Source organism: Chiloscyllium plagiosum, unplaced genomic scaffold, assembly GCF_037043375.1.
Source record: "Chiloscyllium plagiosum isolate Xiang-an unplaced genomic scaffold, Cpla_swu_hap1 HiC_scaffold_14, whole genome shotgun sequence".
Classification (NCBI taxonomy): Eukaryota; Metazoa; Chordata; class Chondrichthyes; order Orectolobiformes; family Hemiscylliidae; genus Chiloscyllium; species Chiloscyllium plagiosum.
Genome location: NW_028270152.1, coordinates 40,332,108 through 40,404,196, shown reverse-complemented (window position 1 = coordinate 40,404,196; position 72,089 = coordinate 40,332,108). Strand labels below are relative to the sequence as shown.

Sequence of the window (72,089 nt, the reverse complement as noted above, 5' to 3'; positions counted from 1 at the left end):
TTTGCCCGAAACATCAATTTTACTGCTCCTCGGATGCTGCCTGAACTGCTGTGCTTTTCCAGCACCACTCTAATCTAGACTCTGGTTTCCAGCATCTGCAGTCATTGTTTTTACCCAGATCGAAAAGTTGAAGTTCTAAATTGGAGAAAGGCCAATTTTGATGGTATTAGGCAAGAAATTTCGAAAGCTGATTGGTGGCAGATGTTCGCAGGTAAAGGGACGGCTGGAAAATGGGAAGCCTTCAGAAATGAGATAACAAGAATCCAGAGAAAGTATATTCCTGTCAGGGTGAAAGGAAGGCTGGTAGGTATAGGGGATGCTGGATGACTAAAGAAATTGAGGGTTTGGTTAAGGAAAAGAAGGAAGCATATGTCAGATATAGATAGGATAGATCGAGTGAATCCTTAGAAGAGTATAAAGAAAGTAAGAGTATACTTAAGAGGAAAATCAGGAGGGCAAAAAGGGGACATGACATAGCTTTGGCAAATAGAATTAAGGAGAATCCAAAGGGTTTTTACAAATATATTAAGGACAAAAGGGTAACTAGGGAGAGAATAGGGCCCCTCAAAGATCAGCAAGGTGGCCTCTGTGTGGAGTCACAGAAAATGGGGGGGATACTAAATGAATATTTTGCATCAGTATTTACTGTGGAAAAGGATATGGAAGATTTGAATGTAGGGAAATAGATGGTGACATCTTGCAAAATGTCCAGATTACAGAGGAGGAAGTGCTGGATGTCTTGAAACGGTTAAAGATGGATAAATCCCCAGGACCTGATCAAGTGTACCCAAGAACTCTGGGAAGCTAGAGAAATGATTGCTGGACCTCTTGCTGAGATATTTATATCATTGATAGTCGCAGGTGAGGTGCCGGAAGACTGGAGGTTGGCAAACGTGGTGCCACTGTTTAAGAAGGGCGGTAAAGACAAGCCAGGGAACTATAGACCGGTGAGCCTGACCTCGGTGGTGGGCAAGTTGTTGGAGGGAATCCTGAGGGATAGGATGTATATGTATTTGGAAAGGTAAGGACTGATTAGGGATAGTCAACATGGCTTTGTGCGTGGGAAATCATGTCTCACAAACTTGATTGAGCTTTTTGAAAAAGTAACAAAGAAGATTGATGAGGGCAGAGCAGTAGAGGTGATCTATATGGACTTCAGTAAGGCATTCGACAAGGTTCCCCATGGGAGACAGATTAGCAAGGTTAGATCTCATGGAATACAGGGAGAACTAGCCATTTGGATACAGAACTGGCTCAAAGGTAGAAGACAGAGGGTGGTGGTGGAGGGTTGTTTTTCAGACTGGAGGCCTGTGACCAGTGGAGTGCCACAAGGATCAGTGCTGGGCACTCTACTTTTTGTCATTTACATAAATGATTTGGATGTGAGCATAAGAGGTACAGTTAGTAAGTTTGCAGATGACACCTAAATTGGAGGTGTAGTGGACAGCGAAGAGGGTTACCTCAGATTACAACAGGATCTGGGCCAGATGGGCCAATGGGTTGAGAAGTGGCAGATGGATTTTAATTCAGATAAACGCGAGGTGCTGCATTTTGGGAAAGCAAATCTTAGCAGGACTTATACACTTAATGGTAAGGTCCTAGGGAGTATTGCTGAACAAAGAGACCTTGGAGTGCAGGTTCATAGCTCCTTGAAAGTGAAGTTGCAGGTAGATAGGATACTGAAGAAGGCGTTTGGTATGCTTTCCTTTATTGGTCAGAGTATTGAGTACAGGAGTTGGGAGGTCATGTTGCGGCTGTACAGGACATTGGTTAGGCCACTGTTAGAATATTGCATACAATTCTGGTCTCCTTCCTATTGGAAAGATGTTGTGAAACTTGAAAGAGTTCAGAAAAGATTTACAAGGATGTTGTCAGGGTTGGAGGATCTGAGCTACAGGGAGAGGCTGAACAGGCTGGGGCTGTTTTCCCTGGAGCATCGGAGGCTGAGGGGTGACCTTATAGAGGTTTACAAAATTATGAGGGGCATGGATAGGATAAATAGACAAAGTCTTTTCCCTGGGGTCGTGGAGTCCAGAACTAGAGGGCATAGGTTTAAGGTGAGAGGGGAAAGATATAAAAGAGACCTAAGGGGCAACATTTTCACGCAGAGGGTGGTACGTGTATGGAATGAGCTGCCAGAGGATGTGGTGGAGGCTGATACAATTGCAACATTTAAGAGGCATTTGGATGGGTATATGAATAGGAAGGGTTTTAGAGGGATATAGGCCGGGTGCTAGCGGGTGGGACTAGATTGGGTTGGGATATCTGGTCGGCATGGACGTGTTGTTCCGAAGGATCTGTTTCCATGCTGTACATTTCTATGACTCTATGACTCTATGATCCTTGTGGCACATTGCTGGTCTCAGGCCTCCAGTCTGAAAAGCAAACCTCCACCGTCATGCTCTGTCTTCTACCTTTGAGCTACCTTTCTGTATCAAAATGGCTAGTTCTCCCTGTAGTCGATATGATCTAACCTTAGCTAGCCAGTCTACCTCGTCGAATGCCTTACTGAAGTCCATATAGATCACCTCTATCACTCTGCCCTCATCAGTCTTCTTCATTACTCCTTCAAAAAACTCAATCAAGTTAGTGGGACATGACTTCCTACACACAAAGCCATGTTGACTATCCCTAATCACTCCTTGCCTTTCCAAATTCGTGTAAATCCTGTCCCTCAGGATTCCCTCCAACAATTTGCCCACTACTGATGTCAGGCTTACGTGTTTTTAGTTCCCTGGCTTTTCCTCACCACCTTTCTTAAATAGTAGCACCGCTTTAGCCAACCTCCAGTTTTCCAACACCTCACCTATGACTATCAATGATACAAGTATCTCAGCAATGTGCCCAGAAATCACTTCCTTAGCTTTCCACAGCATTCTAGAGTACACCTGATCAGATCTCAGGGATTTATCCACTTTTATATGTCTTAAGCCATCCAGCTCCTCCTTCTCCTCCTGTGTAATATGGACATTTTTCAAGATGTCATTATTTATTTCCCCACATTCTATATCTGCCATGTCCTTCTCCACAGTTAACACTGATGCAAAAGACATGTTTAGTATCTCCCTCATTTCCTGCGGTTCCACACATGGGCGGCCTTGCTGATCTTTAAGGAGCCCTATTCTTTCCCTAGTTACCCTTTTGTCCTTAATATATTTATAAAATGCCTTTGGATTCTCCTTAACCCTCTTTGCCAAAGGTATCTTATGTCCCCTTTTTGCCCTCCTGATTTCCCTCTTAAGTATACTCCTACTGCGTTTATAGTCTTCTAGGGAATCACTCAATCTCTGCTGTCTATACCTGACACATGCTTCCTTGTTTTTCTTAATCAAAACCTCAATTTCTCTCATCATTCAGCATTTCCTACAACTACTAGCCTCGCCTTTCACCCTGACAAAAACATACTGTCTCTGGACTCTCATTATCTCACTTTTAAAGGCTTCCCATTTTCCATCCGTCCCTTGGCTGCATACATCCGTACCCATTCAACTTTTGAAAGTTCTTGCCTAATACCGTCAAAATTGGCTGTCCTCCAATTTAGAACTTTAATTTTTAGATCTGGTCCATCCTTTTCCATCATTATTTTAAATCTAATAGGATTATGGTCATTGGTTCCCAAAGTGCTCCCCCACTGACACCTCAATCACCTGCCCTGCCTTATTTCCCAAGTGAAGATTAGGCTTTGCACCTTCTCTCGTAGGTACATCCACATACTGACTCAGAAAAGTTTCTTGTACACACTTAAACAAATTCCTCTCCATCCAAACCCTCAACACTATAGCAATCCCAGTCTATGTTTGGAAAGTTAAAATCCCTTACCATAACCACCCTATTATTCTGACTGAAACTGAAATCTCCATACAAATTTGTTTCTCAATTTTCCCACTGACTACTGGGGGATCTATAGTACAATCCCAAAAAGGTGATCATCCTTTTTTTATTTCTCAATTCCACCAAATAACTGGATGTACTCCCAGGAATATCCTCCCTCAGCATAGCTGTATTTTTATCCCTAATCAAAAATGCCACTCTGCCCCTCCTCCTTTCTATCCTTCCTATAACATCTATACCATGGAGAATAAGCTGCCAGTCCTGTCCTTCCCTGAGCCATGTCTCTGTAAGTGCTATGATATCCCAGTCTCGTGTTCCTAACCATGTCATGAGTTCGACTGCCTGTTGGGCCTCTTGTAGAGAAATAGATGCATTTTAAATCATCAGTCCTACTGTGTTCTCTGCTTTGTTCTTGCCTACTCTGACCATTTGACTTGCTCTTTTTCCCAGCTGGACCAATTTCAGACTGATTTCTTTCCTGGCTGTAAGTTTGATCGCTGAGCTAGAAGGTTCGTTTTCAGAAGTTTCATCACCATGCTGGGTAACATCATCAGTGAGCCTCCAGTGAAGCACTGCTATTACTCACTCACTTTCTATTTATGTGTTTCAATTTCCTTGGGTTGGTGACATAATTTTCTGTGGTGATGTCATTTCCTGTTCTTTTTCTCAGAGGGTGGCAAATGGGGTCTAAGACCTTGTACAGACAACAAGCAAACTAATGTCATTTACAAAATGCCTTGCAAGAACTGTAACAAACACTACCAGGATACCTGAACATCAACTAGCCACAAAAAGACATGGCCAACTCTCACTAGTATCCTTACATACAGATAAGTAAGGACACTACTTCGACTAGGACAACACATCCATCCTCGGACAAGCCAAGCAGAGAAACACACGAGAATTCCAAGAAGCATGGAATTCCAACCAGACCTCTATCAATAAACACAGAATTAGACCCCATTTAACACCCTCTGAGAAAAAGAACAAGAAATGACATCACCACAGGTAATGGCATCATCATCACAGGAAATGATGTCAACAACCCAAGGAAACTTAAACACATAAATAGAAAGCAGGTCACTAACACCAGAGGCTCACTCATGATGATGCCTAATATGGTGATGAAATGATTGAAAACAAACCTTCCAGCTCAGTGGGCAAACTTACAGTCAGAACCTCAACCTGAGATACAAATCTTCGCAAAACTCAGTGATCTCTTTCCTAACTAGCTCCATGGGTGTCTCCTTCCCTCACCCCACCTGACTAGTTTAAATCCTCCCAAGCAGCTCTAGCAAAGCTCCCTGCCAGTATATCCAATTCAGGTGCAATCTGTCCTTCTTATTAGGTCACTTCTACCCCAGAAGAGATTCCAATGATCCAAAAATGGGAACCCTTCTTCCCTGCACCAACTCCTCAGCCATACATTCATCTACTCAATCCTCCTATTCATACCCTCACTAGCTCATGACACCAGGAGTAATCCAGATATTACTACCCTCGAGGACCTCCTTTTAAAATTCCTGCCTAGCTTCCTATATTGTCTCCTCAGAATCTCATCCTTTTCTCTTCCTATGCTAGTTCCAATGTGTACGATGACCTCCAGCTGGTGCCTCTCCCCTTTGAGAACATTCTGCACCCACTCTGAGATATCTTTGATCCTGGCTCCAGGGAGGCAACGCACCATTCTGATTTCTCGCTGTTGGCTGCAGAAACTTCTGCCTGTGACTCTGACTAAACAACCCCTATCAGAATCGAATATTTGGAACCTGATGGACACCTTGTTACATTAGAGCCATTCTCTGTACCAGGAATCTGGCTGTCAGTGCTACATTGCCCTGAGAATCCATTACCCCCTACATTTTCCAAAACAGCATACTTGGTTGAGACATGGATAGCCACAGGAGACTGCATGCCCTATCTCCCTATCTTATCTTTCCTGGAGTTAACTCATGTACTTGACTGTAGCTATGTTTTTCTCCCTACAATTGCCAGCTATCACACCCCTAACTCCTGTAAGTTCGTCATTGCCTTTAACTCCAAGCAATCCATGCAATCCAGTAGGATTTGCAAACAAATACTCTTCCTGCAGGCATAAAGATCAGTAACATGGAAACTCTCCCTAACTTCCCACATCCAACAGAAAGAGAACATCACTTTACTAAAGGCCATCTTTGCACCTTAATAATCTACAGACCCAGAAAATAGTATCATCTTACTGCTCTAAAACCACTGCTCCACAACCTTAGTACCAATGTTTTATTTTAAAAAATTTAATCAAGAGACAGAACTCAATAAAACATATAATCAGAAAGAAACTCACTCTGCTCACTATAGTAGCTTTCCAAAATAAACAGTAAGGTTACGCTTTAAGAAGCCATTTAGTTGTTGCCCTGCTGTGACCTCTCGCACACAGGATTCTGCAAGGTCAGCTGTGAATTTTGCTGTTTGTTTATTTTTCTTAGATGAACCCAAATGTCCAGAGATATTTGAAAATCAAACAGCAGAGGCAGTAGCTATGCAGATTCACTGCTGTGTCAGTGTTGGTTTCTTTCCACATTTGAACCACTTCCAATGTGGTCACTGCCTTTGTCTGTCTTCCTTCATTTTTAAAGTGTTGTTGTTTTGATCCTTTTTCTCCCCCAAAGTTAGAAAATAATGCATCGGCCTATAAAACAGTAATTACTGCTCCTAAAACTTGATGAAAACTAGAGGGCACAGATTTAAGGTGAGAGGGGAAAGATTTAACAGAGACCTAAGGGACATCATTTTCACGCAGAGGGTGGTGTGTGTAAGGAATGAGCTGCCAGAGGAAATGGTGGAGGCTAGTAGAATTAAAACATTTAAAAGTCATCTGGATGGGTATATAAATAGGCAGGGTTTCGAGGGATATAGGCCAAATGCTGGCAAATAGGACTAGATTGGGTTGGGATATCTGGTCAGCATGGACGAATTGCACTGAAGGGTCTAATTCCATGCTGTACATCTCTATAATTCTCTATGACTCTCTATCAGCCCCAACACTGAGAATAACTCCAAAAAGGAGCAGTTCTTACAGCCACAAATTTTTTCCCATCCTCCATCTTGGCTTACTCAGAATCTTAGTTTGGAAGGGTCTCATTGTCAAATTATTCTATGAATTATGAAGAGTCACTCACATCTCCATGGGAACTGTTGATAATAAATTCCTGTTTACCCTTGAAATATTCATTGAATTTCAAGGGTTGACCATGATTTCTCCTTGAGATAATGACAGCTTATCCCAATACCAGTTGAATCTACTTCTTGGAACCATTTTGTAAGATTTTTATCCATTTTAAAGTCCGATTAGCTTTCTTTACAAAACATATACTTTCATTACATATTTGTGATATAGAATAATTAATGGCACCTAATAATTTAATGCCACCTCTGACAATGCAACATTTCCTCTATACTGCAATGCTGTGTTAGTCTAAATTATGTAGTTTAAGCCACAGAAAAGTGTTTGAATTTACAGCTTTCTGACACAAAATTCAGAGCCATGTTAAGATTCATTGTTAGTCCTCAGATCATTCAATTTCTGCTTTTTCCCTGTTATGGAGCCAGAGTGTCTCGACAATCGCGTGATCAAACAGCAGATAGTCCCTGCATTTTCATTGTTGTGAAATAATGTTGATGTCTGCATTATTAACTGATAAACAGCTACGTGACAAGTACTGACAATAAAAGAATAATACTCCTACATTAGAGCTAAAGTGAAGATGAAAGAGGTATTTTCTCCAATGCGCCAAGGTCAGAGGTCAGACGACACCAGGTTATAGTCCAACAGGTCTATTTGAAATCACAAGCTTTTGGAGCTCTGTTCCTTCATCAGGTAGAGTGATTTTGTCCATCCCACTCCAATATCAGCATCTCCACTACACCAAGAAAGTGTGACACAGGAGCACTCGCAATAAGTTTTATTGAAATTTGACTAATGGACGTATCACTAAACTTTGCATTTCATTAAATCTTTTGATTATTGACTTAATTTCATCCTTGTTATCTTGAGACCATTTTGTCTTCTCCTGTGCTAAGTTCAGATCTGTATTTTGTTTACTTCAATGTGAGTAAGTCAATATTATTAAAGTGATGAATCAATGAGTACAAAAGCCATGCTGAAAATGATATGTAATTACAGCACAAAAATTAATGCAACTATTTTCTAAGTCTTTTTTTGCAGGAAGAGAAACAGGTTGCAAAATAAATTTTTGTGGTGCTTAATGCTTTTTCAATTAAAACATACTCAGTATACCACTCAGCTATTAGGAAACATCTTCAAAAGTCCCTCTGAAAGAATTATGCTAATCTGAGACACATGAATTGGTGTAAGGGAGTCACAGACGAGATCTTGTTTCTCCACGTCAATCTGGCAGCAAATTTCATGACTCTATTTGGTCACAATTGGTCAATAAACTAAAAAGAACCAGTACAGTGCAGAAGTATACGATGGTAATTTATTTTTGCAGTTTCAACTCAAAGGGAATTTTTTTTAATTGTTTCTGTATTTTGACTTTCAATTATTAGAAAGTTTCAGTTATCACAATTTTGATTTGACCACAGTCTACCTCTGAGTGAATGGGAAAGTCAAGGTTTGTATATATCTTTAAAGTTGTGTCACTTTTCAAAAAAAATGCTTGTCTCTCTCTGACAGCTACTTTGAGGATGTACCTGCACTGTAAAGTTTACACAATAAAGTTTCACTTCAGTACAACAGGAAAATGTGACACAGAGAGAAATGGCGATAATTTAATGTTGAGAGTCAGTTAACAAACAAGTCCCCTGAACTTTTCAACTTCACCCCAACCTTTCAAACAGTCAATCACACTATGTAAGTCATGCGCTAGCTTGCATGTGCTGGGTCAACATAGCTGAGAAGCAAAATGAGCCAATGTTCGACCTGTACTGAAAACTACATGTGTTTTTCTGCTAAAAATAATACAACTGTTTTTTCAAGTTATTTAGTTACAACAGTGTTTTAATGAGTCCAAATATTTGGTGTTAAAGGAGCACAAGATGTACGACTGGGCATGCATTCTTTGGAGTTTAGAAGAATGAGGGGTGATCTCATAGAAGTGTACAAAATTATTGAAGGGATAGGCAAAGTCAATGAAGAAAGATGTTTCCTCTGGCTGTGAGGTCTAGAACCATGGACCACAGTCTCAGAGTAAAGGTTAAGTCATGTAAAATGGAGAAAAAATGGAATTGCTTCACTCAAAGGGTTGAAAATTCTTGGGATCCTCTACACAACAGGGCTGTGGACTCTGAGTCATCGAATATGTTCAAAACAAAGATTGATAGGTTTCTAAATACTAATGACATCAAGGGATAGGCAAAGAGCTGGAATATTGCATCAAAGTAATTGGTCTGTCATGATCTAGAATGGCTGAGCAGATTGAAGGAGATGAATGGCCTACTGCTACATAGGATGGAATGTTTAAAGTAAATGTGGTGCCATTCAAGGGGACTGCCTCATACTGAATGGTGTTGAGCTTCTTGAGTTGAAGCTGTACTCATCCAGACAAGTGGACAGTATCCATTATACTCCTGATTTGAGTGTTATTGTTATCGGACAGACTTTGGGGAGATGAGAGGAGAGTAAATTGCCACAGAATCCCAGTCTCTTACCTGTTCTTGCAGCTAGAGTAATTATATATCTGTTCCTGTTCAGTTTCTGGTCAATGGTAACACCTAGAATGTTGACAATGGATGTTTCAATGATGATCATGCCATTGAATCATGGATCATGAATAGGACCTGAGGTGAGCATGTCCATTTGCCAGTTTACTAGATCACAGGCAAGCTCTACTATGGAGCAGGAGAAAGTGAGGTTTGCAGATGCTGGAGATCAGATCCAAAAAATGTGGTGCTGGAAAAGCACAACCAGTCAGGTAGCAGCCGAAGAGCAGGAGAGTCGACAATTTGAGCATAAGCTCTTCATCAGGAATGTCGTCATGTGCTTTTCCAGTGTCACACCTTTTGACTTTACTATGGAATGCTTAGACAATAACTTTGAGTTTTCAACCAATTCAATTCACTCTAGGTGATAGCAAAAAATGCCTGGAGGCATTGATACTGCAAAGGCTGTGAGTCCTGACAACATTCAGCAATAGTGCTGCTCTGGAACTCACACCACCCTTGTCAAGCTGTTCCAATACAGCTAAAACTCTGGTTCCACCTGACAGAGTGGAAAATTGTCAGTCTATGCTCTTTACACAAAATGCAGGGCAAATCCAACCTGGTCAATTACTGTGCCATCAGTCTATTCTCAACCATCAGCAAAGTGATGGAGGGTATCAGCCAACCATATTATCAAGCAGCACCTACTCAGCAATAAGCTGGTCTGTGATGCCCAGTCTGGGCTCTGCCAGGATCATTCAGCTCCTGCGATCATCAAAGCCTTGGTTCAAACATGGACAAAAGAGCTGAATTCCAGAGGTGAGGTGAGAGTGACAGTCCTTGACATCAAGACTGCATCTGACTAAATCTGGCATCAAGGAGCCTCGGCAAAACTGGAAACAAGGGGATTCGGGGAAAAAAGTAGCACATAAGAAGGCAGTTGTGATTGTTTGAGGTCAGTCATCTCAGCTCCTAGATTCCTCAGGGTTGTATCCTAGGCCCATTGGTCATCTCAGCTCCAGGATCAATGGGCCTAGGATACAACCCTGAGGAATCCAGGAGCTGAGATGACTGACCTCCAACAACCATAGCCATCTTCCTACTTGTCAGCCAGTGGAGAGTTTGCCTCAAACTCCATTGATTCCAGTTTTACTAGGGCATCTTGATGTGAAGGGCTGTCACCCTCACCTCACCTCTGGAATTCAGCTCTTCTGTCCATGTTTGAACCAATGTTGTAATGAGGTGAGGAGCTGAGTGATCTTGGCAGAACCCAAACTGACCATCAGTGAGTTTACCAAGGCTATTCCTTGATCTATAACCTGTAAGTTTGTCCCTACATGAACGCAACTCAAATCCATCATACTTTTGTTGGCAGAGCAAGGAAATCAAAATTGCAACTATATATTTTACATTTGGTTCAACAGACTGCAAATAGCCTAAGAGGTTATTTTTTTGACAAGTAATAAATCGAACCATGTGAAACTTCCTAGGAGCAGATTAATTCTCTTTTAGTGGATAATTCAGCAGAATACTGGTGAATTTTTGGATTCCTGAATTGTCCATAATACAATCATCAAAGCTGTCTTAAGTAAATGTACATGAATGAAATAAAAGCCAACCACAGTCACATTTAGTATGTTAGTGTTAGTATGATAAAGGGAAGTGGCTTGGAACTGAGATTGAGCTCAAACTTCCTCTTTACTGAGAGTTTACACAAGTCCACACCATTCATCTTTGCAATGTGTCATAGCCTATTTCAAATTGCAGACAGATGTCTTTGTTGATATTGATGGTATCCAGATGGTGTGGCAGTAGGGAAGATCTTGCCATTGGAATTTTTCCAGGCAGTTGTAGGTGGGATTGGTGGCAGGCAGGCTGGGATAATAGTATAAAAGACATGGGTTAGTAACTGAATGCCTTCTTGTTTTGCTCTGGATTTCCCAGGAGGGAGTTGTCAGTAAGGTCGGGAATGCAGCCAATTTGGAAAATTAAGGCAAGAGCTGTTTTATACATACATTGACTCTTTCCAAAAGTGACTCAGGCCTCAGCAATGCCACAGTTTAAGGAAGGTGAGTGCACACTGGGCAGTCATTGATAGTTCTGTTGCCCATTATTGCAGTATTATAAAGACAGAAGCTGCCAGTCATTAGTGTGAGGCCTAAATGATTACCAACTTGTAAATCCTTCCAACTCACATCAATGGCACATGGCATGAGGATGATAAATTCCTGTTCAGCCACATGATGATCGAGGCTTTCTCCACCACTTTCCCTGAGTGATCTAAAACACAGTACCTCATTCCCTGAATGAATTTCTTCAGAACTTTCTCTCCACAAACACTGGCAGACTGGCTAAGTTTCTCCAGCATTTTCCGTTTTGATTTCTGCTCATTTCCAGGTTCTGACACTTAAGTTGTCTGTGGCTTCACTCTGGGGAGCAGAAAGCCTGATGGTCTCTTGAAAAACTGCTCCTCTTACAGCCATGGTCATAGGGTTAGGAGTCAACTGTTGTGTCTCTCAAAGTGGAGTTCTGGGAAGGGTTGTACATGGAGCTACCTTAAGGAGAGCCCACAATACCATTATCCTTGACCCTCTGTTTCCTCTCAGGCCTGAGCTGCAACTCCTTGCAAACCAACTGTACAACACTCCTGGATGCATCTGAATTCAATATTGGATTTAAAACCACAGAATACTTCATGCTTTTCAAGGCAGGCACTATTGTATGCAAGCCATATGTTGGTCTGCCACATCTGACTCTCCATGAGAGTGACTGCTCTATCAATGGAGATTATAATTATGCTCTATCAATGGAGATTATGCCACAAAAATAGCACTTATAGCTGCAATGGACGTTCAATTTCAACACAAAAGGCTGCATTGCATTTGGGAGTACAGCCAGGTAACCACACATTCCTCTAAAGGTATCTGCCTGGTCTATAACCCTTGAAGCTCTAAATGTGTATCAGAAATGGGACCCTTAAGAAATTGTGCACCTTGGAATAAGTATAAAATCCTTATGGAATTGCTTGGCTTTGCATAATGCCAACAATGAAATTGTTTTCCTCTTCCCTCTTGAAAAATACACATGAATAGGTCCTACAAGAGTCAAAGTGTCTTGATTCAAGCTTCCATTTTTTAAAATTCATTCACAGGATATGGGTGTCACTGACTAAGTCAGCATTTATTGCACAGAAGGCAGTTAAGAGTCAACCACATTGCTGCAGGTTGAAAGTAACATGTAAGCCAGATTCAGGTAAGGATGGCATTTCATTCTCTAAAAGATATTAGTAAACCAGATGTGTTTTCCTAACAGTAGGCAACAATTTCATGGTCAGCATTAATTCCAGATTTTTATTGTATCCAAATTCCACCATCTGCCAAGGCAGGATTTGAAAACAGTTTCCCAGAACATTACCTGGGTCTTTAGATGAATGGTTTAGTAAAAGCAGCAGAGGCAAGCAACTGATCTTCAGCATGAGGTCAACCTTGAGCTAAAGTAACAGGCAGGGAGAGGTGACCAAACTAATGTCTTGGTTACCTGTCCTACATCTACTGGTATGAAAGATTGAAACAAGTGATGGCATAGAGTGAAGCTATTAGCTCTTAGAAATAAAGGAAATAAATGCATGTTTAGAGACCGGTCAGTCCTCACCAAACAACTGCCTTCTTCAGATGGGAGATGAACCAGGAAAGGTGGAAAACAACTGAGGGATGAGTGCTCCAGAGAACAGAGTGGTGGCATTGCAACTTACTGGCAGCACCACAAACCAGGCCAATTGTTCATTCATTCTCTAGGATAGGTTCTGTCAACCGCTGCAAGTTGTTGTTTGCTTTTCCTATCTATTATCTAGTGCATCATGTTTAGAGAGTTACTTGTTAATAAATACTAACTATTGTAAAATTATTTATGGATACTCAGTGGCTGCCAGACCAAGTTATTGTATCTTGATAGCTGAGCATTGTTGGATGTTTCCTTATATCTCTGCTTGCACTTTTTATACACAGAACTTCCACCACCTTTAAGAACAAGGACAAAGTGAGGACTGCAGATGCTGGAGATCAGAGCTGAAAATGTGTTGCTGGAAAAGCGCAGCAGGTCAGGCAGCATCCAGGGAACAGGAGAATCGACGTTTCGGGCATAAGCCCTTCTTCAGGAATGAGGAAGGTGTGCCAAGCAGGCGAAGATAAAAGGTAGGGAGGAGGGACTTAGAGGAGGGGCGTTGGGAATGCGATAGGTGGAAGGAGGTTAAGGTGAGGGTGATAGGTCGGAGAGGGGGTGGGGGCGGAGAGAAGTCGGGGAGAAGATTGCAGATCAAGAAGGCAGTGTTGAGTCCGAGGGTTGGGACTGAGATAAGGTGGGGGGAGGGGAAATGAGGAAGCTGGAGAAATCTGCCTTCATCCCTTGTGGTTGGAGGGGTCCTAGGCGGAAGATGAAGCGCTCTTCTTCCAGGCGTCGTGTTGCCATGGTCTGGCGATGGAGAAGGCTAAGGACCTGCATGTCCTTGGCGGAGTGGGAGGAGGAGTTAAAGTGTTCAGCCACGGGCAGTTGGGATGGTTGGTGCGGGTGTCCCAGAGGTGTTCTCTGAAACGTTCCGCAAATAGGTGGCCTGTCTCCCCAATGTAGAGGAGGCCACATTGGGGGCAGCGGATGCAGTAAATGATGTGTGTGGAAGTGCAGGTGAATTTGTGACGGATATGGAAGGATCCCTTGGGGCCTTGGAGGGAAGTGAGGGGGGAGGTGTGGGCGCACGTTTTGCATTTCTTGCGGTTGCAGGGGAAGGTGCCGGAGTGGAGGTTGGGTTGGTGGGGGGTGTAGACCTGATGAGGGAGACGTGGAGGGAGTGGTCTTTCTGGAACGCTGATAGGGGAGGGAAATATATCCTTGGTGGTGAGATCTGTTTGGAGGTGGCGGAAATGACGAAGGATGATACGATGTATCTGGAGGTGGGTGGGATGGTAGGTGAGGACCAGTGGGGTTCTGTCCTGGTAGCGATTGGAGGGGTTCAAGGACGGAGGAGCGGGAAGTGGAGGATATGCGATGGAGATCATCATCAACCACGTCTGAGGGGAAATTGCGGTCTTTGATGAAGGAGCCATCTGGGTTGTTCGGTATTGGAATTGGTCCTCCTGGGAGCAGATGTGGCGGATGTAAAGGAATTGGGAATATGGGATGGTGTTTTTACAGGGGGCAGGGTGGGAGGACGTGTAATCTAGGTAGCTGTGGGAGTCGGTCGGTTTACAGTAAATGTCCGTGTTGAGTCGGTCACCTGAGATAGAAACGGAGAGGTCTAGGAAGGGGACTACCTCGTGCTCCCACGAAGAGGTTGAACAGTTCATCCACTTTACTAATACCTTCCACTCCGACCTCAAATTTACCTGGACCGTCTCAGACTCCTCCCTCCCCTTCCTAGACCTCTCCATTTCTATCTCGGGCGACCGACCCAACACGGACATTGTACCATCCTTCGTCATTTCCACCACCTCCAAACAGACCCCACCACCAAGGATATATTTCCCTCCCCTCCCCTATCAGCGTTCCGGAAAGACCATTCCCTCCGCGACTCCCTCGTCAGGTCCACACACCCCACCAACCCAACCTTCACTCCCGGCACCTTCCCTTCCAACCGCAAGAAATGCTAAACTTGCGCCCACATGTCCCCCCTCACTTCCCTCCAAGGCCCCAAGGGATCCTTCCATATCTGTCACAAATTCACCTGCACCTCCACACACATCATTTACTGCATCCGCTGCCCCCAATGTGGCCTCCTCTACATTGGGGAGACAGGCCGCCTACTTGTGGAATGTTTCAGAGAACACCTCTGGGACACCCGCACCAACCAACCCAACCGCCCCGTGGCTGAACACTTTAACTCCCCCTCCCACTCCGCCAAGGACATGCAGGTCCTTGGCCTCCTCCATTGCCAGACCATGGCAACACAACGCCTGGAGGAAGAGCGCCTCATCTTCCGCCTAGGACCCCTCCAACCACAAGGGATGAAGGCAGATTTCTCCAGTTTCCTCATTTCCCCTCCCCCCACCTTATCTCAGTCCCAACCCTCGGACTCAGCACCGCCTTCTTGACCTGCAATCTTCTCCCCGACCTCTCTCCGCCCCCACCCCCTCTCCGACCTATCACCCTCACCTTAACCTCCTTCCACCTATCGCATTCCCAACGCCCCTCCCCTAAGTCCCTCCTCCCTACCTTTTATCTTAGCCTGCTTGGCACACCTTCCTCATTCCTGAAAAGGGCTTATGCCTGAAATGTCGATTCTCCTTCTCCTTGGATGCTGCCTGACCTGCTGCGCTTTTCCAGCAACACGTTTTTCAGCTTAAGTACAAGGACTGCAGGCACCTAGATGACTGGCAGGTGCAGTCATCCTGTAGATTGTAACACAGCTGCCACTCTGCAATGTAAGGGACGGAATGAATATTTAAGGTTGTGCATGAATTGCTGATCAAGCAGGCTGTTTTGTCCTGGATGTTGTTGAACATCTTAATATTGTTAGAATTGCACTCACTCAGGCAGGTGAAGAATATTCCACAACTCACCTGACTTGTGCCTTGTAGATGATAGACAGACTTTGCTGCTTGACATCACTGGAGATTACCCTTTCCTTAACTTTGTTGATGTTTTAGTGTAGTCTGAATTGGCTGGATAGATTAGTTGTGGGAAGAACTTGATGAAGAGTCACTGAACTCAAAACACCAGGTTATAATATGGTGTTGTGTGATTTTTAACTTTGTACACCCTAGTCCAACACCAGCACCTCCAAATCATGAACTCAAAAAGTTAACTCTACTTTCTCTCCATGATGCTAACAGACCTGCTAAGTTTTGCCAGCAATTTGGTTTTGTTTCACATCATTCACATTTTGTTTGTAAAGACATCACATAAATTTAGGCGAAATGTTTGGAATTTAACTTTAAACCTCCCACAGAGGAAGATTTGTGGATCTCAATCGCTCTGAACAAAAAACACCTGATTTTCCAGTTGAATCATGTTGATTGAACAGTCGCAGATCACATAAATATGAAATCTCAACACATCTTGGAGTTCAAACGTAAACCTGGTTAAACAGATCACCTTGTGGATAATTCTAACAATTATTTCTCCTTAATCCCCAATTTCATTGTTAACATAAAGGAAACCGATGGCTAACATAATTTCAATCCCTCCAATAGGTGTCAGAGTATTTGAGCGTAAGAGTTGGTCCTTTTTCAGGTGGATTCTTGCTGAGATGAGAACTGAAGTGCCACTGTTATATGGGGCTTTCCTCCCTCAGGGTATTTGTACCTGATAAAACAATGCTTATGTTGGCTCCTGTAAGTTAAGAATGGGGTAGGGGTAATATGACACTGAAAGGTTTAGCAGAGGTTTGTTAAGCTTCCGACATACATAAACCTTACAGTCACAGGCACTTCAGTGTCTGGGCTAATATTAAGCTATTTGATTATAAAGAGTAGCATGCTGAAATACAATTACTGACTGCAGCAGCCACAGAAGCAGCAGACAAAGACAAACTCAGCACTCCAAAGGCAAAACTTCATTCAGAAGCTGTTAAGAAGCACTGGGGCAAGTGTGTGCACTAGGAAAAGATAAAATGCCAGCCATAGTTTGAAAATACAATAGCTTTAGCGATGAAAGCTCTGTAAGGAGCAAGCAAAAGCTCAAGGGAGATAAGAATAAATTTATGAAAAATGACTCAAATATTAGAAACAGGAAGCAAAGCAGTTAAGGTTGGAGTTCCCATCTTTCGTAATAAATATTGCCACCCTTGCCATTAGACTCAGTGAGGAGCAGCTGCCAGGATCAGTGAAAGGGTCAGAAAGAAAATTTATACCATGGCTTCAGAATCAACATGTCACAGAATTTAGTAAAGCTGGAAATGAGCAAATTTAAAGAAATCTAGTGTAAGAGTTCAGCAGAAGCAGGTTCCAAAGGGCAAGCATTCAGTAATTGAACTTTCTGTAGCCAGGGCAACTCAAGGAGGAAGAGGCAGTGTGTCTCCAACAGCCCACGTCACATGACCTAATCCTGATAGTACATGGAAGGAAGTCACATGGATGGAGGTCACCTCCTTCCATTTCTTTTACCCATTCCCACACCTCAGGCTCTGTCATCACATGGACTGCTTTCAGCACAGCTAACCCATTTCCTCTATTCATTGTCCCCATTGCCACTTTTTCTTCTTCACTGACTTACTTTCAACCATTCCCCCATCTGCTTAACTTTCTCTCTCTCTCTCCAACTATCCACTCACTCCTTTCCCCCACTCCCTCCGTCATTAACGTAAATACTGCCTTTTCCTAACTACTATCTGAAGAAGGATTACTGCTTTTGAAACATTAATTCTGTTTCTTTCTCTATGGATATTGCCAAACTTGCTGAGTTTCTCGAATACTTTCTGTTTTTTTTATTAAAGATTGATTTGTTTGATGGTTTTGGAGAGGGTAATAGCTCAAAAGAGGATGTTGATGGGACAGCTTACAGGAGAACACCAGGGTATGAATTACACACAGATGTTGAGTGCAGTCATTTGTCTGACAGCCTCCTGTTAATTGTTAGGGGCCATGCAGGAGTTGACTCCAAGTTGACAGAGTGTAAGGCTTAGAAGATTTCCTCTCCACACTCTCTGTCCCATCTCCTTGTTGTGCTGGAGACGCAGAATCACTGGCAGAGCCTGTCCCAGCCTTTCTGCAGCAAGGCTGCCTATTCCTGCACCATCCATGTGAAGATGCAGCCACATTCTCTGGCAAGGCCAGGCATTCACTAAAATACAGCCAAAGTCACTCACGTGGACTTCTAGCCAAAACCAAAAATTGCTGGAGAAACTCAGCAGGTCTGGCTGCAGCTATGGAAAGAAAACAGAGTTAACATTTTAAGTCCAGTGACTCTTCTTCACAATTCTGTGACTATTCATCTTTACTTTCATTGATTGATTCAATACCTGAAACTTTAATGTCAAAGGAAAACAAAACTTTAAATGAGCCAGGGCACACTGTTTTAAAATGTTTGCAGACGTCATCTGACTGACAAGAGTCCAAGTTTTTAAAATCCTCTGATGTGGATTAACAGGCGACAAGGTCAGGCAGTTCCCCTGTAGAATTTCACAATTATCTTCATCTAAATTATCTGGAAAAACAATTAAAGGGTAATAAGCAACAGCTTTGTCTGCAGTAATTTCCAGGAAGAATGAAAATCTGTAAAAATCCATAACGCAAAAGGGTGTTGACGATTCTCCAGTACTCACTGGAATGTAAAGAATGAGAGGTGTCCTTTTTAAAAACATACAAAATTCTTAGTGGACTTAACCGGTGAATGCGGAAGGATTGTTTCCCATTGCAAGGGTCTTGTGCTCTTGCACAATCTCAGTGCATAATTCAAAGTTTGTGAGAAGATTTGTAGCTCGGGTGCTCGTTGCTGTGGTTCTGTTCGCCGAGCTGGAAGTTTTTGTTGCAAACGTGCATAATCTCAGAATAAAGAGTCACATAAAAACAGAGATGAGTAGGAATTTCTTCTCTCAGGGGATGCAAATTTGTGAAATTCTTTACCACAGAGGCTACTGAATTTGGTCATCAAGTATACTCAAGGCCAAGATAGACAGATTTTTAATTAAGGGAATGAAGGGTAATGGGGAAAAGGCAGGACAATGGAATTCAGATTTATCAGATCTGTCAAGATCTGATTGATGGCCTCAATGGCCTTCTTCTGCTCCTATGCTCTTATAATCTGTTCTAATGGCACCTTGATGTTTTTGGGAGGCTAAACCTCCTTTTTAAACATGGATTATGCAAGATACCATATGATTGAAATACCTCTTTGTGATAACCTAATTGTAGCCTGTCTCTCAGAGAAGGAAGTTACATTCCTGCAGGCTGGAATAGTAACAGTTTGCTCTCACAACAGATTTCATCAATCTTGGGCCCTACTTCTGTTACAAATTGAAATATTTCACAGAGAAAGAGAATGTAAAAATATAGGGAACTTCAAATACTTGGGAACTACTCTGGAAAAGAAAAGATATTATCTCCAGAAGAGCACCCAGCTGATATGGGCTGCAATCCCTTCCGAATTTCAAGATGACCAAGGAAACCTTAAAAAGCATAATTCTTCTTTTTATTGTTTTTCTCATTTCACCTCCCACCTCATACCTTGTGCAGCGTGCCACTGTGGTTTGCAGGGATGGGTTTTGCCTTTTTGAAGGGTTTTGTTGCATTATTGTAAACTCACTCAAGTAAATTAACTCCTCAATTTTGTTACCATAAGAGACCAGTTTGGTTTATTTTCTCAAATAGATTTACTTATGATCAAGTATATATTGAATTCTACAAAGAACAAAGGAACAAAATATAGTATAGCACAGGCACAGGCCCTTGGCCCACCAAGCCTGCGCCAACACATGATGAGCTAAACCCCTTTAGTCTTTACATGGTCTGTAACCCTCTATTCCCTGTCTATTCATGATTCGGAGATGCCGGTGTTGGACTGGGGTGTACAAAGTTAAAAATCACACAACACCAGGTTATAGTCCAACAGGTTTCATTGGAAGCACACTAGCTAGTATGCTTCCAATTAAACCTGTTGGACTATAACCTGGTGTTGTGTGATTTTTAACTCTGTCTATTCATGTATCTGTCAAGATGCCACTTAAACATAGCTATTTTATCTGCTTCTGCCATCTCCCCTGGCACTTCCCACCCTCTGTCGAAAAGGACATCTTTTAAATAAAAGTCAAGTTTTGTTATATTCAGTCTCAGGAGTGGAAAGAGAGAAAGTTACTCAATCCTGCAGACTTGGTCATGAAAAGTTTAACAATTAAAATGACTCAAAGAAACAGAACAATTCACAACATTAAAAACAGCTTGTAGAAAAAGAATTCACTAAAATGGTTAAATACTTACACTATCAAAGACAAACCTACAGATGTTATGCAGTCACTGGTTAATAAACTTCCAGACAATTACACTAACTTTCAGACAGGAATCCAAGAGAGAACCCCACATTAGAGCATGCTGCATCCATTTGTAACTCTCATTTGTATCCTAACACAATGAGGGGAGTTTTGGTGTATGTTAGGAGGTCCTAGGTGTGGACTTTGATTCTTGAGTTCTCTGTCTCAGTTGTAGTTGCTAATAGCTTCTGAAAGTTCTCTAGACTTTTCCTTTGATGTGATACTCACTACCATTACCTTCATTCCTCTTACAGATAAGCTTCATTTTAACTTTATTGGGTTCTTAAAAAAAAAATCATTCATTTTATTCAATTTAGCATGGATAATGCCATTCCCCAGGCACGGTTGCTTGTTACCCTATTTCTGATGTTTTAACTCTGTTAACAACTTATCTGATTGTTTGATGCTCTTTCCATGAAGCAGTGTTCAGACAACCTTCTAGTCCATTGAATTAATCAAAACATGAGTGCACAACTTGGTAAGGCTACTTGATTTATCAAATTGAACACAGCACTCTCAATGCAAAGCGAAGGAGAGGTACAGGTTCATTTCCAGGACTTTGGTGAAAAAGTGTAAAACAGATTACATTCAGTAATGGAAAAATATAACACAAATTCAGATTTTTATATTAATCTAATAGAGATTAATGCTACTTTGATGCCCAGAATTTTTAACCATTGTGTAACACTCCTCGTTACATCAGAAACAACATTAACACTAAATGGAGTGAAGATCTTATCAGTACATGTGGGCACATGTTTCACGTAATTGGAGGCCAGTCGCACCCTGTTTAATGATCACTAAATTGTTGCCAACAAAATATGTGTTGCACTTTAGTAGTAGTTCATGGCTACATAATCATTTCATGACAAGAGATAACTTGCCTCTTTCCAGTTTTACATCATATTATAAAACCACTGCCTTAAAAAGTGATTTATTTAGTCTTTGGTGTCAGTATAAATGCAAAGCACTTACCATTCCAAACTTGCAACTAGTTACATTTGGCTACTTCCACACATTGGCTAAGAAAGCAAAGGGAGGAAGGAACAGGGTAGTGCTGTCAGTCCAATTAAAATAAGACAGAGATAGTGGAATTCTTACCACATTAATGAACTGTGTTCTGACACTAGTTGGTATCTCTCCTAAATAATTCAATATGGTAAAGATGCTGTTTCTCCAGAGTGCTCTCTTTCTTGCTAGCTTACACGGAATTCAGACTCTTAAAATCTGTTCCTTTAACGTGAGATCATTTGGAAAATCAAAAGTAGCCAAGGAAGGAATCCTGGATGTGCTTGTGAAGGTGAGTTTGAGATATTTCTCTTCAGATATTCTTAAACTATGTTCTGACTCTCAAGATTCAGATAAATTACTTTTTGACAGATTTTATTGATCTTGACTAAATCAAATTAAATCTGAATAAATACAAGACTGATGTACAGAATTCTTCTATTAATTATAAATTACTATTTTGTAAACATGTTTTTACAAATGATCAGATTTCAAGACACAGCTGAATTGTGAATGGAGAATTGCTTATGGTCCGCTCCAGTTATTTAGTAGACACAGCTGTGTAGGATGAAAAGCATAAGTTATTTCCAGACATTAGTTTGAGTAAAGATAAAAGCTGGAACTGGAATTAGTGCATGATATAAAAAAGTCCCAATATCAACTAAAATGTTTCTATCGTAACTATGTTGTTAATGTGAATACCTCAATAGTATTAACAGATAAAAGAAATCTCAGATTGTCTTTCAGTTTGTGGTGAAAAGGGCCATTATTACTTTTCTTGAATTTTCTTCCTTGCTCTTCTGAAGGTGCTGCTTGACTGATGCAGTATCTTTGGATCAAACACTTACTCAGAATCTAGTTGCAGTGACCATCCTTCATTTGTAAATTCACCAGACAGTGAATTTTAGATAGTTGCTGACAACATGAGAAAGTCTTGTACTCACTTACTCATCCATATAATGTATAAACCAGCCAGCTGCTAGCAACCAGGATTCCCAGGTGATTTTTCAATCCCAGCTTTGGAATCCTAAATGTAATTATAACCTCCAAATTATGCAGATAAAAATCATCCAATCTCAGTTAAACCTCATGTTCAGAATGCAACTATTTTCAATCTGAAGTTGTAATAACTGTAAGTCCAATTATGTTAGCAATAACAAAGGACATTTGGATAGGTACATGAATAAGAAAGGTTTGGAGGGATATGGGCCGGGGCGTATGTTCAGCATGGACTGGTTGTATTGAAGGGTCTGTTTCTGTACTGTATGACTCTATGTCTCTTTGATGGGGTTACAGTATCATACTTACACTTGAAGGAAAAAACATCTTGTGGAACTTGCAGGCTGGTGTGCAGTTATACGCTTTGTTTATACACTTTATGTTTTGTACAGTTGGTGAAATGCCTCTCATGGGGAATCCCATGAATGGAATGCCTGAGCATAGCTTCAATAGGAAGCTTAGAAAATTCATAAAGAATGATCAAAGCAGCAGTATTTAAAAATAATAACCAACAATAACAGATCAAGCAGCATACTGCCAGAGTTTCTTAGGAAGTTTATAGATTCAAGCTCTGCATTTGTTAGAACTCCCAAAGGTTTAGGATGCTTGTGTTATAGGCTGCACAGCTGCAATTCTAAAGAATTGATTGACAAAGTGAAAAGGAAATAGTGGATCATAATTTGCTGCAGGATTGACTCCAAGTGTTTTTAGACTTGCCCTTGCATGTTAGATTTTTAAAAGCTTTGCACGGTAACTTACTGGAAATGTAAGCTGATTACATCACAGCGAGGGAAAACAAACATCTAGGATGTGAATGAACAGGGCATGATACTATCTCGCTCCTTAACCAAAATGATTGAAGGTTGTGAAATTCATAATGCAAATTTAGGTGGACATAGAAAGAGAAGTATAATAATGAAAGATTGGATTGTGAAGCAGTGAAAAACACAGATCAGAAAATATGAATTATAGGCCAATCAGTATGTTTTTCAATGATTCTAATTGTCTTTACTACAATTGATTATTTTAGATATATATAAATTTTTAATATAAAATTCAACATTTACAGCAAGAACCCATGTTTTAATTGTTACTCATATCTGGGTTGGGAAGCTTGGAGCAATAGGTGGAGGACCCGCCTGCCTTCTCAGGCAATCATGAAAATCTTGTTGTACCGTGTCAAGGAAAACAGAGAGTTGTTTGCAATCTCTTGACTGCAAACCTTTCTAAATCAACTTTTGCAATCAACTTTTCTAAACAGAGGATTTGGACATGCATTTCATTGCTGTTTGTGAAGTCTACCAGCTTAATTTGGCTGTGTAATTTTCCCGCAGCTGTGTCTATGTTTAATTAATATTTAGTTAGGTGTAAAGTATATCAGATGTCCCATGTTCATGAGTGGCACTTAATAAATACAAGCTCTTTTATTTACATAAAGGTAGTTATTTCTTGTTTCAAATAGAATCTGAATGGAATCTGTTTGAAATTTGAGAAAAATAAGTAAACGATACTCAGCTTAAATCAGAGACAGCAAATCTCTTCTGAAAACATTATTCTGATTTTCTGATTCATTCAGTCTATTTGTGATATTCTGCTCCCTGAATGCTCTTTTTCTTGTTGGTTTTTATGTTTCCAGCTACAGTGACAAATTGTCCCAAACAGGATCAGTCAGGATGTCAGCAATCATTGGTAACCTTTCTTTGCACATTCTGCACTTTTGTGAGAATGTCTTCTTCAACAAGTGTTATACTGAAAACTTCAAGCTAATTTTCCCATGGGTTTCCCAAATCTGATTCTTTCCCCAAGGGTACAGCACAAAGCTGTGTCAATAAATCTCTGAGACAGCAGTGTAGAATTCTTTCACAGATAATTATATATAATCCACTCAGCACACCTGTCATTTTCTGCAGGTAATCTCCCGTTGTGATCTAATGTTGATGATGGAAATCAAGGATTCAAGAAATAAAGCATTTCCTATGCTAATGGAAAGACTGAATAAGTAAGACTATGAAGAAGTTTTTGTTTCTCTATAAAGTAATGGGTACATTACTTTGCATTAATTACTGTTCCTTGTTGAAGCCACTTGTGACGGCACTGCTCCTTTAATCAAGGTGATTAGTTCACAGGTCAGCACAACAGCGAGGGCCGAAGGGCCTGTTCTGTGCTGTATTGTCTTATGTTCTATGTTCTATGTTCTATGTGATGTTCTATGTTATGTTTTCTTTGGGTTTTTTTTGAGGTTGTAAAAACATAGACTCTGAAAAGTCTGGGTTTCGTTGGATTTTAGGGCCAATTTAGTTATAGCTAACAGATACTGACTCAGGAAAAAGGCTTTTAAGTTAAAAAAAAACTTGTACAATGAAAGGGGAGTAGCCAGTTCTCCCAGCTCAGCTTTTCTCTGGTTTGATTTGGTTTTAGCAGTCTGGCTTTTCACTGAAGGCAGTCAGGCAGTTTGAGGCTACTGGTGCAAGAAACAACTACATGAAAGAAGCAGGTCCATTCTGATCCTCTCTCCCTCTGACTTCTCTCCCGTAGGACCCTGTGTTTGATTTTACCTTCTATGCCAAGGGGTATCGATAGGGATTGTTGCAAGTATTTGAAACAACACCATTAAGTTGGTATAATCTGTTGTATTTTTGGATAGGCTGTTATTCTGCATTCTGTTCTTTTTTGTTTGTGTTTCATTCGGTAATCTTGTAAATAAATTCTGTTTTGTTTAAAACTAGGTGGTTTGACCAGCTGCAATAATATGTGGGACTGAAATAATTCCATAAATGGCAGTATTCAATAGCCAAGTCATCCTTTATTTACATGTGTACAGTATACTGGCTGTTGCCGACCAGCTCAGAGTTAGTCCCTGAAATGAGGAGACTTTGAATCCTCCGTTTATATCTGTCAGCCAGGGCTCTCTGATTGGCCAAGGGTAACAACCCCAATCAAGGATCTCATGGTGCATATCACAGGGACCATCCATCTAAAGCCAACAGGGAAAAACAAGTACTCAGAACATAGAACACACACATACAGATTGGGACTTTACTTGTGATGTAAAATAAATGTATTACTTAATTGTATACTCAATCTAAATTGTTAAATATTTCAATATTTTACCTTAGCCAAGGCAACGGTAATGAATACGAATTTGTCATTAGCAAACGCTTGGGACGAAAGGCCTACAAAGAACAGTATGCTTTCATTTACAGGTAACGTTCCACCTCACTTTTGTATTTCAAATACACATTTTCTTATTGGAAAAATAAATAATAAAGAACATAGTGCCTGGATTCTTTAGGTGTAAACAGCAAATAACACAAGTTCACAAAACACACATGCTGATTATTTTTTGAAATATTTAATCAGTCCATTAAAAGCAAGTTTCAGATTTTGGATTTATTTTGTGATATGTCTAACTGAGTACATGTGCCAAACAATATGAAGCCAAAACTTGTTGTTAGTTAAATAATCTACCTGCTGCATTTTTGAGCAATTCAAGTTCATCACAGGTTTTCTTTCTTCAGTTTAGAAAAGCTACAATATTTTGCAATAATACTTTGAAAGAAGGGCTTCTCTCTCACTGAGAAATTTGAGTGGCAAGGAAAGCTGATTAAAAGAGCCAGAGGGAAATATTAATTGAACAGTGAGGTGAAGGGATTGCGACTAAAATACATCTGAATGGTTTCTGCTTTATCTTCAGTTTTTTAAAACATTTGTACCTTTTGGTAAACTTTATCATTTATCAACTTAAAGAATCACCCAGCATCAAGTATACTTTGGTGAAATATTAAGTAATTTAAATACAGAATATTTAATCAGCATCTTCATCATCCCCACTCACCCTCACCCCATCATCATCCCCCCATGCACCCTAATCACCCCACCCCGTTTAGGTTGTGAAAATGCTGAGCTCTGCCAAGTCAGAATCCTTTCTTGTAAAATTCATAAAATCAAAAGGGAAAGATTCTGAATATTTCACAAAAGCATATAAGTCTATTAAAGAATTTAAATCTAAGGATTTTCTGCAGATAATACATGAAGATGAAGTATTTAACTTGAAAGTAAAAGACAGCTCACTTTATATATGTGACCCATTTGAGGGAGATGCTTACAATCACCTGAAAAAACTTGGATGTAGAATTGTTGGCCCACAAGTGGTTGTATTTTGTCTTCAGCAACAACAGAGTGTACCTGAAGCTGTACATCCTGTCTACATTATGGTCATGGCTGATGTGGTGGTTTCATGCACCAGTTTGGATAAGCAAACCAGGGATGATGTACATAAACAAGTACAACTGATGGGTGGTAAGAGAAAGTAATTTTTAAAAAAATCCCTGAAAGTTGCCACCCAGATTGTCAGCGTTATTAAAAAGGTAAAAACAATGACTGCAGATGCTAGAAACCAGATTCGGGATTAGTGGTGCTGGAAGAGCACAGCAGTTCAGGCAGCATCCAAGGAGCTTCGAAATCGATGTTTCGGGCAAAAGCCCTTCATCAGGGTTATGAAGAAGGCATACAGTGTTTTGGCCTTTATTAATAGAGGGATTGAGTTCCGGAACCAGGAGATTATGCTGCAGCTTTACAAAGCTCTGGTACGGCAACACTTGAAGTATTGTGTACAGTTCTGGTCACTGCATTATAAGAAGGATGTGGAAGCTTTGGAAAGGGTGCAGAGGAGATTTACTAGGATGTTGCCTGGTATGGAAGGAATGTCTTACGAGGAAAGGCTGAGGACCTTGAGGCTGTTCTCGTTAGAGAGAAGAAGGTTGAGAAGTGACTTAATAGAGACATACAAGATAATCAGAGGGTTAGATAGGGTGGACAGGGAGAGCCTTTTTCCAAGTATGGGGACGGCAAACACGAGGGGACACAACTTTAAAGTGAGGGGAGATAGGTATAAGACAGATGTCAGAGGTAGTTTCTTTACTCAGAGAGTAGTAAGGGTATGGAATGCTTTGCCTGCATCGGTAGTAGATTCACCTTGTTTAAGTGCATTTAAGTCGTCATTGGACAAGCGTATGGACGTACATGGAATAGTGTAGGTTAGATGGGCTTCAGATTAGTATGATAGGGTGGCGCAACATCAAGGGCCGAAGGGCCTGTACTGCGCTGTAATGTTCTATGTTCTATGTAATACTTTAATTAGCATTGCTTATTATTTGTTTTAGTGATTATAATCCATTCATCAATGAATAACTGCCTGAAATTAATTAAGAATTCAATATCAAAAGTGCTGAATTATAGGTCCTTTGTGTTTTGATTAAATTATTAAATTTGTTTTATGTTCAAGCAGGCATCCTACATTTTAGTGTCATTTGAGAGATCAAGGGACAGTGCACTACTCCAATGTGCTGCCTAATCCCCTGTGACTTGCTTATCAAAATATTTTCTCCCATTCCTTATACTAAATTATCGTTGGTAAGGCCACCTTTGGAATACTGCGTACAGTTCTGGTTCCCCTGCTATAGGAAGGACATTATTAAATTGGAGAGAGTGCAGAAACAATTTACCAGGATATTACTGCAACTGGTGGGTTTGAATTATAGGAAGAGGCTGGCTAAGGTAGGGGAGTGTAGGAGTTTCAGGGGTAACCTTGTAGAGGTTTATAAAATCATGAGAGGCATAGATAAGGCAAATAGCAAAAGGTCTTTCCCTGGTATAGGGGAGTTCAAAACTAGAGGGCATATTCTTAAGTCAAGAGGAGAAAGATTTAAAAGAGACCTGAGGGGCACCTTTTTCATGCAGAGGGTGGTTCATATGTGGATAGAGCTGCCTGAGAAAGTGCCAGATACAGGTACAGTTACATCACTTAAAAGATATTTGGACAGGTACATGATTAGGAATAGTTCAGAGAGATGAGGGCCAAACATAGGTAAATGGGACTAGTTTAGTTTAGGAAACTTGACCATCATGGACAAATTGCACCTAAGGGTATGTTTCCATCCGGTTTGACTCTTTGCCTCTAATGTCATCTCATCTCAGATCTTTATTTTCCTTCAGTGAATTGCTCCTAAGCTTTTATGAATCCTTTCTGAAAACTGCTGAAAGTGCTGTGATAAGCTACTTTTAATCACACATCAAATATTCAGTAGGCACAAAACCACCATTTTATGAAGGTATCAATAATTCAATACTTCCATGAAATACACACGGTGGCTCAGCAGTTAGCACTGCTGCCTCACAGTGGCAGGGATTTAGGTTCAATCCCAGCCTCGGGTGACTGTCTGTGTGGAGTTTGCACACTCTTCTCGTGTCTACGTGGGTCTCCTCCGGGTGCTCCGGTTTCCTCCCACAGTTCAAAGATCTGCAGGCCAGGTGAATTGGCCATGCTGAATTGCCCGTAGTGTTAGGTACATTAATCAGAGGGAAATGGGTCTGGGTGGATTACTCTTCAGAGGGTCTGTGTGGACTTGTTGGGCCAAAGGACCAGTAAGGGAATCTAATCTACGTGGGAGAAATGTCAGCTTTCTATATTGAAAGTAAAAATGTCAAATGTTGCAGCTTTTAATTCAGTTTGTTATCCAAGGGGAAGCTTGAAAACACAATCTTTGCTTGTGTTTAATGTAAAATGTTAGACTGCAGGACAGTGTTCTATTGTACATGTTTCTATCTGTATTTTAGGCCAAAACTGTTAACAGTAAAAAGAATTTACCAGTATCCTGATCATCATGGAGACGTTTTTGCAAGGGAGCCATATGTGGTATGGTTTTCATCGCGTTATACCAGTAAGTTAATTTAAGTAGTTGTATTCTTGTCGAAGTAAAAAGATATGAAACCTTCTGGGGCAGTTGAGGATGATTTCACACTGGCCCTCAAAATATTTTTGTTCTTTATTGTAAGCTAACAAATAATATGGTTTGCTATAGTATGTTATTCCCTGCAGTGTTTCTTCAGGTGTCATTTACTAGCTGTGCAGATAAAGAGGAATTCTAAGGTCACATCCAAGTTTGGGATATTATAATCAAACTAAATACCATCCATGTTCAACATCTCTGTTGACTCATGTTCCAGCATAAGTGACCAGTCTCAGACCGAAACAGATCTTTTCTGACCACCCTACCCTAGAAAAGTTGTATTCTCTTATGGGATGCTGGAGTGTGCTGCTGTCCAACATCAACTGTACATGGTGACTTTTAAACTTTTCACTGCATTCATTTGAATACATGTGACAGTAAAGCTAATTCAATTCAATTCAATTCAGCAGACAGGCTGGGAGTTTTCTGGAACAGGATCTGGATGTGTAAGGCTGTACCATTCGCTGTAGTTGGTGATGGAATTACAACTTGCCTGCAGTAAGATTATCGAACAACAATTAAACTAGTTAGAATGTAAAAGTTATATTAACTATGGGATACTTAAATTCTAATATATTAACTATTTTTACTTATCTAGACAGAAATAAATAATATTGTTTGTATTTATTGATGCTCACAATTACGTTACCTTTTATGTACATGTATTTACGTGATCATACCATAATTGAGCATTGCTGAAAAAAAGACATGTTGGTGAAATTTTACATCTTGCACTCATTGGAATATTTTACGAGAATACCAATTCAAGGGAAAAACCAACACTTACACTGCAGAAAGTTTCTAATCAACCTGATCAACCTCTGTAGCAGGTTCAATTTGAACCTGGGCCACCTGGTTCAGAGCTTGGAACACTACTGCAGGAGGTAACAGTGCTGATTGGTTGTCAAATGGACCCTGAGCAGTAGAGGTGTTGTCTTAGAGTATGCACCCATTAATGCTGATTGATAGGTAACAGCCAAGCTTTGTTTAAATTTAAACAAAGCAGTATATCCTGATCATTTCTTGCTCTATATTGTACAAACTAATTGAAGGCATTAAAGTGCTCACTCTTGGTCCAAAGAAATGCCCAGTCTACCTCAGGTTTTGCTGGAAGGGTAAGACATCACAAAAATTGGAGCAACAGGTAAAGTAACAATACAAGTGGTGTGAAGCCAAAAACGATGTGCTGTCTATTATAGAAACGAGTGATGTCATATATGAATTTCAGTTCTGGTGTGATTCCACATATGTAGCCCATACATCCTAAAGACTGGTGGATTGTATCAAATATTGTGTCTTGTTGGCTGTTTACAACAACCACAATATTGCCTGCACCCAACCAATTCACATCTGCAAAACTCACACCACAGTGTCTAACATTCACTACGGTGAATCTTCAACTGAATAACATTTGCTGGATAATCCTGAATGTATGAGGAAATTCGATGATAACAAATTTAGGATTGTCAGTCGAGTTCACAGTATGAAGCACTTACGTGAACAGAAAGTTACATATATTAATACAAATGGCCCAGTTATTTGCAGACAGAAAGAACATGCACTGTGCCCGTTTTAATTCATAAAATAAGTGACAAGCATTTGTTAGTTTATTTCTCAGGATAATGTCCTGATCAATTAGAGTTCTCCTTCCTGGTTTAAAATTTAAACAAAACTTAGCTGTTAACTGTCAATCAACATTAATAGGTGCATTCTCCATGGCAATGCCTCTACCAATCAGAGTTCACTTGCCCATCATTAGCACACTCCTCATATGCAGAATAAATGGTGGGTTTACCCCTGAATTTATATTTTTTGTCAAATGTGTTGTTAAGTGCAAAATGAAAATTTTAGCCAAAGCATATTTTTTCAGCAATACATTATTTTTGTTAATTATCTGTATCAAATTAAATGAAAAAGAATAAATAATGCAATACCACATAACTATGAAACATTAGGTAGAAAGGAAAGATTAGGACTGAAAATGAAGCACAATGAGAATGATCAGTCAGATAATCAGCACATTTTTGATACTGAAAGTTTACTTCATTGAATCTAAATTTCACACAATTCATTTGTTTCATTCCCAATTAAGATCAAGTAACTTTTAAAAAAGCGATTGAAATTCCCAATTACCAACTCAAAGGAGTCTGAGAATAAGATTTCCAATTTTAAGAAAAGCAGCAGTGGTTGAGTTTTTTGAAGTAACGAAGAGGATTGATGAGGGCAGAGCAGTTGATGTGATCTATATGGACTTCAGTAAGGCGCTCGAGAAGGTTCCCCATGGGAGACTGGTGAGCAAGGTTAGATCTCATGGAATACAGGGAGAACTAGCCACTTGGATATAGAATTGGCTCGAAGGAAGAAGGCAGAGGGTGGTACTGGAGGGTTGCTTATCAGATTGGAGGCTTGTGTCCAGAGGAGTGCTACAAGGATCCATGTTAGGTCTACTACTTTTCGTCATTTATATAAATGATTTGGATGTGAACATAAGAGGTATAGTTAGTAAGGTTGCAGATAACACCAAAATTGGAGGTATAGTGGACAGCGAAGAAGGTCACCTCAGATTATAGCAGGATCTTGCTTAGATGGGCCAATGGTCTGAGGATTGGCAGATGGAGGTTAATTTAAATAAATGTGAGGTGCTGCATTTTGGAAAAGCAAATCATAGCAGGACTTACATGCATAATGGTAAGGTCCTAAGGAGTGTTGCTGAACAAAGAGATCTTGGAGTGCAGGTTCATAGCTCCTTGAAAGTAGAGCCACAGGTAGATAGGATAGTGAAAAAGGTGTTTGGTATGCTTTTCTTTATTGGTCAGAGTATTGAGTGTAGAAGTTGGGAGGTCATGTTATGGCTGTACAGGACATTGGTTAGGCCACTCTTGGAATATTGCATGCAATTCTGGTCTCCTTCCCATCGGAAGGATATTGTGAAACTCGAAAGGCTTCAGAAAAAATTTCCAAGGATGTTGCAAGGATTGGAGATTTGAGCTAATAGGGAGAGGCTAAACATACTGGGCTGTTTTTCTTGGACATTGGAGGCTGAGGGGTGACCTTATAGAGGTTTACAAAATCATGAGAAGCATGGATAGGATAAATAGACAAATAGACATGGGGAGTCCAGAACTAGAGGGGTTAGGTTCAGGGTGAGAGGGGAAAGATATAAAAGGGACCTAATGAGCAACTTTTTCATGCAGTGGGTGGTGTGTGTATGGATTGAGCTGCCAGAGGAAGTGGTGGAGGCTGGTACAATTGCAACATTTAAAAGACATCTGGATGGGTATATGAATAGGAAGCATTTAGATGGATATGGTTCTGGATTAGTGGTGCTGGAAGAGCACAGCAGTTCAGGCAGCATCTGAGGAACAGTAAAATTGACGTTTCGAGCAAAAGTCCCCCGAAACTTCGATTTTGCTGCTCCTCAGATGCTGCCTGAACTGCTGTGCTCTTCCAGCACCACTAATCCAGAATCTGGTTTCCAGCATCTGCAGTCATTGTTTTTACTTAGATGGATATGGGCCAAGCGCTGGCAAATAGCACTAGATTAGATGAGGATATTTGGTCGGCATGGACGAGCTGGATGGAAGGGTCTGTTTCTGTGCTGTACATCTCTATGACTCTATGACTAAACAACACTTAATAGGCAACTAACCCATAGACTATACTCTAAACTGTAGAAAAGATACTCCCCTTTAACATTACTGAAATCTCTATGCTGCAGTTACACTTTACATCCTGCTCTCTGCAGATTAACAGTTTTAATAGGAACCAATTCCAAATCACTCCCAGCATCCAGTGGGTTCACTCCTCCAAATTTAATCTATTTGGAACATCAAGTGACTGTCAAAAGACATTTCTCTCCATTTTTAGAGAATTTCAAAACTAATTGCCAGTATTATTGTTTACTCCCAGGCATTCCTTCCCCAGGCTGCCTCTGTGCAAACCTTTAAGAATCTTTAGGCTGGCACAGGATGTATATCTTTGACCAGAGTGTGTATTCTAAACTGCATACTGACTGGTAGCCCACAGAAAGGGGCACACATTTCTCTGTTGACCACACTACTGTAGCCTTTGGTCTCTCCCACTCTCTTTCTGTCCAACAACAAAACATCAGAGATAGAAAGTCTGTCCGTAATTAGCCAAGTCGCTCTTGTCTTTGTTTCAAGTCCTTGCCTGCAGTAGGCCTCAATCTGGGCCCCAATCTATCCCTATGATAACCAAGACACCCAGAATTATTGATGGGTAGAATTTGGAGATCACATAGTCTTCATTATTCCTCCATTTTACCTTGAATTAACAAGACAGCCCAAACACAACATCTAATAAATGATTGAATTCATAATATTTTTCATTTCCCTGCCAAAGCTCTACCACTACTCAAAACAGGATTGGATTAGTATTTGATAAGAAACATTTGCAGAGTTATGGGAAAAGGGTGGAAGGAGTGGAACTTGCTGAGTTGTTCTTTCAGTCAACTGGCACAAACTCCTCAAGCTTACTGGCACATTTCTGTGCTTCGACATTAGTGAGATCAATCTTTTCTTTTTGTTGAATATTACAGAATTGCAAAAATGTAATCATTTGTGTTTCTTACTTATGACAAATTCCAATTAAAACTCAATTCCTTTGGTATTCCCCAAGCTGTAAGGGACTTTGTCATTATCCCACAACACACAGCACCAGATTCAGCAGTCAGTGAACTGAACGGGCTATACGATGTTTATGTGGAGATGAAACAACGCTGGAGAGCAAAGGTACTTGTAGTCTGGTCCTAAAGTGGATTATTAAGAATGATTATTGCACTTTGACTAAATGTTTTTAAAAACATAAGAACTAAGGCATGTAGTCAGCCTCTGGACTTTTGATCCTGTTCCATGGCTGAACATCTACATTATCTACACTTTTCACACTATCCCCATATATTGTGATATATAGTAATCACATACTAAATGAGTGGACCCCAAAAGTTACCATAACAACTTATGCCGAGAGAAATTCAGATGAATGGGCAGACAGACTAATAAACTGTAAACATACAGGGCTTCCCTTAAGCACATGTCTGTCATATCTCAGAGTCAGACTTGAAAATGATACTTTGCATTGTGTGGCAAAGTGTGTGTGTCATATTTATGAAATAGCAAAATTGTATTCATAAAACAACATTCAATTATGATGTAAAAGATTAGAAATGCATGAATGAATGAGGAACAGATAGGAATGTAAATTAATAATTCCCATGGAGGTTCAAAGTACAAAAATTAGAAACAGCTACAAAGTAACCCAATTAATCAGATAAAAGGGCCATTGAATTTTCCAAAAATATTTTTGAAAATCACTTTGTCAGCTTTAAAAATAAATGCAATATTAACTTTTGAAAACCATCTAAGGTGACTTTAACTAGAAAACAGGATATTGCAAGGAGTGACAATTACAAGAAGGTTGGCCTCTCCACTTCTACTTTTACTGTTAGGATCCACTTCCAAATTTCCTATTGATTATTCAAATTCTAGCTTCTTCAAAAATGCAAAGTGTACCTGAAATCCAACTGCTCCCTCCTACTGGAGGATAGTTAGGGGATGTCAAATTATGCATCCTTCCTAACAGCAGTAAATGCTAAATTCTTAAGTATAAATGTCCTAAGACTGCACATGTAATGTTCATCATCTTATTGCTGCCATTCCTGTGTTCAGTGGGACCATATACCTAACCAACTCTGTCCTCACTCCCTGACAATAATGACCACTCCCTCAGTCCACTCCCTAACACCCTTTCCCTACCCCTTTCCCCTGATGTTAATCACCCCTCCCTCACCCTCAATTCCACCAAGAAATGTATACACTTCAATAAGGTCACCTCTCATTCTTTTAAATTCCAATAAATACAGATCCAACCTACTTAACCTCTCATTATTAGACAGTCCCTCAAAACCTGGTATCAACCTAATAAACCTTCTCTGGGCTGCCTTCAATACTTCCATATCCTTCCATAGATAAGTAGCCCAAGACAGCTCACAGTGTTGCAACTATGATATAACTAGTGCCTTGCACAGTTACAGCAAAACCTTTCTATTTTTATATTCCAGTATCTCTGAAATAAAGACAACATTCTATTTGCTTTCCACATTACCTGCTGAACATGGTTGCTAGCTTTTTGTGATTCATGCAAAATCATATCCTCTTGCTTCAACAGTATTTCATACTTATGGGAGACTTCAATGCAGACTGTGAATATGTCCGCAGGAAGGAATGGCCAAGTATCAGATTGAGAAATGATACCAATTTTATTTGGCTAATTGGAGATGATGACGATACAACAGTAAAACATAGTACACATTGTGCATACGACAGGTGAGAAAGTAAATGAACTTGGAAAGAAATGGGCAGAAAGATCATTCTGACCTTATGTGAGAATGGTTTAAATGGTATTTGAATGATAAGCATGCTAGAATGAGGGAGGTAGATGATTTTTCTGTATTTCAGTTATTTTTAATAAGAATAATGTAAACTATTAAATTTGCAAATTTTAACAATAACCTTATTCCTCTTCCAAAAAAACTGAACAATGATATCTCAACAAGGAAGTAGCCACTTTATATCATTAACTAAAGTAACCTCTAGCCTGGCTTTCTGCAAATAGAAAAACATCATGATTGATATCCGGTTATAGAATCCTAGGCACTGACGGAAGACACTTCACGCATTGTAGCTATGCTGCCTAATCCCACTTTGCAGATTTGAGTCCAGTCTTGCCACTTAAGGTGTATATCTTAGTACTTTGTAAATATGACATTTTCTGCCACCACCATTCAGTCAGTGAAACGACATAACCTTTTGAGTGATAAAGTATCTCAATTTCCCTCTAATCCTTTTATATTTATGATCCCCAGTTATTGGCATCTGTGCTATGAGAAGTACATCTTTCCTATCTACTCCATTTGGGCCCCATATCATTCCATACACCGTAATTATCTGTTCCAAAAAAAACCTCAACCTATCTAATCTTCATAGCAACATCCTCACAAATCTCCAGTATGATCACATCCTTCCAATGACCACTTGTTGGGAGATTCAAAATATTGCAGTATCAGCTGCAGAAAATGCAAGACAGGGAAAGGAAGAAGCTCTAATCTGTCGCATCCATCTAACTGCAGAAAAATCAGTATTCATTGAATGAGAATTAGGCATAAACATCTTGAAGAAAATAATCCCACTGATGTTAATGAAAAATAGAAAATAAGTTGTATTCCATCTAATAGAAACAAAAAACATTGATGAAAGATGGCAATCAGGTCATCACAATATCCTTCCCTTCTTTCAGTTGATGCCTAAAAACATCAACAACAGCCCAACACATACAGACAAAACCTTGCTGATTCATTCCTCATCAACAATTGGAATGCAAAGAAGCAAGTAACAGGAAGGAGAAAACAATCTGATCCTCTCATTAAATTATATACACAACTGATATGAAAGAAATGAGCAGCCACAACAATTGTTAAAATTTATCCTTATGTTTAAATTAAATGTACACAAGTTGAGTGAATCTGTTTTGTTCCACATGTGCAATCAGATTTTCACATGAATACATATGTGAACTTCACATCTTCAACGTTTCATCAGCAGTCTGATATTTTATTAGGACGTTCAGACTGATATCAATGAGCAGAATATCTTTTGTAAATACCCAGTCCTCTTATCAATAGTTTTATCAATAGCCATATGCTGGCTATCTTCCAATTATGTGCACCGGTGGGGTACTTTCAGTAGTGTGCAAAAATTATTTTATAATCACATTTCCTTCATGTCTAAAAAAAACACAGGATTGTACTCCGTGGAGAAAAATTAGTAAACGCAGTTATTCCGAATTCAGCCAACATATTTAACTTCAAAGAAGCTTATGGCATGACTGAAGGACAGGTAATTCTATTATATCCATCTATATGGCAATTCTGCACAATTTCAGGAAAACACTGAATAATTCTGTCAGCATTTGAGAATAATGTACAAAAAATGGTTAAAGGTGAAATTTTCAAATACATGAGGATTTACTGTGTAAAATATTTCAATACACAGAGCAATGTCAATCTGAAATAGCAATAGTAATATTACAACACAATAAAATGTTACAATGTCTTTGAGAGATTAAAAAACAGTAGCAGCATGCAACAGCAAGGGGAGGCTAGTTAGCGGAGGCATGATTAAAGTATACTTGGAAGGGATAGAGGCAGCAAGGCAGATTTAGAGCAAAGAAACCGATGTGGTTCCAAGTTAACATAAGTTTAATGATCAAAGTTTGGGAGAAGATTTGTAACTCGGGTGCTTGTTGTTGTGGTTCTGTTCGCTGAGCTGGGAATTTGTGTTGCAGACGTTTCGTCCCCTGTTTAGGTGACATCCTCAGTGCTTGGGAGCCTCCAGTGAAGTACTTCTGTGATGTTTCCTCCGGCATTTATAGTGGTTTGTCTCTGCCGGTTGTCAGTTCCAGCTGTCCGCTGCAGTGGCCGGTATATTGGGTCCAGGTCGATGTGTTTGTTGATAGAATCTGTGGATGAGTGCCATGCCTCTAGCCACGAAATGACACGACCAGCTATCCTTAGTAGCCACACACTCAGATGACAAGTAACGTGAGTTCGACAGGGACAACACTACTATTATAGGACAAGTCAAACAGAGAACAGCCAGGGAGTTCCTAGAGGCATGGTACTCATCCACAGATTCTATCAACAAACACATCGACCTGGACCCAATATACCGGCCACTGCAGCGGACAGCTGGAACTGACAACCGGCAGAGACAAACCACTATAAATGCCGGAGGAAACATCACAGAACCATTGCACTGGAGGCTCCCAAGCACTGAGGATGTCACCTAGACAGGGGACGAAACGTCTGCAACACAAACTCCCAGCTCAGCGAACAGAACCACAATAATAAGATTAATGAGCTAGAGAGTAGAATGCAAAGGCCTGAGTTGAAATAAGGGACCGTTATTTGGTGATTGGGTGCTGAAAGTTGGGGGAATGATGAAAGAACCTGCAAACGGGTCAAGGAATTTTGAGCTCAAAAAGTTACAGGATGGGGAGTGAATAAAGATTAGAGAAAACCAGATTGATAGGCCACTGGGGAGCTAGTATAAGATAACATAGATAGTGGTAGTGTTTGGATTAAGTTGCAATTGGATGAGATTGGGTGACATGGACAGAAGTGGGCTTTATTGCATAAGTGGGAATAAACAGTTTTGGCTGTGTTAGGATTTGGAGTTTGAATCTTAACTTGGATTAAATGGGATACCATTGTTATGTACTACTGAGCACAGACAGAGTGGGCAGCCAGGGAAAAAGATAAAGCCAGGGCTTAAAATGCTATAAATTTTAGCAGGAAGTGAACACGCTGATTTTACAACTTTATACTAAACAAAATTCTACATCATCGTGTTCTTGATGCTTGTTAAGCTGTAGGACAGGAGAAATTTATTTGTGAAACCAGTAGTGGCAGGTAATTATATTTGGGTGTCTTTGTGTGTACAAGTGATGTCACTTATGTCAGGAAGGAACAACAGAGAGATTTGGAAGAAGACTTGGTGTATAATCTAGAGTGAGTATATTGGGATGGGAGCAGCAGCCAAAGTAGGGAATGAGCTATTTTGGAAGGACAATAAAACTGGAACCATGGTAGGACAGAATCATAGATGTGACTGACATAAAGGATGTAGTGCTCAAATGTATGAAAAGGGGAAGTACATGAACAAGTGAACACAGCTGAGTCACACAAAAAAATCATGTGTAGTGATGTAGGATGCTTTGAAACCAGAGTTAGTGAATTGATGTGAGGAACTGAGTGAAGAAATGAATGGTGTAGCTTGGCTTTCAAGGAACGGAGAAGGTGGTGATGGAGAAATGAAGAACAGTACATTATCAAATTCCAGATATTACTCCCAATTAATTACTGTAAAAATCCAGTGATTGGTATTATACGGTTAAATGTGGGAGCTAATTTAAGGACAGGAAACTTCACATACGGCAGATAAGAATAGAATCCCTACAGTGTAGAAATAGGTCCTTCAGTCCAACAAGTCCACACCGACCCTCTGAAGGGTAACCCACCCAGACCCATTCTCCTACCCTATATTTATCTAACCTACACATCCCTGAGCATTATGGGCAATTTAGCATGGTCAATTCACCTGACCTGCACATCTTTGGACTGTGGGAGGAAACCGGAGCACCCGGAGAAAACCCACACAGGCATGGGGAGAATGTGCAAACTCCACACAGTCAGTCACCCAAGGCTGGAATCAAATCTGGGTCTCTGGCACTGTGAGGCAGCAGTGCTAACCACTGAGCTACCGTGCTGGAAGCAGATGTGTTTTTGGAGCTGGAGGCAATTTAAGGAGAAGGAATGATGTTCGAGAGTGAATAGTCAAAGGGCAGTGATTGAACCTAACCATGACAATGGTACTACACAATGATTAGGGCAAGAAGCATGTTGAAAGGCTTCAATCAGGAAGTGGAAAGACAATATTTCCTACTATTGCGTTCGAATAGCTGCAGAAAGAGTGCAAAATTAAAATTAAACACATAATGGTTGTTTAAATACAAAATTGTCATAAAAATGGATTTAGCCTGTACAATATTAATTGCTTGAACACTCTTAAAAGGTTTAAGGATTAATTTTCTAACTGAGCAATTCCATATTCAGTATACAAATAATTAATTTTCCATTTATTACTTTCATAATGAGTTAAATCAGAAGTATAGTAACATTGTCTTCTCATAAATATCGTAAGCCAAAAAAAACATGTCTCTGACTCACAGATCAGAAAGAAGGCACTTGGTATGCTAACCTTTATTGATCAGTGCATTGAGCATAGGAATTAGGATGTCATGTTGCAGCTCTACAGGACATTGGTGAGGCCACTTTTGGAATACTACATTGAATTCTGGTCTCCCTGCTGTAGGAAGGATGTTGTTAAACTTGAAAAGGTTCAGAAAAGTTTTACAAGGGAGAGGCTGAATAGGCTGGGATTGTTTTCACTCCCTCACCACCCAACACCTGGAGGAAGAACACCTCATCTTCCCCCTCTGAACACTTCAACCCCAGGGCATCAATGTGGACTTCACCAGTTTCCTCATTTCCCCTCCCCCCATCTTACCCCAGTTCCAACCTTCCAGTTCAGCACTATCCTCATGACCTGTCCTATCTGCCAATCTCCCTTCCCACCTATCTGCTCCACCCTCCTCTCTGACCTATCACCTTCATCCCTACCTCCATCCACCTATTGTACTCTTAGATACCTTCTCCCCAGCCCCACATCCTCCCAATTATCTCTCCACCCTGGAGGCTCCCTGCCTCTATTCCTGATGAAGAGCTTTTGCTCCTCAGATGCTGAACTGACCTGCTGTGCTTTTCCAGCACCACTCTAATCTTGACTCTGATCTCCAGCATCTGCAGTCCTCACTTTCGCCTGGGGTTGTTTTCATCAGAGGCTGAGGAGTGACCTTATAGAGGTTTATAAAATTATCAGATGCATCAATAAGGTGAATAGTCAAGGTATTTTCTTCAGAGGAGGGGAGTATAAAACTAGAGGACATAGGTTTATGGTGAGAGGGGAGAATTTAAAAGGGATCTAAGGGGAAACCTGTTCACACAGAGGGTGCGTATGTGTATGGAATGAACTGCCAGAGGAGGTGGTGGAGACCGGTACAATTGCAACATTTAAAAGGCATCTGGCTATCAATAGAAAGGGTTTAGAGGGATTTGGGCCAAGTGCTGGCAAATGGGTCTAGATTAATTTAGAATATCTGGTTGGCATGGACAAGTTGGACCAAAAGATCTGTTTCTGTGCTGTACAGCTCTATAACTATAACTGATGTAAAATAATTGTTACTGTGGTTCATATCTTATAATATGTGGGAAGTGAGCATTGCTACTGGAATAGCATTTATTGCCTGTCCCTAATTGCCCTTTGGAAGGTGGTGGTGACCCACTTTCTTTAACTACTGCAATCCAAGTGATATAGCTACACTCACAGTGCTGTGATGATGGGAGGTCCAGAAGTTTTGACCCATTGCAAGTTAAAGAGCAGCAATATCATTCCAAGTTAGCATGATGAGGGACTTAGAGGGGAACACAGGTTGTGATGTTATCCTATGCATCTGCTACCCTTGTCCTTCCAGGTGACAGTAGCCATGGGCATGGAAGGTGCTGTGGAATAAGGAATTGAACACATCTGACTACAGTGGCTGTTGCTTTGAGTTCAGGAGCTGGGGCAAAGCCAACTATTGTGACAACCACTGGAATTGTCGATGAGTGGACACTGGATGAGGACAGGGTTCATCTTGACTGTGGTGTTCTTCACAGTCAGATAGCCTACTGCTTCTCAATGTCAAGTTTCACAAAAGGGACTAGAACTAACTGTGGAACTGGAAATCTGTGTAAAAGCAAGACTTTTATGAAGTTTCATTATTTTGCCTTTCTCTGACTAAGTGCCTAGCTTAGGCAAACTTCTTTTTAATGTGTTTTCCTGTGACAGTGAAATTAAAACTGACAGTTGCCTCTTTTTCTACATTGACAGGCCCTGAATGTGAGTGACCATTTTCCTGTGGAAGTAGACTTGCGGAGGTCACGTAGCATCTTTTACTTTTTAAGATCTCTGGCAGGTCCAAAGGGTTAGCAAGCTGTTACATACAGTTCTACTAGCTCTAAATTGAATAACAATCATTGCCTCTGTTATCAGTTTTAAACTGTAGAATTCATTATTTGCGTCATCATGAAGTTACATCATGACTTTCAAATTCCTGTGTGAAATTTGCATGAAGTTTTGCATATCTCAAAACGAGTTGTTAAGAGCTGGAGCCAAGGAATGTTGATTCCTTCTTAATCTTTCTATTTGTCACCTCAAGGATTAATACTCTCTTCGCCCACATCAATCCTAAATATATTCAATCTACGGCTCAGAGACAAATCTCTACAATCATTCTGTCCTTGAGGAACTCCATTGGCTTTCTAATCCCTCGTATCAAGTTTGCAAGGTTCCCATTCTAGATTTTGATTGCCTCAATAGTTTCATTCCAAACTTTCTGACTGACCTATTCCAGTGATATATCCCAAGTCATTCTGAATTGCTGCACATCTCTTGCTCCCGCCACACCATCACCAGAAGCTACCTTTTTGATTACGATGAATGGAATGAGATTCTGGCCATCAAACCGCACCTCCCATTCCAGACATCAGTAGTGAGAATTCAAGAAGTGGGTGATTTAAACTGCAGCACCTTGCCTACGTGACTAACTGTTCATATGTAATGTGAGGGAAGCAGCAAGTGACCAGTCAATGTTTGAATGACATGGACAAGTTTCGTTTCCACCATCTGGTGAATTTATACAACAAGATGTCAATTTTGACCAATACCAATGAGAAATTATGTGAAAATCCAACCAAACCAGGATAAGATGGCAGAGGAGAAAATATACATTGAGCATCATACTAAAACTTATGTTTTAACTTGCTGAAATAGAAAGAAATGCTTCTTAAAATATAACCATTAATAAATTACAGCAAATACTTTGATAAACTGACAATGATGTTGGAATCAAAAGAACTTTGCTTACTTCTATCAAGTCATACAATACCATAACCTATAGCCATAATACTTCCATACAATATACATGATGTGTTTTCTGTGGAATAAGAATATAACAAATACCATTAAATAAATCACTTGCTCCAGTCAAAGAGTGATTTTCTGACAGTAAATAGCAAATTCAACTTCAATTCAGACTGATGATGCAGAAAATAAATCTCAGGATCAGAGGCAGATACAGTATTAGAACCGAAGATGAACACACAATGGTGCAATGGCAAATCTGCTCTGGCCGCTGCGGTTTGGGCTTCCCATTTTACATTATATGAACTTTATAAACCTCATACAGAGTACTGTGGGTGGAATCTTATAGAGGTCTGAATGAGATGGGCTCCTTCATCCACATCACATGGAGCACTTGTTCCAGCAACTGTCCTCTTCACACGGGAGGAATAACAACTCTCATTCCCCACATTAAACACCCTTCCAAACGGGCAACTCCCACTCCCTGGATAAGTAAGGCCATATTTCTGGCTTGTTATTAATATTGGTCCTTCCTCTCAGGACTAAGTATACCACTCAGCTTAAAACAGGGTCATTATTGGTAGCACTCTGCACATGACTCACTGACATTGGTATAGAGTCATAGAGATGTACAGCATGGAAACAGACCCTTTGGTCCAACCCATCCATGCCAATCAGATATCCTAACACAATCTAGTCCCACCTGCCAGCACCTGGCCCATATCCCTCCAAACCCTTCCTATTCATTTACCATCTAAATGCCTTTCAAATGTTGCAATTGTACCAAATGCCTTTCAAATGTTGCAATTCCTCTGGCAGCTCATTCCATACACGTACCATCCTTTGTGTGAAAAAGTTGCCCTTTAGGTCTCTTTTATATCTTTCCCCTCTCACCCTAAACCTATGCCCTCTAGTTCTGGACCCCCCACCCTAGGGAAAAGACTTTGACCATTTATCCTATCAATGCTCCTCAATCTTGTCTTCCTCAGTCAAAGTCGGGAATCCTCGAGTAGTGGCAACCTCGGTAAGGCATCTACATTGCCATGCTTCTCTGCCTAGCAGTAATTGATGACAGAGGCAGTAACCATCTCTGCAGTTGTGCTGCTGCCATTGACAGTATCCCCACACACAGGCCTGTGGTCAGCAGCACAAAGTATCTGCCATAAAGAAATGGGTGAACTTCTTAACACCAAAAAAATCCTTCATTTTCGACTTGGGAATAATTCTACTCTGACTTCATTCGTGACCTCAATACAAACGTGATGGACTTTCCTCTCCATTTGGTAAGATTTGTGACAGTACAGCGCCAATCCCACATGGTGAGGCATTACAAGCTGACTGCAATGGTAACTTCGGGTCGAAATGTGTTTACACTTCCAACTTTTTTAAGGCTTGTTTCACCTTCCAGTAAGTCTCCACATGACCTGGGGTCCATTCCAAGGCCACCGTTTCTCCAACAACCAAAGAACAGGTTGTAGCATGGTTTTCAGATCTGAGACAAACTCATTATAGTGATTGACAGGTCCCAAGAATGATCTCAGTTGAGACACATTCTCTGGTCTAGGGGCCTTTATGATAGCCTCCAACTTCTTGGGTGCCTTGTGTAATCCCTTGCCATCAAGTACATGGCCCAATTATTTGATGGAGTCATTAAAAAACACACATTTCTCCCTTGTCACTTGTAGGCCGTGCTAAGTTGTCCATAGTATCCAGGGTGGTAAGGTGGATTAGCCATAGGAAATGCAAGAGGGTAGGTCTGGGTGGGATGCTGTTCCCAGGGTCTATACATATTCGATGGGTTAAATGGCCTGCTTCTGCACTGTAGGGATTCTATGATTCTATGGAATGGAAAGGGAACAGATACACCAGCAAGCTCAGGACCTACAGCAACCAACAGTTGTCACATGAGGCAGTTGCAGCTCTAGGGCCATGCAGGATGTGCAGGAGGCACCCACCGAATGGGCAGAGTCTATCATTCTCGATGCTACTTCCACTAGATAAACTGAGCATGTGCTGGGACACTGTCACTGAACTAGGCCAACTGCGAGAGTGGCACATGTGACCTGAAGGGTAGGTGGCACCCTATCCAAGTGGCCCTTTAGATGTCAGCCAAATTGAACTTTTAGATGACTGGAGTCACTTGGGACCGATGTGGGATCTCTCAATCATCCACTTACAAATGCACAAGTGAACCAATCAAAGAGGAAATGTGATGAATGCCGAGGAGCTGTGACAGATGCAGCTTGTGCCAGATCACACAATGTCATCTCATTTCCAGGTGAAGAGGTCAGCGCTGCAGCTCGGGCAGTGTGCTTCAGCCCAAGGGACAGGGAACAATGGACTGTACACACATCAAACTAGGAGGATTAGATCAGAAAGGCTCATAGTTCATGAATGTGCAGGTGATCTGGATCATTGGTTCCACTGTTTAGAAATTTGCTCCCAGTACCCTGAGATCTGTCAGCTGACTACATATGTGAGAACTCTCATGTTGCTGCTGTGCCAGATGCTTTCCAAAGATTGTTACTGGAAAGACAAGGCTTATCCACTGTGACACAGCTTCCTTACAATATCCCTTGACTCAGCTAGAGCCTACATACATTTACCTGGACCATCTCTGACACCTCCCTCCCCTTCCTGGACCTCTCCATCTCCATTAATGACGACCGACTTGACACTGACATTTTTTACAAACCCACCGACTCCCAAAGCTACCTGGATTACACCTCTTCCCACTCTACCTCTTGCAACAATGCCATCCCGTATTCCCAATTCCTCCTCCTCTGCCGTATCTGCTCCCTGGAGGACCAGTTCCACCACAGAACACACCAGATGGCCTCCTTCTTTAGAGACTGCAATTTCCCTTCCCACGTGGTTAAAGATGCCCTCCAATGCATCTCGTCCACATCCTGCACCTCTGCCCTCAGACCCCACCCCTCCAACTGTAACAAGGACAGAACGCCCCTGGTGCTTACCCCTTCCAGCCTACCAACCTTCGATAAACCAAATCATCCGCCGACATTTCCGCCACCTCCAAAAAGACCCCACCACCCCTTTCCGCCTTCCGCAAAGACCATTCCCTCTGTGACTACCTGATCAGGTCCACGCCCCCCCCCTACAACCCACCCTCCCATCCTGGCACCTTTCCCTGTCACCGCAGGAACTGTAAAACCTCCGCCCACACCTCCTCCCTCACCTCTATCCAAGGCCATAAAGGAGCCTTCCACATCCATCAAAGTTTTACCTGCACATCTACTAATATCACTTATTGTATCCATTGCTCCCGATGCGGTATCCTCTACATTGGGGAGACTGGGCGCCTCCTATGCTACTTTCTCCCCACTCCCACCTTCCTCTAGCTTATCTCTCCACGCTTCAGGCTCTCTGCCTTTATTCCTGGTGAAGGGCTTTTACCCGAAACGTCGATTTCGCTGCTCCTTGGATGCTGCCTGAACTGCTGTGCTCTTCCAGCACCACTAATCCAGAATCTGGTGTCCAGCATCTGCAGTCATTGTTTTACCTACATACAATACAGCCCACTCTTTGAGCAGAAAAGGCTGCTGGAAAGAATAGGTTCTGCAGCCTAGACCAGCCTGGGATGGGTGGGGGTGTTCAGTTCACACCATACACAGTTCTTGCACACTTTGCTCTGCACAAATGAACCAGACAAAGAGGGAATGGGATGGTTGCTGAAGAGCTGGGAGAGTGGGAGCAGTTCTTCCAAGAAGGAGGATGAGAACGTTGAACAGCAGGAGCAACACCTTCTGTCTGATAGCAATGGAGTTTAATTTAGATAAATATGAGATGCTGCATTTTGGAAAAGCAAATCAGAACAGGGTTTATACACTTAATGGTAAGGTCCTTGGGAGTGTTGCTGAAGAAAGAGACCTTTGATTGCAGGTTCATCGTTCCTTGAAAGTAGAGTCGCAGGTAGACAGGATAGTGAAGAAGACGTTTGGAATGCTTTCCTTTATTGGTCAGAGTATTGAGTATAAGAATTGGGAAGTCGTGTTGGGGCTGTCCAGAACATTAGCTAGGCCACTTTTGGAATATTGTGTGCAATTCCGGTCTCCTTCCTGGGGGAGACAGAACTAGGGTGACCTATGTGGGTGAGAGGGGAAGGATGTAAAAGGGACCTAAGGGGCAGCTTTTTCACCCAGAGGGTGGTGCATGTATGGAATGAGCTGCCAGATGAAGTGGTGGACATTGGTACAATTGCAACATTTAAAAGGCATCTGGATAGGTATATGAATAGGAAGGGTTTATAGGGATTTGGGCCATATGCTGGCAAATGGGACTAGATTAGATTAGGATATTTGGTCGGCATGGATGAGTTGAACTGAAGGGTCTATTTCCATGCTGTACATCTCTATGACTCTACAACTGTATGAATGCAGTAGCGTTGGGTGCCTCAGGTCAAACAGGCTATTGTCCATTTCCTTGACCTTGGGGAATAAATTGTCCATTACCACCCACTACAAAGCCACTGACTCCTATAGCTACCTTCACTACTCTTCTCACCCCACGACCTGCATGGATTCCATCCCATTCTCCCAGTTTCTTCACCTACATTGCATCTGTTTGGACAATGCCACTTTCCAAAACAGAGCTGCTGACTTGGTTTCCTTCTTCCATAACCGTGGTTTCCCATCCACTGTGGTTGATAGGGCCCTCAACCATATCCAATCTATCACCCATGTTTCTGCACTTGCCCCTTCCCATCACTCACAAGAGTATGACCAGGTTCTCCTTGTACTCACTTTTCATCCCAGCAGCCTCCACATTCAAAGGATCATTCTCTGCCATTTCAGACAACTCCAGCAGAATGCCACCACTAAACACATCTTCCCCTCACTCCCCCTGTCTGGATTTTGCAAGGATCGTTCCCTCGACCAACAACACTACTCTCTCTCCCATGGCATCCAAATCTTTTATATTGTATTCACTGCACCCAATGTGGCCTATTCTACATTGGAGAAACCAAACACAGACTGGGTGACCGCTTTGCAGTACACCTCTGATCTGTGCGCAATCATGACCCTGACCTTCCCTTAGCTAGTTATTTTAACATAGCATCCTGTTCGTATACCCACTTGTCTGTCCTCGGCATGCTGCAATGTTCCAGTAAATCAAAGAGAAAACTGGAGGAACAACATCTCATCTTCAAACTAGGCGCTTTACAGCTTCTGGGCTCAATATTGAGTTCAATACCTCAATATTCACCATTAAACTGTGAACACATTCCATCCATTTCTTTTAGCTTTGCTTGTTACATTCTGTGGCACCCTCTCTCCAACATCCCCCCTCCTCCCCCCTCCCCCCCACAACCCCCATCACCACCTCCCAACCCGAGGGACAGTCTATTCTTTCAAATCTGACAGTTAGACACAATTGTTCTGCCATCCTCACATACCGATCACATAATCTGAATTATCAATATCTTTTATCCCTTAGCACTCCAAGCACCAATCACCCCCACCACACTATAGCATAAATGCTGCCCCCTCCACACTTCACTTCAGCTCTGATGAACAGTCATCTAGACTCAAAGCGTTAGCTTGCTCTCTGTCCATGGATGCTGCCTGACCCACTGTGACCTCCAGTATTTTTTTCTTTCTAGTTTGGATTCCAGCATCTGCAGCAATTTGCTCCTAGGACTTCACTGACACCTTGTTCAGTAACTGAGAGCTGGGTGCAATGATTACTCATTATCTGTAAAAATATCTGATATACAATTTTTGGTCCAAAAGGCAAATGCAGTTTTGTTTGTGATTTCTGTTCACTTTTGCCGTTGGTGAACAAGTGACTAGTTTAAAGCATTTTAAGGTTTTCCTGCATGTAATCGTCCCTTATTGAACAACTGTAAGATGCACAGTTATGGTGGGCACTGAGAAGAGAGTAGCTGTGACTTAGCAAGGTTAAAAGATGACACACAGTCTTAGAGTCATAGAGATGTACAGCACGAAAACAGACCCTTCGGTCCAACCCGTCCATGCCAATCAGATATCCCAACCCAATCTAGTCCCACCTGCCAGCACCCAGCCCATATCTCTCCAAACCCTTCTGATTTATATACCCATCCAAATGTCTCTTAAATATTGCAATTGTACCAGCCTCCACCACTTCCTCTGGCAGCTCATTCCATACACGTACCATCCTCTGTGTGAAAAAGTTGCCCCTTAGGTCTCTTTTATATCTTTCCTCTCTCATCCTAAACCTATGCCCTCTAGTTCTGGACTGCCCGACCCCAGGGAAACGACTTTGTCTATTTATCCTATCCATGCCCCTCATAATTTTGTAAACCTCTATAAGGTCACCCCTCAGCCTCAGCTCCAGGGAAAACAGCCCCAGCCTGTTCAGCCTCTCCCCATAGCTCAAATCCTGAAACCCTGGCAACATCCTTGTAAATCTTTTCTGAGCCCTTTCAAGTTTCACAACATCTTTCCAATAGGAAGGAGACCAGAATTACACGGAATATTGCAACAGTGGCTTAACCAATGTCCTGTACAGACATGTTGTTAAGGAGAGACGAATTACGCAGCCTGGTGCTTAAACTATGATTGGGGTTGAAAAATATTGTCGTAATGCAAGGAAGTGTCAGGTGTGCCACCTCTGTCCTTTGAGAAGTATTGGTTTATGATTGCCGTGCCACTATGTTGATTATGTTGATGTTGAAAGGCAATTCTAGACTGCCAATGCTTGACTGGGTGCATTGCTGGCATTACAAGATGGCATGGTGGAAGACATATCACAGTAGTGGTAACAAAATCCACCCGTGGAAAGTGGGAGAATGAGACTAGTATCAGAAAAGAGATCACAAAGCCATAAGACATCGGAGCAGAAATTATGCCATTCGGCAGGTTGAGTCTGCTCTGCCATTTGATCATAGTTTCTCAACCACATTCTCCCACCTTTGATCCCCTTAACAATCAAGAACCTATTTATCTCTGAGAGAGAGGCATATTAGAGATGTGGTACCCAGTTAATGAGGTGAATTTCAGATAATCACATGAGAAAACTCATTAGGCCTCCATGAAACTCTATGAAAATAAAACATAGCCAACGGCTGGTAAGATTCAGCACTAAGAGAAACTCCAAATGAAAAACCACGTTGGATATTATGATGGGGGAGATCAGAACTATTGAGGAGTTGGCAGAGGGAGTGAGACCATATCACAATATCAAAAAACACAAGGAAACAGATAAATCCTTACCTACTCATCTTAACTCTTCATTAGGAAACAGCCTGGAGTTTAAGGGCCATTCCCCAGGAAAAATGTCAAAATGATTCACTGAATCATCTTACTAACTAACTGAAATTGTCTGTGTTTTTCAAAAAGCTATTCTTTGATAGAGTATGGGGCTTGTTGTTGAAGCTCACCCTGAATGCACTTGAACTGAGAAGCTTATCAGACTACTTCAGAGGACAGTTACGTGTTGACCACATTGTTATGACTCTGAAGTCACATCCAGGCCAGAGCAGGTAAAGACGGCAACTTTTCTTCCCGAAAGGGCATTAGCAAATTGGATAGGATTTTACCAAATAGCTTCAATTCTATATTTTGTCATTCAATTTAAATCCTAACAGCTGGATGTGGCGCATTTCAAACATTGTGCCCTTACATCTGGATTGCTAGACCAATATAACAACTGAACTATCTATTTCACTACTATTTGTCAACTACCAAACAAATGAATTAACTCTCTCTCAATGAATCAAAGTTGTCTGATGATAAATCATGCACTAACAATGATTCACTGAGTAAAATATTACTACTAAAAACTAAAAGTCAAGCATACAAGCAATAAATGGACATAAAGGATTTGATTAGAGTTACCTAGCAGTTACAGTAGCAAATAATTAATGAACAGAGTTATTTGTAAACATAAATGAAAGGGGTTATTAAAGGCAATTCAGTTCATCACTGTAATTCAGAGCAAATTAGATGCTAATATTAACCTTTAAATTAGATCATTGCTTGAAACTTAAATTAATGACACAAAATTATGATTAAAACCCTTTATAGCTGACATGTTAACAGCATTAGATAGCCAAGGTACAGGATAGATCAAAGTCTCACATTGATTAACATACTTACTAGATTTTATTTGATCCTATGACCAGTTTGATTAGTTCAATCGCCCTCCTTTTTTGGACACAGATACTAATGTCTGCAGTATTATGTTGGTAAGTGCATTTGATAAAAGAGTCGTCTTTTCTTCGTGGATCCTCTGTGTTAACAACCACTTCTGCATACTCAATGATATCCCCTTGCTGATTTCACTCTTACTTTTCCTGGTCTCAAACATTTGTGTAGTTAATTGCCATACAGGTCTTACTGTAACTACATGGTTTTGCCACAATTTAACTTAATTCTCTGATTTTCTGGCCTGCTAGACTTTGTGTTTGTATGAGTACCATCTTGCAGCTATGAGCTAGGGATCACCTCCAGACAATAAAGTGTATTTTCTAACAGACGTACGTTAAGATAAAGATCATGATTACTATATACCGCAAAGAGATCTGGTTGGAGGTGAGCCAACCCTCTCCTTTATAATAACTTTACAGAGATGTTTCCAACATTCCCTTGATCAATTTGAGTGACAAATGCTTCACAAAGTTTCATTCGTATTGGTGCCAATCATCTCCAACGAATGCGGAGGTTGCTGCAGATGTTCCTGAATCCTGAGTATAGCCAATGAGGTGACAAAGTCTGAATACCATAGACATATCAAACTCAGCCACTTTGCCAATTAATCAAGTTACCCAAACTTAAGGGTATTTGATAGTTTTATATCCATCTTGGAGCCAATCAATTGTTTTGGTGAAGCCCCTCAATTTTCCACACAGGTCTACATGACACATTAAGCAATTGTGTGTTAAAAGACTCCCAACATGAGAAAAGAATGTCCTATTTGTACACATGAACGTTTGGTTTTCAGCTTAGAAGCTTTATAAATTTAGATTAGATTCCCTACAGTGTGGAAACAGGCCCTTCAGCCCAACAAGTCCACACTGACCCCCCAAACAGTAACCCACCCACACTCATTTTCCCTACATTTACCCCTGACTAATGCACCTAACATTATGGGCAATTTTGCATGGCCAATTCACCTGACCTGCACATCTTTTGGAATGTGGGAGGAAACCGGAGCACCTGGAGGAAACGCACACAGACACGGGGAGAATGTGCAAACTCCACACAGACAGTGGTCTGAGGTGGGCTTTGAACCAGGGTCCTTGGCGCTGTGAGGCAGCAGTGCTAACCACTGCTTAGTAGGTTAAAAATCTTTGACTCGTTTTGCCTAAGAACAGTTTGTTTCAGTTGCTTCCCAACATCCAATGCAACCACTAACTCCATCTTTGTGGACAGCTTTCAAACTAAAACCTCATAATGTACACAATTTGTCAATTTACAAGGCATTTCTCCAACAAATCAAGTAACGAGCAAAATTAACAAACAGCTGATGAGTGCTGATGGACTGAGTAGCTGTTCAATCTGCACTTTATTCTTTCTTAGGTAAAATTGCTTTATAATTGCTGCTTGTGATTCAAAAGCTGGCCAATTTTTATCTTTAAGAGTTGCAATTCACATATCATACATATTTTGAAATTTTCCTTAAACTAAATATTCAGCTCAGACTGTAAACATTAGTATACTATATCGCCTCACAATACTGCAACATTTGAAGCACATGAACAACATGACTGACAGACATTAAAAAAAACTAACAAATGCTGCAGTTTGGTAATCAATCATTTAACCAATCGATGGTAAATCAGAAACATTTCAGAAAATTTCAGTGATCAAAAGCTCTCGGGAATTATTTCAGAGATAATTTAGAGAGAGAGAAAACAGGGTGTTACTGGAAATATTATTGCGGGAATATTTTCCCTGTTCTCAGTTTAGCTTAGCAAGAGCATCTGTTGCAGATGGCTTGTAGAAGACACCATTTCTTGAATAGAAAGTATTATCTACAGTCCTCAATCGACCATGAACTGGTAACTGGAGTTCCTCGATGACATCACCTGGTCAAACAAGTTTGAAAATAAACAAGTTTAAACATTTTTTGAAAATTCAACTGTATGTTTTAGAATATTAATCAATGGTAAACTTTAACAAACTTTGTCAGCTGCAAATTAGTCAACTAATTGGGTTGGGTTTTTACAAAAGTAGAATGGAGCTGCTCATTTATAGGCAGCTACTAGCTAGGTGTGAAATAGACCCATTGAGAAATAGCACAGCAAACAAAATAACTTACATTTATATAGTTCCCTTTAACTTAGAAAAAACAATTGCTAAGCCAAAGGAGAAACTAAATGTGATAAAAGCAGAAAGTGCTGGGAAATCACTGTATGTTTGGCAGTACTGTGCAGGGAGAACTATGAGTTGGCGTTTTGAGTCCAAAGCTCTTTTTTAAAAGTTTCAATAAAGTGATGTTGGACTCAGAATGTTAACTCTGTTTCTTTCTTCACAAATGCTGCCAGACCTGCTAAGCTGCTTCAGCACTTTTTAGTTTTATTCCAGATCTCCAGAATCCATAGTATTTTGCTTTTATTTGTGGAAAGATGTGTTATGGATCTGTGCATTCTTTTTGTATTAGCACGGTATTATCTGTCTTCCTAGAAGTTCCATGGAGTAAGATGTGCCCTGTATGTCCAAGAAGTGTGAAAAATGTCAACATTACAGAGGAAATAGTGCTGAATGCCTTGAAACGCATAAAGGTGGATAAATCCCCAATCAGGTGTACCCTAGGACTCTGTAGGAAGCTAGGGAAGTGATTGCTGGGCCTCCTGCTGAGATATTTGTATCATCAATAGTCACAGGTGAGGTGCCAGAAGACTGAAAGTTAGCTAAAATGGTATGATTATTTAAGAAAGGTGGTAAGGACAAGCCAGGGAACTATTGACCAGTGAGCCTGATGTCAGTGGTAGGCAAGTTTTTGGAGGGAAGCCGGAGGGACAGGATTTACACATATTTAGGAAGGCAAGGACTGCTTAGCGATAGTCAACATGGCTTTGTGCATGGGAAATCGTGTCTCACAAACTTGTTTGAGTTTTTTGAAGAAGTAACAATGAGGATTGATGAGGGTAAAGCAGTGGACATGATCTATACGGACTTCAGTAAAGCATTCGACAAGGTTCCCCATGGGAGACTGGTGAGCAAAGTTAGATCTCACAGAATACAGAGAGAACTAGCCATTTGGATACAGAACTGGCTCCAATGTAGAAGACAGAGGGTGGAGGGTTGTTTTTCAGACTGGAGGCCTGTGACTAATGGAGTGCCACAAGGATTGGTGCTGGGTCCACTACTTTTTGTCATTTATATAAATGATTTGGATATGAACATATGGTTAGTAAGTTTGCAGATGACACCAGAATTGGAGGTGTAGTGGACAGCAAAGAAGGTTACCTCAGATTACAATGGGATCTTGATCAGATGGGCTAATGGGCTGAGATGGAGTTTAATTTAGATTTTTACGAGGTGCTGCATTTTGGCAAAGTAAATCTGAGCAGGACTTAAACACATAATGATAAGGACCTAGGGAGTGTTGCTGAACAAAGAGACCTTGGAGTGCAGGTTCAAAGCTCCTTGAAAGTGGAGTCGCAGGTAGATAGGATAGTGAAGGCGGCGTTTGGTATGCTTTCGTTTATTGGTCAGAGAATTGAGTATAGGTGTTGGGAGGTGATGTTGCGACTGTACAGGACATTGGTTAGGCCTCTATTGGAATATTGTGTGCAATTCTGGTCTCCTTCCTATTGGAAAGATGTTGTGAAACTTGAAAGGGTTCAGAAAAGATTTACAAGGATGTTGCCAGGGTTAGAGGATTTGAGCTATAGGGAGAGGCTGCACAGGCTGGGGCTGTTTTCCCTGGAGCGTCGGAGGCTGAGGGGCAACCTTATCGAGGTTTATAAAATCATGTGGGGCAAGGACAAATAGACAAAGTCTTTTCCCTAGGGTGGGGGAGTCCAGAACTAGAGGGCATAGATTTAGGGTGAGAAATATAAAAGGGACCTAAGGGGCAACTTTTTCACACAGAGTGCGGTGCATGTATAGAATGAGCTGCCAGACGAAGTGGTGGAGGCTGGTATAATTGTAACATTTAAAAGGCATCTGGATGTGTATATGAATAGGAAGGGTTTAAAGGGATATGGGCCAAGTGCTGGCAAATGGGATCAGATTAGATCAGGATATCTGGTTGGCATGGGTGGGTTGGACTGAAGGGTCTGTTTCCGTGCTGTACATCTCTATGACTCTATGACTCTAAGTGGGGCAGGGTGAGGCTCAGCAATCAGAAGGTGTGTGCCCGCACAAACACTGCATAACTTCAAAGCAATCCCAAATCTGGGTATTTACACTGAGGCCCTAGAGGGGCTAATCCCTAAAACCCATCAAACAAAAGTGCAAGACCTAGTGTGAGGTACAGGGTTGGCAGTTTGTTAATGTTGCCAACCAACTACCCTTGACCAATTTGAGGGACCATTGCGATGCTACAAATTAAATCCATCCTGCTAAAGCTCAGTAAGTGGAAAAAACTGTACGATATACAGTGGAAGCTCGATTATCCGAATGTGATGCGGGCACTATTTCGTTCGGATAATCGAGTATTTGGTTAATCGATTAAATGCCTTCTCTCTGTGACTCAAATTTTTCAAGTCTGCTCACCGTTCAGGCAGTAAGGCAGCACACCGCGCGCGAGACCCTGCCCCCAACTCGGTCTGACACCACCCCCCCCGCCCTGTGCAACACCTCCTGCCCCCAACCCCGTCACACACCGCGCCCCCGCCCCTGTGCAACACTCCCCACCCCCAACTCCGTCTGACACCGCCCCCGCCTCCAACCCCATCCAACACTGGCCCCCCCGTCCACCCCCCAACCCCGCACACACCTGCAGCTGGACTGGACACTAGCAACAAGATTGCTGCAGCTGCCTTTGTGAAGTAAGTCTCCAAATAGCGCGCGCGCACACACATAGACACAGACACAGACACACAGACACACACAGACACACACACAGACACAGACACACATAAACAGACACACACACACATACACAGACACACACAGACACAGACACACATACATACACAGACACAGACACACATACACACATACACACACACAGACACACACACAGACACACACACAGACACAGACACACATACACACACAGACACAGACACACATACACACAGACACGTACACACACACAGACACACACACAGACACAGAGACACACACAGACACAGACACACATACACACACAGAGACACACACACAGACACAGACACACACACAGACACAGACACAGACACACACAGACATACACACACACACACCCTCGAGATTTCCTTTGGATAATCCGAGTTTCAGATAATTGGTATTCGGAAAATCGAGATTCCTGTGTAATACACTTGATCCTCATTTGTAAACTGCAAATATTATGTCGCAGTGCATCTGTCATAGAATCAAAGAATCCCTGCAGTGGTGGAAGGAGACAATTCAGCCTTAGAGTCCACACCGACCTTCTGAAGAGTATCCCACCAAGATGCAGCCCCCCCATCATATCCCAGAACATATGATTTGATCAGTGCTAAAATTATAACGAGATGAATCCGAGCCCTTTGCAAAAGTATTTTTAATATGATCCAGTGATCATGGGGAGGAAAATAGCAAGTGGCTAAAGTTTCACTAGAAAGTTGAAAATAACGATAGGCTGAATGGCCTGCTTCCACACTGTAGGGATTCTGTATGATGATAAAGTGCAAAAAACGAGCTGGATTCAATAGGTTGGTCGTCTACCCTTGTTTCTTATTAGGAAGAGTGGCCAGAAGGGGACATTTTAAAAGAAGGCTTTATAAAGTTATAAAGGAATCTGTTTTCGAGACATCATCTCTTAAAGTGAGAACCAGACAGTTGAAGTGTCAATGGTGAACAGAAATTAGCAGGTTCATATTATAAAAGGCCAGCTAAAGGCACAGAAATGTTTGTGAATCGAGTTTGGACTGGAGGACTAAGATTGCTAAAGACTGTAAACACCAAGATGAGAATTTTAATTTTGAGGTAAACGACTGAGGAGGTACATGATCAATAAATGGGTAGAATGCGTATATAGATCATGCAGGTTAGTATAAGGGCAGAGAAGTTTGTGGAAGGTGAAGAATTAGAATTTGGACAAGAATGCATTAGAATAGTTGACTCTGGAAGTGACAAAGTCATTGCTAAGTTTTTCAGCACAAGACTGGATGAAACAAGAGCAAAGATGGAGATGGAATCATTCAGTTTTTTTTAATCAGAGATTAAGGAATTGGAAGGTCAGCTCAAGGTTGAAGCATGGTTGCAGAATCTGCTCCAGTCACACACTGTGGTCAGAATAGGTCCATGTGACAAGAGTCTCAAGTTTGTGACAGAGCTGAAGAGTTTGTGTTTGAAAGACATTGCAGCTCATATAGGACTGATTTTGGACAAACAGCCAACTTAGATGGTCAAGTGATAGCAAAGTTGAGCTAGATGTCATTGCACACGTGGAAGTTGACCACACATCTGTGAATTACATTCCATGGAAAAGTATTCTGATGATTAGGCGAAGGTTGGAGCCTCAAAGGCTGGAGTTACGTGAGTCATAGTGATATATGGGGACAACATCACTGGTGTAACACAAATTTGATTCATGGATATAAAAAGGTAGCCTACTCGCCCAAACTAGAAATAACATTTTTATCCCAACTGAGGATGCAGAGAATACATACTTCTGCACCTGATACAAATATGGGGCAGCACAGTGGCTCAGTCGTTAGCATCGCTGCCTCACGGCACCAGGGATCTGGGCTCGATTCCACCCTTGGGTGACTGTGTGGAGTTTGCAAATTCTCCCTTTGTCTGCATGGGTTTCCTCTGGGAGCTCCTGTCTCCTCCCATAGTACAGATATTTACAAGTTAAGTGGACTGGCCATGCTAAATTGCCCATAGTGTCCACGGATGTGTGGGCTAGTCAAGAGAAACGCAAGGTTACAATGATAAGGTAGGGGATATGGCTCTGGGTGGGATGCTCCTTAGAAGATCGGTGAGGATTAAATGAGGTGAATGGCCTGCTTCCACACTGTCAGCATTCTATGTTACTGGAACAACTTAATATGCCCAACATCTTCACAACTGATACACAGTACCTCTATTATCCATCATCATGGAATTTAATGAGAATCTCTGTCTTGTATGACATGATATTATTTATCAAATTTGGTTGATTAAAATGACTTACCCAGTAACAATTGTTCTTATTTTAAATTTGGTGGCCATGAAGTCAGGTATGATTAGTTTGTTTCAAATTGCTACTATAAAGAGCTGCTTTAAGAGGGAAAGGTAATCTCTGGCTGGAACTGATCTCAGCAGGTCCACAAATGTTTTGGTAAAATGATGAATATGTAAAAAGTATTGCTAGAGAAACAATTAGTCTCAACTAAATATCACTAAACCGTTCGTAAATCACATTACTCACATGATATTTGGATCACATCAACTATCTTCAAAATGGGAATATGTTACGAATTGAAAACCTTGTACTGTCAAATTCAATCATTAAAGTGTTTCTACTTTAGAAGAGCTAGACTTAGTTCATTGTGTTAATTCACTTACCCTGTCTCCAACCGTACTCCCAGGAGGATAGAATAGGATACTGGAATTTTTCCTCAGGGTGTTTTGCCTTCCTCTTTTCCAGATACAGATACCTGCCTTTCTGTTCTTTCGAAAAGCCATCATATAATAAAGCTCGAATTTGAGGAGTTACAGGCCGCATCTCCGGAAACTCCTCAGGTTTTGAAGGTGTTTTCTGAACTTGCTTCTTTCTTTCTTCTTGCTGTCTTGGAATTTGAATCGCTGGAAGACTATAATTCCTGGCAGTTTGTTTGGGAACTTCACTCTTCTTGTTGGGAATGGCAGGTGGAACCCTGGAATATTTGACCCCATATTTGTCTTTCCAGGCTATTCGGGTGTAGGCTTCTTTCTCTATAAGTTCTGTCCAGCACTTCTGTGTGCGAGTGTCAAACAAATGTTTCATCGCTGTTCGTTAATTTGATAAGGAAACAATTTTAAGCTGAACAAAAGTAGCTTTGCTTTTGATTGTGATCGTATACTACAACTGGCACTGCAAAGTTACAGTAAAGGCTTCAGTCTGTCACCATGGTTACAGTCATCATGTTCAAGACCGTACAAAGTCCTTGGGGACCTCTACTGGTTGGAGTGCTTTTCTGACTAAGTAATTGGAAGTATTTCTGAGCTGAAACATAAGAGATATAAAGAACTGCTTGCCCTCTAATCTCAAGTAAAGTTTGCTACCAGTAAAATGACCCCGAATCTGCTGCAGTATGTATCTTTATAATAACCAGCAGACTTGCACTGGCATAGTTACTTAAGAATCATCAAGGTTCTTTATTTACAATCTATTTAAAGATTGAAAACCATTTGCAAAAACCTTTTAATATCAGACTCTGGCAACCTCTTGTCATTTAAGAGTCAAGAAAGGCTTTATGTAGATTCGATGAATATGAATGTCACCATCATCCTTTAAAGAAAATGAGGTGCTGTTTCTCCAGCTTGCTAGGGCTCTGCCAGAACACTGCAGCAGACCTACAATGAAAATCTTTGAATGGGAGCAAGATGGTATGTTGAAATGGCAAGCAACTGGAAGGTCAAATTACTTTTGCAGACAGAGCAGAGGTGTCCTTCAAAGTCGTCACCCAATCTGCATTTGATCTGCCCACTATAAAGCAGACCATATGGTGAGCATCAAGTACAGTAGACTACATTAAAAGAAGTCTAAATGAACTATGATTTCACCTGGATGGTGTGTTTGAGGGCTTGGCAGGCTTGAGGAGGGAGGAATCAAAGGAATAAATCTTACACCTTGGATGGAAGGTGCCATGGGCAGGTTGAAAAATTGTTCGGTATGACGGAGAAATGGACCCAAGGTCTTACAGAGGGAACAGTTCCTGTGGCATGTTGACAGTGGAATGGAGGGGGAAGTGTGACTGGTTGGTTTGGGGGGGGTATCCTGCTGGAATGACAGAAATGGCTGAAGGTGATACCTTGAACGCAGAGGCTGATGGGGTGGAAAATGAGGAGAAGAGGAACCCTATCATTGTTGTGGGAGGGAGGAGGAGGGGAGAGGGCAGAAGCAAGGGAAATGTGTCTCATGCAACTGCCGACCATGATGAGGGGGAATCCTCAATTGAGGGTTCCACTCCTGTGGAAGGTAGCATCATTGGAACAGTTACAGCAGAGATAAGTACAGGTTATTCTGCTGCAACAGGACATGTGTGTTCCTCTGTGACTTAATGCTATAGAAAATTGCACTATGGAAAACTACTATAGAAAATCACACGGTAGAAGATCGCTGATAGAGAATCGCTATACCCATTCAATATAAAGTTCACATTATCTAAACAATGTCCACAATTCGTCAATTGCATTATAGCCAATTCATGCTGCCAAAATGAGTGTTAAAGCAGAATGACCTGTAACTGGGAGAATGGAATGGAGTCTTTGCAGGAAACAGGGTGCAAAGAATTGTAGTCAAGGAAACTGTGGGAGACGGTGGGTTTGTAGTGGATATTGGTGAATGATTTATCCCTAGAAATGGAAACAGGGAACTCTAAGAAGGGAAGGGAAACGTCAGAGGTGAAGGGGAGAGAAAGAAGGAAATTGGAAGCAAAATTGAAGAAGTTTTCCATTTCCAGTACCGACAGCAGCAGCACTGAGAGTGTTGTGAGAGGGAGCCTGAGTAAGACTGGAATGAGGAGAAAGTGAGGACTGCAGATGCTGGAGGTCTGAGTCGAGAGTGTGGTGCTGGAAAAGCACAGCAGGTCAGGCTTCCCGAGGAAGGGATTTTGCCTGAAACGTCGATTCTCCTGCTCCTCGGATGCTGCCTGACTGGCTGTGCTTTTCCAGCACCTCACGCTTAACTAAGACTGGAATGAGGCACACAAAGAGTCAAACAGAACTGGCACCCATGTGCATACCTATAGCCATCTTTGATTCAGAGAAAATGAGAGGAGATAAAGGGGAAATTGTTAAAAGTGAGAATAAGCTCAGCCAGGCAGAGGAAGGTGGTGGTGGATGGGGATTGTGCTGGTCTATTTTCAAGAGAGAAGTGGCAAGCCCTCATACCATCCCAATAGGGGCTGAAGGTGTCGAGGGATTGCATATCCAGGGTGAAGAGGAGGCTGCTGGTGCCAGGAAAATTGAAATTGTGGAACAGACATAAAGTGTTAGAGTTAGAAAAGAGAAGATAGGGATAAATATTTTAAATGAGACAAGAACAGTCTAAAAAGATAGATCTTGTTTGTAATTTTTAAAGGTGTAGATGCATGATAGCAAGGGTCTATGAGGTGGGAAACTGTGGAGGTGAAGATCTCCAAAGAAGATGAAGTCAGTGACAGTCCTGGAAACAACAACTTGATGTTTGGTGGAGGGGAGATAGAAAGAACTGTCTATGAGTTGGTGTTTAGCCTGTGCCAGGTAGCAGTCAGTACACCAACTGACAACCCAAGATGTGGCGTGTTCCTTTCTTTTTTGAACTTTGTTAGCCTTCAGGAGAGGGGTATTGAAAAGTTACACAAGACCGGACAGATTGCCAGTGGATGTTCAAATCCTGAGAAGGCCCCTCACCCCTAAATCACCTTCAGATCCAATTTAAAAATGGATATATGATTGATTGTGACTTTTTTGCTCATTTACCTGATCTTTAAAACCCTAGGAATTTTTTTTAGTAAAGCTTTTGAGTGGAAACAAATCTTACAGGGAACAGTGGGGTTTATTAATTATTAATTAATAATGACCCAATGAAGATGCCAGTGCAGTTGATGTGTTGTAACTATAAGATGTGGAAGCTGCCAGATACTAGTATGGTCAAACATGGCTTTGGCTTAAAGTTTATGAGTTAGAGGCCAAGTTGCAGACATTGCAATACATCATGGAGGGGGCAATGTTACTTTATTTCAGAAAGTGGTCACACTCCTTAGGAGCTTAAGTGTTGTTGGAGCTATGTCCATCCAGAGAGTTGGGCAGGTATGTGACTCAGGAGGTAGGGAAGTCTCTGGTTGGAGTCAGGATGAAAGTTACTTGCTACAGAATTCCCAGTCTCTTATCTGTTTCTACATGCACAGTAAACATGACTGATCTGATATAGTTTCTGATCATGGTAAACCTCCCCCAAACCCACCCCCAGGCGTATTGGTAATGGAGGATACAGCAATGGTAATATAATTGAATGTCAAGAGAAGACAGCTTGAATTGTACATGGCACTGAATATTGTGCAATTATTAACGCTCCACACAAAAAAAAATTCAGATTTCAGAGATGAAGCTAGTGGAATCCACATTTATCCCGTATGGTTGCAGGGTCCCAAGGCGGAATATGAGGTGTTACTCCTCTAGGCTTTGCGTGGTAACGGTTTGGTGGTGGAGGAGGTCCAGAACCTGCATGTCCTTGATGGAGTGGGAAGAGGCATTGAAGTGTTCAGCCACGGGGTGGTGGGGTTGGGGGGTGCAGGTGTCCCAGAGATGTTCTCTAAAACCACCATCAAATAGGCGTCCTGTCTCCCCCATGTAGAGGAGAACACACCGAATGCAACTGATACAGTAGATGACATCGGTGAAGGTACAGGTAAATTTCTGTCGGATGTGGAAGGATCTTTTGAGACCTTGGACAGAGGTATGGGAACAGGTTTTGCATTTGCTGCAGTGGCAGGGAAAGGTGCTAGGAGTGGTATGTGAGCTGGTGGGGGAGACGCTGACGAGGGAATCGCAGAGGGAATGGTCTCTCTGGAATGCTGATAGGTTTGGGGAGGGAAATATATCTCTGGTGGGTGGGGTCTGTTTGGGGGTGTTGGAAGTGACGGAGGATGATGCGCTGTATGCGGATGTTGGTGGTGTGGAAGGTGAGGACCAGGGAGAGTTCTGTCCTTGCCAGAGTTAAACCAAGTCAGTCTTTCTACTGATGTATTCACAGACAGTAAAATTAAAAGACTCTCAAAATTGACCCCAATGGTTCCTAGTCAAGATTGTGGTGCTAGAAAAGCACAGCCTGTCAGGCAGCATCAAAGGAGCAGTAGAATCGACGTCTCAGGCATAAACCCTTTTTTAGATTAGATTAGATTCCCTGCAGTTGGAAACAGGCCCTTTGGCCCAACCAGTCCACATCGACCCTCTGAAGAGTAACCCACCCAGACCCATTTTCCTCTGACTAATGCACTAACACTACGGGCAATTTAGCATGGCCAGTTCACCTGGCCTTTGTGACTGTGGGAGGAAACCGGAGCACTCGGAGGAAACCCACGCAGACACGGGGAGAATGTGCAAACTCCACACAGACAGTCGCTTGAGGCTGGAATCGAACCTGGGATCCTGGTGTTGTGAGGCAGCAGTGTTCATCAGGAATGCTCGAAATCAGGAAGACCTGACTGATGAAGGGCTTATGTCAGAAACGTCAATTCTCCTGCTCCTCAGATGCTGCCTGACCTGCTGTGCCTTTCCAGCACTACACTCTTGACTCTGATCTCCAGCATGTGCATTCCTCACTTTCTCCCAATGGTTCTTAACCAGACTTTTGATTAACCAATCCCAGACTTTGTAAATAATCAATTCCAGACATAGGTTTATATCTTAAACGAAAGATCTAGCAATTTATTAACAATATAGTAAGTTTAACAAAGTAAAATTTAACAAGTAATCTAAGTGGTGTATGCTATCAACCTCAAAGGCTTTTGTTTTCAGCCCCTTTCACATAAAAATCACAGACAAACCAACATAGTTAAGGGATAAGTATTCTGGCCAGTTTATTATTTTCTTTTGTTTGAGTGATTTTCACAATGTGGTGTTCCACGGGCAGTGATGATTGTTTCTTGATTGATTTTCTGAAGATTTCAGTCAAGGTCACCTTTTATAATGCACTCAGATTAAGGCAGTAATACACATAACTTGGTTTTCTATTCTCTGAACTTCTGAGAGCTGCTCATGGGAGGTTAGCCAGGGAGCTTTCAAATCTTCATGCTGCAGCATTAACAGTCAGTATCCTTTTTTAAAAACAGAAAACACAGCACAAAACCCAGTTCAAACTCTGGCCACTCCCTGATAGACTGGCCATCTCCTCCATGAGGTCCCAGTCACCATTCAACATCTGCCAGCTGTTTGAGCATAAAATTTCAGAACCTGAAGGTATCAGCACAGGTAGACAGGGTGGTGAAGAAATCTTACAAATGCTTGCCTTAGTTAACTGAGACATAGAATACAGCAGGAAATCTTGGAAATCTTGTTACATATTTATAACATATTGGTTAGGAAAACAGATGGAAAATACTGTGTACAGTTTTGCTCACCACATTATCGGAAAGACATGATTGCACTGGAGAGGGTGATTCACCAGGATATTGCCTGGGACAAAAAGTCTCAGTTATGACAAGAGCTGTGATAGACTGGATTTGTATTTTCTGGAGCAGAAGAGGCTGGTGGTGAAGGGGCAAGAGATCGGATTGTCTCTCATAGTTTTATAAAACCCAAAGACAGAATAGATTGTGAGAATCTGCTCTCTATGGCAGGTGTAAATATGACTAGAGAGCATAGGTTTAAGGTGAAGCGTAAGTGATAAAGATCTGAGCAAAGCATTTTTCACCCAGAGGGTGGAAGCAATATGGAATGTGCTGCCTGAGAGGGTGGTGGAGGCGGGTACTTTCACAACATTTGAGAAACATCGGATGAACACTTAAAATGCCAGGGCACAGTAGGCTATGGACCAAGTGTAGGTAAATAGGACTAGTGCAGTTTGGTGTTTGTTGGTCAGCATAGACAAGTGGGCAGAGGGCCTGTTTCTATGCTGTATGTCTCTATGACTCTTAAGATCTTTCCAGACTTGTTGGAACCAATTCCCATGTACTGATCTTGTTAATAGCCAACCTCTACTATCTCTTTAAATATGATGTTACTTCCCAGTGATGAAATATAAACAGAATCTTTTGATCAGGGACCAACTTGCAACTAACTTCCAGGCCAGGTCCCCACAAATTAACAAAAGCTTGTTTGGTCTGATTTTGTTTTAACACAAGCTGTTACACGCAATCTAAAAGTCATCTTTATCTCACAATTCATAGTTCACAGCTCCAGTACTGACTAAAGAATAAAATAACAATAATAAGAACTCAGTGAGGGCTTTAACACTATTGCCAGAATGTTGTCAGAACTCATAGCTTTTGGAGCATCCAGTGCCTTCAGCCATTTCTTATGTAACTACTGTTCTTGATTTAAAAAATGTTTCAGTTGGACGGCAGGTGGCACTCTTGCAATACCATACACATCCTGGCGATTATTGAAAGCAGGGACCGGAGAGGTGGCAGAGATGGATCATCTATTTGGTAGTACTGGCTGAAGATAATTTCAAATGGCTCAGCTTTGTTTTATGCAGTGTTATGCTGGACTCCAATGCCACTGAAGTGGAATATTTGTGGAGCCTTCTCCTTCAGTTAGCTGTTTAATTTTTGACCACCATACATGATTGGATGTATCATAGTCATACAGGCCATTTGGCCCGCTATGTCAATGCTAACCAACAAACACCAAACTACATCAATCCCATTTACCTGCACTTCGCACAAAGCCTACTGTGCTCTGGCATTTTAAGTGCTCATCCAGATGCTTCTTAAATGCAAGAGCATCACTCTTTCAGGCAGAATGTTCCATACTTCTATCATGTTCTGTGTGAATTTTTTTTTTTTCTCTGACCTCCAAATCACTTACACCTCATCTTAAACTTATACCCTCTGGTCTTAGATATATCTACCATGGGGAAACTGTCTATGTGTCTTGTAATTTAGTACACCTCAATCAGAATCCCCCCTCAGCCTCCTCTGCTCCAAGGAAAGCAAACCCAGCCTATTCAGTTTCTACGTTATAACTGACACTTTTCATCCCAGGCAATATCTTTGTGAATCTCCCCCACACCATCTCCAGAGTGATTGTGTTCTGCCAATAATGTGGTGATTGGAACTGTATGCAGTATTTCATTTGTAGCCTAACTAACTTTTTATAAAGTTGCAACGAGACTTCCTTGCTCCTAAATTCTATGCCCAGACAAGCATCCCATATCATTTCTTCACCGCCCTATCTTTCTGTGCTGACACCTTTAGAAATCTATGGCTTGCACACCAAAGTCCCTTTGTTCCTCAGCACTCCCTCAGGCCATACCATGTATTGTGTACATCCTGCCCTCAGTAGACCTCCCAAATGTATCACCTTACGTTTATCAGGATTAAATACCGTGAGATGCCATTGCTCTGCCCAATTTACCAGTGGATGAATAGCGCTGACCTCACTATCAACATCAATTTACATGCCATGGCTGGAGATGGCAGTATTGCCAAGCCTTTCTGATCTGTTGGTTGTGGGATTGCTTCACTCTGTTTATCATATGTTGCTCCCACTATTGCCATCATCTTTAAGTGTGCCTGGTGCTGCTGTTCCGAGCATCCCTTCTTGCACTCTTTGTTGAATCTTCATATTGCATTAAATGCCTTTTAAATACTTCTATAGCTGATTTAGGATAATAAATAGCTATTACTCCTAAATAATTTAATGATTAAAGTAAATGAAGCAAGTGCAGTCAGTTTAGATTTTCTGATGTGAAATGTCAGCAATGTAGATATGTTTAGTAGTAAGTAAAAAGATTTTAGCTGGTTGGCCAGCAGATGGCACTGTTAGTACACATCACACAATCATCAAAACAGCAGCTCTAAGGGCAAATTGATGAATAACTTTTGGAGTTACACAATCATTAACTCCAGTTTGTGCAACAGCACAATCATATTTTCCCTCTTTTTCTCTCTTTATAGCTCTTGGTGTTGATGTTGGTTAGGTCACAGAACAAATATGATGACATATAGGAAATACAGACTGCATAATGAGGCAGTTTTAAATACTGGATCAGCATTACCTTATTGTAGAAATCATTCCTTAAAAACGTACCTCAGGTATTGGGGCCTCCATTTGTTGAGAGGTGAGAGCGAGGACCAGAGGGCTGCTGGGAAGGTGAGTGAAACCGTGTTTATCCAGGAAGCAGCTGAACCCGAAACACTACACGTGTCGTGCCTCCCACCCACCATCCTCCTCTAACCAAAAGAAAGGGACTCTGTGGTGAGTTGATCAGGTAAGGTTTTTCTATTTCATTTTTTTTGTATTGTTTTAATCGAGTGAATTGGTAGAAATGTTTTTTTCATTGACCTAAGCTAAGACTAAAGTTAAATTTAAGATTAAAAATAGCAGGAGATCTCATATCCGTTATGTGCTTCTTGCTCAATGTGGGAGCTCAGCTGGTATCCCTGGCTCCTCCACGTGAAGGAAGTGTGTCCAGTTGCAGCTCTTGTTAGACCGCATGACAGTTCTGAAGCTGCAGATAGACTCACATTGGAGTATACACGATACTGAGGAGTATAAACTATGCTGAGGAGGTCGTGGATAGCACGTTTAGTAAATTGGTCACACCACAGATTAGGAGTGCTGAGGGAGAAAGGGAATGGGTGACCAAAAGGTGTCCCCTGCAATCATATCCCTCCAAAACCGGTATACTGTCTTGGATACTGTTGGGAGAGATGGCTCACCAAGGGAAGGCAGCAGCAGCCAGGTTCATGGCACCGTGGCTGGGCTGCTGTTCAGAAGGGTGGGCAAAAGAGTGGAAGGGCTACAGTCATAGGGGATTCAATTGTAAAGGGAGTAGATAGGCTGTTCGAAAATCAGACTCCTGCATGATATGTTGCCTCCCAGGTGCACAGGTCAGGGATGTCTCAGATCGGCTACAGAACATTTTCAAGGAGGAAGATAAACAGCCAATTATCAGGGTGCATATACACACAAATGATATTTGTAAAAAAATGGGATGAGGTCCTACAAGCAGAATTTAGGGATTTAGGAACCAAGTTAAAAAGTAGGTCCGATCTCAGGATTGCTACCAGTGGCACGCACTAATCAGAGTGAGAATGATAGAATAAGCAGGATGAATGCATGGCTTGAGAGATGGTGTAGGAGGGAGGGGTTCAGATGTTTGGGACATTGGCACCAGATAGCAGGGATACTCTAGGTAATTATAGACCGGTGACCCTGATGTCAGTGGTAGGGAAGCTGCTGGAGAAGATACTGAGGGATAGGATTTGGAAGAAAATGGGAATATCAGTAATGGGCAGCATGGTTTTGTGCAGGGAAGCTCATGTCTTACAAACCTAATAGAATTCTTTGAGGAGGGGACAAAGTTGATTGATGGGGGACCTTAGTATACATTGACCTTAGTAAAGCATTTGATAAGGTTCCCCATGGTAGGTTAATGGAGAAGGTGAAGTCACATGGAGTCCAGGGTGTTCTAGTTAGATGGTTCGAGAACTGGCTAGGGAACAGGAGACAGAGTTGTAGTGGAAGGGAGTTTCTCCAAAATAGAGACCTGTGACCAGTGGCGTTCCACAGGGATCCATGCTGGGACTATGTTGTTGTGATTTATATAAATGATTTGGAGGAAAGTATTAGTTGCCTGATTAGCAAGTTTGCAGGGGGCACCAAGATTGGTGGAGTAGTAGATAGTGAAGGGGACTGCCAGACAATACAGCAGAATATAGACAGATTGGAGAGAGAGGCAGAGAAATGGAAAGTGGAGTTCAATATGGGCAAATGTGAGGTGATGTATTTTGAAAGACACACTTCAAGAGCAAGCTATACAGTAAATGGAAAAGTCCTGGGGAAAATTGACATACAACGAGCTATGGGTGTTCAAGTCTGTGTTCCCTGAAGGTGGCAACACAGGTCAGTAAAGTGGTCAAGGAGGCATATGGCATGCTTCCCTTTATTGGACCGGGTACTGAGTACAAGAGTTGTCAAGTCCTGTTACAGTTGTATAGGACATTGGTTCGGCCACTGGAATACTGCATGCAATTCTGGTGCCACATTACCAAAAGGATGTGGATGCTTTAGAGGGTGCACAGGAGGTTCACCAAGATGTTGTCTGGTATGGAGGGTGCTAGCTATGAAGAGAGGTTGATTAGATTAGGATTATTTTCATTAGAAAGACGAAGGTTGAGTGAGGACCTGGTTGAGGTCGACAAAATCATGGAATATAGAAAAGAAGCTTTTTCCCACAGAATGCAGAACTCAATTACATGGGGTCACATGTTCAAAGTGAGGGGGGAAAGATTTAGGGGAGATATGTGTGGAAAGTTCTTTATGCAGAGGGTGATGGGGGACTGGAACACATTGCCAGTGGAGGTGGTAGAGGTGGGCACGATAGTGTCGTTTAAGATATATCTGTCTAGATACATGAATGGACAGGGAGCAAAGAGATACACATCCTTAAAAAAAAAATAAGCAACAGGTTTAGATAGAGGATCTGGATCAGCACAGGCTTGGAGGGGCCGAAGGGCTCGTTCCTGTACTGTACGTTTCTGTGTTCTTTGGAGGTGTTCGATATTCAATGTATCTTACTTGCTCCTGGAAGTAAAAGCTGCAAGTTAACAATGAACCAAAGTAAAGAACAAATACAAATTACACCTGGGGTAATCATGTTATTCTAAGCACATCTTTCCCATGTCATTGAGAGATACATCAGACAACATGCTACAGAAGGTAAAAAAAGTGTTAATACAAATATTGTCACTATTTAACCAACAGTAATGGTTCACACTGCATTTGTTTTGACCTGTACTTATTTGCTCTGGAAATAACTGATGATTTAAATGAGATTTATGCAATTATAGAGTCATAGAGATGTACAGCATGGAAACAGACCCTTCGGTCCAACCCGTCCCGATATCCCAACCCAATCTAGTCCCAACTGCCAGCATCCGGCCCATATCCCTCCAAACCTTTCCTATTCATATACCCAGCTGAAAATGTGTTGCTGGAAAAGCGCAGCAGGTCAGGCAGCATCCAAGGAACAGAAGAATCGACGTTTCGGGCATAAGTCCTTCTTCAGCCCTATTCATATACCCATCCAAATGCCTCTTAAATGTTGCAATTGTACTAGGCTCCACCACATCCTCTGGCAGCTCATTCAAATACTTACCACCCTCTGCATGAAAACGTTGCCCCTTAGGTCTCTTTTAAATCTTTCCCCTCTCACCCTAAACCTATGCCCGACCCCAGGGAAAAGACTTATCTTATTTACCTTATCTATGCCCCTCAATTTTTGTAAACCTCTATAAAAGGTCACCCCTCAGCCTCCGACGCTCCAGGGAAAACAGCCCCAGCCTGTTCAGCCTCTCCCTATTAGTTCAAATCCTCCAACCCTGGCAACATCCTTGTAAGTCTTTGCTGAACCCTTTCAAGTTTCACAACATCTTTCCGATAGGAAGGAGACCAGAATTGCACTCAATATTCCAACAGTGGCCCAACCAGTGTCCTGTACAGCTGCAACATGACCTCCCAACTCCTCTACTCAATACTCTGACCAATAAAGGAAAGCATACCAAATGGCTTCACTAGTCTATTTATCTGTGACTCCACTTTCAAGGAGCTATGAACCTGCACTCCAAGGTCTCTTTGTTCAGCAACACTCCCTATGACCTTACCCTTAAGTGTATAAGTCCTGCTAAGAATTGCTTTCCCGAAATGCAGCACCTCGCATTTATCTGAATTAAACTCCATCTGCCACTTCTCAGCCCATTGGCCCATCTGGTCCAAATCCTGTTGTAATCGGAGGTAACCCTCTTCGCTGTCCACAACATCTCCAATTTTGGTGTCATCTGCAAACTTACTACCTGTACCTCTTATGCTTGCATCCAAATCATTTATGTAAATGACAAAAAGTAGAGGGCCCAGCACCAATCCTTGTGGCACTCTACTGGTCACAGACCTCCACTACCACTCTGTCTTCTACCTTTGAGCCAGTTCTGTATCCGAATGGCTAGTTCTCCCTGTATTCCATGAGATCTAACCTTGCTAATCAGTCTCCCATGGGGAACCAAGTCGAATGCCTTACTGAAGTCCATATAGATCACATCTACTGCTCTGCCCTTCTTTGTTATTTCTTCAAAAAACTCAATCAACTTCGTGAGACATGATTTCCCACACACAAAGCCATGTTGACTATCCCTAATCAGTCCTTGCCTTTCCAAATACATGTACACCCTGTCCCTCAGGATTCCCTCCAACAACTTGCCCACCACCGAGGTCAGGCTCACTGGTCTATAGTTCCCCGGCTTGTCTTTACCGCCCTTCTTAAACAGCGGCGCCACGTTTGTCAACCTCCAGTCTTCCGGCACCTCACCTGTGACTATCGATGATACAAATATCTCAGCAAGAGGCCCAGTAATCACTTCTCTAGCTTCTCATAAAGGTTCTCAGTTACACCTGATCAGGTCCTGGGGATTTATCCACCTTTAACTGTTTCAAGACATCCAGCACTTCCTCCTCTGTAATCTGGACATTTTGCAAGATGTCACCATCTATTTCCCGACAGTCTATCTTCCATATCCTTTTCCACAGTAAATACTGATGCAAAATATTCATTTAGTTTCTCACCCATTTTCTGTGGCTCCACACAAAAACCACCTTGCTGACCTTTGAGGGGCCGGATTCTCTCCCTAGTTACCTTTTTGTCCTTAATATATTCGTAAAAACCCTTTGGATTCTCCTTAATTCTATTTGCCAAAGCTATCTCATGTCCCTGTTTTGCCCTCCTGATTTCCCTCTTAAGTATACTCCTACTTTCTTTCTATTCTAAGGATTCACTCGATCTGTCCTGTCTATACCTGACATATTCTTGCTTCTTTTTCTTAACCAAACCCTCAATTTCTTTAGTCATCCAGCATTCCCTATACGTACCAGTTTTTCCTTTCACCCTGACAGGAATATACTTTCTCTGGATTCTTGTTATCTCATTTCTGAAGGCTTCCCATTTTCTAGCCATCCCTTTACCTGCATACATCTGCCTCCAATCAGCTTTCGAAAGTTCTTGCCTAATACTGTCAAAATTGGCCTTTCTTCAATTTAGAACTTCAACTTTTCGATCTGGTCTATCCTGTTCCATCACGATTTTAAAATGAATAGAATTACGGTCGCTGGCCCCAAACTGCTCCCCCACTGACACCTCAGGCACCTGCCCTGCCTTATTTCCCAAGAGTAGGTCAAGTTTTGCACCTTCTCTAGTAGGTACATCCACATACTGAATCAGAAAACTGTCTTGTACACACTTAAGAGATTCCTCTCCATCTAAACCTTTAACACTATGGCAGTCCCAGTCGATGTTTGGAAAGTT

The 72,089-nt window shown here is 41.5% G+C and overlaps 2 protein-coding genes across 4 annotated transcripts; one reads left to right on the top strand and one right to left on the bottom strand.

Moving 5' to 3' along the window:
* The first annotated feature begins 21,399 nt into the window (after positions 1–21,399).
* LOC122559032 (deoxyribonuclease gamma-like) lies at positions 21,400–42,383 on the top strand. 3 transcript variants are annotated; one of them, XM_087994351.1, is made up of 8 exons: positions 21,400–21,722; positions 24,340–24,428; positions 25,546–25,632; positions 29,045–29,148; positions 33,856–33,968; positions 35,404–35,561; positions 37,034–37,130; positions 41,386–41,770. In XM_087994351.1, the coding sequence occupies exons 1-8, from the start codon at positions 21,579–21,581 to the stop codon at positions 41,422–41,424; spliced, it is 831 nt and encodes a 276-aa protein (XP_087850477.1). In that variant the 5' UTR covers positions 21,400–21,578; the 3' UTR covers positions 41,425–41,770. The 3 variants fall into 3 exon arrangements, with proteins under 3 accessions (XP_087850477.1, XP_087850478.1, XP_043564115.1); XM_043708180.2 differs by lacking the exon at positions 41,386–41,770 and adding an exon at positions 41,784–42,383 and having other exon boundaries at positions 21,404–21,722; XM_087994352.1 differs by lacking the exons at positions 25,546–25,632; positions 41,386–41,770 and adding an exon at positions 41,784–42,383 and having other exon boundaries at positions 21,401–21,722.
* A 10,326-nt stretch (positions 42,384–52,709) lies between these two features.
* Positions 52,710–58,871, bottom strand: LOC122559204 (protein SPMIP1). The gene is made up of 2 exons (XM_043708583.2): positions 58,451–58,871; positions 52,710–52,845 (listed from the first exon to the last, which is right to left on the bottom strand). The coding sequence occupies exons 1-2, from the start codon at positions 58,869–58,871 to the stop codon at positions 52,718–52,720; spliced, it is 549 nt and encodes a 182-aa protein (XP_043564518.2). The 3' UTR covers positions 52,710–52,717.
* Between the last annotated feature and the right edge of the window lie 13,218 nt (positions 58,872–72,089).

Bases quoted from the DNA above. Each gene is read 5' to 3' on its own strand.
- LOC122559204 (XM_043708583.2), bottom strand. From the start codon at position 58,871: ATGAAACATTTGTTTGACACTCGCACACAGAAGTGCTGGACAGAACTT. The intron at 52,846-58,450 runs GTAAGTGAATTA...TTGTTTGACCAG, and splicing joins GGAGTACGGTTGGAGACAGG to GTGATGTCATCGAGGAACTC.
- LOC122559032 (XM_043708180.2), top strand. From the start codon at position 21,579: ATGGTAAAGATGCTGTTTCTCCAGAGTGCTCTCTTTCTTGCTAGCTTA. The intron at 24,429-25,545 runs GTAAGACTATGA...ATTTTACCTTAG, and splicing joins CTAATGGAAAGACTGAATAA to CCAAGGCAACGGTAATGAAT. The intron at 25,633-29,044 runs GTAACGTTCCAC...TCTGTATTTTAG, and splicing joins CAGTATGCTTTCATTTACAG to GCCAAAACTGTTAACAGTAA.